The sequence below is a fragment of the Pterocles gutturalis genome, unplaced genomic scaffold (genome assembly GCF_000699245.1).
Source record: "Pterocles gutturalis isolate BGI_N339 unplaced genomic scaffold, ASM69924v1 scaffold7572, whole genome shotgun sequence".
In the NCBI taxonomy this organism is placed as follows: Eukaryota; Metazoa; Chordata; class Aves; order Pterocliformes; family Pteroclidae; genus Pterocles; species Pterocles gutturalis.
This window is the reverse complement of record NW_010107861.1, coordinates 16,806-79,499: the sequence shown is the minus strand read 5'-3', so window position 1 is coordinate 79,499 and position 62,694 is coordinate 16,806. Positions and strand designations below refer to the sequence as shown.

The following is a 62,694-nucleotide window of genomic DNA, read 5'->3' as shown; positions in this document are numbered from 1 at the left end:
CTTTTTTAATTCCTCAAAAGGAATAATATAGACTTGAATGTAAACAATTGCTACTGTCCTGTCCAGTCATCACTAGAATAATGTTTTATATGTTGCTCTACCCTTCCCTCAGGCTTTCTCATTATTTTTTCAATTATAATGAACTGATTACTGAAGGACAGAGTGCAGGTTTTCTTTTTTTATTATTATTTTTATTTTATAAACCTGTCAAAATGCTTTGTACCTTTTCACAGTCACTGTCTATTCAAGACCCTCTGCTGAATTCCCTTTATCTATTATTTTTTACACAAATAAAGCTCCTGCAGCTTTTAGGAGATTATTTTTTTTTTTTACGGTCTGAGTGTTGATGGAAAAACTTCAGAATTATGTAATCTCACAGCAGACCCACCTGATATATGACCCAAAAGTAAAGCTGTCTGTCGCTCTTTAATTTCAGATACCCTAATACTTTGTTCTTGAAATCAGTAATTTCTTCTTTATGCCCTAAAGGAAAGATTATTCATTATGAAAGCTGTCTGAGTGATACATGCTACAGCTGATATTGCTAATGTATTTTTTTAAAACGTTTTTGCAAGAATTGATTTGTGAACTCTGGGGACCTAAGTCTAAAACCAAATAAGACCTCAAACTTGGTGGATTAATCTGTTTTGAGAATAAAGTTCTGTCTGTTCTTCCCTGGCATGTAAATTTCATACTTTACCAGGTCAGCTTGAAAAAAACAAGGTGCTGTAGCCAAGAGGATACTTCTCCAAAGCATTAGCTTTTAGCACTGAATGAAGGTTAAGAGCAACTCTGTTTAGTTGGATCATTTCTCTGGTATTTTTAGATTCTATTGAGGTAGCTTCCTCATAGTCCTGTCTTGTTTCCCTGGAGTACTACCGTTGTCCTAAAACACCCATTGTCCTTTTTTTTTTTTCCCCAAAGCCAGAATAACTGTTTTGCTGATATTAATAACGATGAAAGTAGAGCAGCTATTTGTATGTTGGTGGGTGCTTTAGGTGTAGTGGTAGATGATAGATGATCATACACTTACATGTATCTAGCTTGCAATAGTATTTGGGGAACGGTGTCTATCCTTCTTTACGTGTAACTAGAAAGAATTTTTACTTCCCACATCTTATAACCATACAAGGAAAAAAAAAAAAACCAAGAAACAAACCCAGTCAAAATTTGTCTCTTTGCAGGGTCATTGAAACCAGTAACATTTTTGGGAAACACTGAGAGGTTGAACTTGGTGTAAGAATCAAATATTGCATTTCTTCCTCTTATTCCTTAGAATCTTTCTTGAGTTCAAAGAATCTTGAATTTAGTGCTGGAGAAGCAAGTTTTCTCCTTCTGAAATGAGAGACCACTTGTCCAGGGCTGTGCATTAGGTGTGTACTACAAGCATACCAAAACAGGGATGTATGTTCTTGAATGATGCTGCTCATAGTGCTCAAGAGGATGTGCTTCTCAGTGGTTCCTGTACTCTTGCTCTGCTTTCCCTTTTGGATCCTTGTGTTTGTAAATAGCAAGCACGTGGCAAGTTCCAGATGTTGAAGCAAGTGTCTGGTGGCACAGATTGGATGTTTTACCTTTTAAGTCCCTGGATATGCTCATAGGAATCCTGTCAAAAAGGTAGCTCATAATTTTGTTTATACTTCTGCATTCCCATTACCTATCACAGGTGAGATGGATTCCTTTTTCCTCAATTTATCATCAAAACATACAGTGAACTTTAACTTGCTGCGGTAAAGACAATGTGCAGGCATTGCTGCATGTGGAAGAACTGGAACTGCTTCACAGCCAGGACTAAGTGCACAGTATAACCTCTTCAAGTTGCTAATGATAAAGTTTCCAGTCTCCAGAGGAGGTCTGTGAAGGCAGACCCAGGCACTGGGGCTTGAAGGCATTCATGCCTTTTCTTGTTTGCCTGCCTCAGAGTTTCTTAAGACAGTTTGCTTGGTTACTATAACATTAACCATTGAACTTGTAATTAAACAGTAGTAACAAATCATGATGACTTAGTATTTGTTTCTTTTCAGTTACCCATGGATGTATAGTCTCCACAATCAAACTGTTTCTTCCAGATGGAATGGAAGCTCGATTGCGATCAGAGTAAGAACGAGTATTCGTGTGTAGCAAAATTAAACTACTGTATAATGAGGATTTGATGGATATTACATTTCCAATCAGCATAGCGACAATTTATTTTCCTGTGATCATCCAAAGAAAATAGCTGAGAGCATGGTTCTTTTGCAGGCATTGTGAAAAAGAAATCTCATTTGATTGTTGCTTTTAGAAATTAAGACAACTGTGAAAGAATAAAAAAGTTCTATAGAGGAATAAGAAAGTTCTTATCGAGTTGGGCTTTTCTGACTGGCTGTGGTTTAGTGTACAGGAATGGGTATTATAAACAGAAGAGTATAGGATAAAAGAAAGAAATGAGCATTCTCTTTTCCTCTTTTTTATTTGGGTTTATTGTTGTTGCTCCTTTAAATGCACATAGACTTTACTAAAGTGAGGTTAATGGTGTGTCTCAGTGTGTACACATAGCACTGCTTATGTTCTTCAGACAAGTAATAAGGTAATGTGTCCTCGTGCAGTTATTTGGTGTCAGAATGAAAGAAAGCTTTGCCTGGCATGAGGAAAAAAAATAAGATACATTGGATGGAATAATGTTTGGGAACTCGGATGAATATTGAGAGGGTTTTCTGTGTATATGTGCACATTTTGGAGTAAATTTCAGAGAGGTAGAAACAAAAAATGTAAGCATTTTGTTTGCAGTAATTGAGTGCCGATTGCAAATAACGTAATTTTAATGATCCCTCGTCCTCAGCAATTGTATGGTTTTGATTGTTTGTTTAAATGTTCTTTTATCATTACTATCCATAAATATTTGCGTGAAGCCTTAGGTGTCTTTGCTTCTGGGATGATAAGTCAAAATAAATTATTATGGGAAATTTTCCATGTAATTGCATGTCCTAGTAAGAAATAGAAATATATGGTGTTAAATCTTAATTGTGATGAAAGTGTGAAAGTATAGCATTTGCTCTAGTGGAAGTATACAAAATTCAGTATTTTATTTTACTCAGTTTGTTGAATTTGTAAACAAGAGCGGTATATCTGCTGGTTTTTTATATCTACTGTTCTGCACATGTGAATTGGTTTAAATCTTAATAAATCATTTTTTTTAAAAAAAATCAAATATGTAACTACTGAAATAAAAGTTGGTAAAGAGACTTTAGAATAGACTGGATTTCTAATTTGAAAATAGTTCTGTAACTTTGAAAATGTCACTCAGCATAGTATTACCTGGTTTTGCATGTTTTAGTATTAACTCTTCATTTTTATCTGAAGAATAAACTTAAAAATGCAAAAAGCATCTTCATTAAATGCACAGTACTAGGGATCTTCTGGATTTTTGAACTGTTATTCTGCACTTGGTGTTCACTTTTTAAATTTTTTTTTTTAGTGTTATCCATGCTCCATTACCAAGTCCTGTTGACAAGGTAATTCAGTAATTGGTTGTTTTCTGCCTTATTCACACACATGCTGTTTTCTAACTTGTTATAAAGATGAAGAAGCGGTGAAGTCCAGTTACATTTCGATATGTTTTCCGCTTCCTGTTTTTACCTAGTTTGATATTTTGAGTGACATTTAAGATAGAGAAGGTAATGCAGATCGCAGTGTATATTTTAAGGTAGCTGGACTTCTTACAGTATGGCATCTGAAACATGGCTTTGAAAAAAACATTGATGTTAAGATGTTTAAATTTCCAGGGTATTGGTTGACTGACAGGTCTTAGGTGTTGCTTGATTTGAGACTTGATCTGTTCTGTGGCACGCAAGAGTAGCTCATGGTTTGGGGTTTGGATGAAGTCTATTGTCCTTGTATCTTGTGTTTTGTGGAGGAGAAGCTGCACTGCTCAGGCTGGAAAGTGCTGTGGCATGTTCCAAAGGGAGACTGAGACAAGACCTCCCTGCTCCTCTTGTATAGCCAGAGTCACTCACTGCAGAGTCATGGAGTCAGTAGTGTCTAGTGTGATTTTTAAACTCAGTTTTGATAACGTGGGGGACTAGTGGAAAAGCTGTTAATAGATACGATCTTGAGACGAGCGATCAGGAATTGATCGTTTGTCTAGCCTTTAAAAAGGATTAACTGAAATAGGTTCAAATCAGAATTTTAAACATGAAGAACAAAGTTTTGAGAAATTAAGGAAACTTATTTGTCAAGTCAGCAGCCCGAGGTGTTCATAGACTGCATTTGAGTTGAGGTTTCAAAACAGTGGATGTAGCTTGAATCCAGGGCAAGGGCAGAAATTCTGAGGAGGGACTGCAGGTGTAACTGTGAAAAACAGCTTCAAAATTATGTCAACATAGTAAGAGCCTACAAGAATTAGTAAATAACTGCACTTACCACTCCTCCCACACCAAGTCCAGAACTTTTTCTGGAACTGGAGAACGTATAAAGTAAGACTTACCAAAAGCCAGGCTTTGTGAAGCCTGGCAGAGATGGTGGCACCATGTAGTAAAACTTTCCTTAATTGCATGTGAACAGAAGTCAAATAAGATGATGGTGCTAATATGCAACAAGAATTGATTATGATAACTCATCATGATTAGAGATATTATAGGTATTCCTCAAATCTGAAACACATACTTATAAAGGGGAATGGTGAAGATGGTGGCTAGTAAGTCAACCGAATATGTGTGATCAAATGGGGGGTACACACACACACACAATGCCATTGAATTGGAATGTGAGAGACTTTATTTTCAATTCTGGAAACCCTTGATTTCTATTTGTCCTTGGGTTACATGGCTTCACCTTTGTGTACCTTGTCTCTTTTTTGTCAATTTAATCTTAACTGAAACAAAAGCCTTAAACTCTTTGGTGTGTTGGTGGTTCAAGAACTTGTAAGGATGTTAACACAGTGAGGCCTCAGTCCTGAGTTGGGAAGTTCTGTGATAAAAAAAAGAATAGTAACAGAATGATAAATGATTGAAAATATCAACTGTTAGATAATCTTAAGTTTACCTTCATGACTAGATTTAAGCGATGAATTTTGCATTACTTGAATTTAATGAAAAATCCAAACCATTTTGATTAACACCTTTATTTTTCAGGTTGCTGCTAACACTCCCAGTATGTATTCTCAGGAATTGTTTCAGCTTTCACAGTATCTACAGGTAACTTTTCTCTTGACAGCATTAGTTTGGCTAAATATTTAATCTTTGTTCAAAACACAGATCATATGGTCTGTACATCTTTGTTTGGCTTGCATTTTGTAAACTGGAACATGATAAGCATTTAACTACCTTTTTTCTGCAGTGAAATAATGTATAACATTATTGCCCAGAGAGGTGGTAGATGTCCCATCCCTGGAAACATTCGAGGTGGGGTTGGGTGGGGCTCTGAGCAACCTGGTCTAGTTGAAGATGTCCCTGCTCATTGTGGGGGGGGGTTGGACTAGATGACCTTTAAAGGTCCCTTCCGACCCAAACCCTTCTGTGATCCTATGTTGTGATTGGAGACAGTATAGTTCTATGTAAAGTTTTGGGGTTTTGCATGAGCAGTGTGAACTATGACTTTTATAAAAGAAACATGAAAGCTCTTGGTTTTATAGAAGGCTCCCTTATATATTTAACGTTATATACCTGCATTTCCTGGCCTTTCTCCTATCCTTCCTCACTGTCCCTGTTTTTCTTTTGCTCCCATTATCTTTGGCATCATGCAGTACTGTGGATGTACTATGTACACGTACTAAGTTTTGGTAGAACAAAAGAATGGCAAAAACAGGAGGTCATTTCATGTGTCAAGAACTAGTTTGTTTCTGTGAATATAGTTTCTTAGTGTGAATATTTCTGTCCCTGTATTATTAGAAAGTATAAAGGAGGGGACAGTGCTGGCAGCTCTTCTTCCTCATCAGCATCACCAACCTTTCTATGCCTGCTCCAGTGTCAGTGTTAATAGGTGTGCTTTTTCCTAAGATGTCATGTCACAAAAGGGTTGGACTGCACAATGGCAACACATTGAAGTGTGGGCTAATATATATATATAAATAAACTCTTTAGACAGGATCATAAAATCAGTTTTGTGAAAAAGTTCTTACTGGTAAATTTTATGTAGCTTTAATTTATGTATAGTTGTGCTGACTGACTTTGCAGTTTTTCTTTGGTAGTGGCATTTTTTATATGTTCACATCAATGATGAGGCTTTTGAGAGAGATACCAACATCTTATGTGTTTGCTGGCATAGCAGGAAGCAGCTCAGGCAGATGCTCTTTCTTGGGAGGCCAGATACGTACTTGCTCACCAATCTGTTCACTCTCTGTATCCTGGGATTGTTAATGAACGTGCTTTTCTATCTTACTGTCGTAAAACAAAAAACAAAAATAGCAGTTCTTGCTTGGCATTTTTCTTTTGTGCCCTGATTTGAGGATGAGTAGTTCATTGCATTTGAGCTGCCAAGCTGCCTTTTGGTTTTTATAGTTTTGTTACTCAAATAAATTATTGACACAAGTCAGTGTTTTTAGGTCTTGGAAAGAATAACTGGTTACTATGTGTACTCAGCATGTGTGACATATGCATGGAAAATTAAAGTTTTAAGGAACCTGGGGTTCTAGGATAATGTTTTTGTTATTAAAATATCCAAATAAGTGTATGGATAAAAATGAGATTGGCTTATTATAGTTTTGAATATGTGACAATGTTTACTTAGTCACACTTCCTTTTTTTTTTTTTTTTGTATTTTGGTATCTCTTATGTTGCTTCTGTTTTTCTGAGTTGTTCTAGCTGAACTGACTGGCACTTTGCTCTCTTCATAGGAAGCCTTACATCGGGAACAAATGTTGGAACAGAAGCTGGCAACCCTTCAGCGACTACTTGCTGTCACGCAAGAGGCTTCCGATACTAGTTGGCAGGTATCTGTAGGCATCCTTTTCCTTTATGGACTGCAATACACAGTAGCATATCCATTTCAGCTATTAAGTTACAAACAATGGGGGGAAAAAGCGGCAGAAAGTATAAAAAGCTTATGGCAGTTCTCTTAACCTGTGCAGAAGATAATGTTTAATAAATTTAGAGATTATGTACCAGTTTGAAATAACTATTAGTAGTAAATACTTCAACAAAATTCAAGTCTTTAAAGCAGAACTCTCCTGGAACTACATAAAGCATATGTTAATACTAAGGTGATGCTTTTTTTCTGCTAGGCTTTGATAGATGAAGACAGGCTGCTATCAAGATTAGAGGTTATGGGAAATCAGTTACAGGCGTGTTCAAAGGTAAGTAGTTCACTTAAAAGTTGAATGCTAGGAATGCTGAAAGAGCTCTTTTGAAGTGTTTTGAAATTAGCTAGTTATAGGAAAGCAGTTGGAACATAAACTTTCCAAAATGAGCCTGTGCAATTTTGATGATCTGGATAGCATGATAACTGTAGATCTGTTCTGTATTTCATGGAATCATTTTAAATCTAGATAAACAGCTATTTTTCAGCATTTGTTTAGTGCAAACTTACTTCTTTTGTGTATGCATATAGGCATGTATGTACTGAAATGTGGAAAAGGAATTTCTGTCATCGGTGAGAAGCACCCATTCTATCCTGTTTCCTATGGATGTTTCTTGCCAAACATAGATTTCAAAAAATGGCATTATCAATGAGCTGTCTGATACTCAGAGTAACAAGTATTCCCTGCCTTGACTGTTGTTTAGGCCGTCTGTGCCTGCCTTAAATTTTTATTTTGATTTCATTTTTAATGCATCTCAACTACCTAGATTGTAAGAACTTTTTGCAGGTCCTGTTTGAGGTCTTTCAGATGGGACCTTGTAGGTTTCTGGTTTGTCAAATCGTAGGTCTCCCAGGCTTGACCTTGTCTTAGGAGTGTCCAAAAACACCCCATAGTTTTCTTATAATCAAAGCTGATCATTGAATGTGTGCTGCCATACATACACTTCAGAAAAAATAACTTGTTTATGTCCAGTCATGTCCAGAAACTTTTATCACTGGTTTGTCCATAACATTTTTTCCATCTACCAGAAATGGCTAAACATTTTGAAATAGAACAGGTCTTATCACAATCTAATATATTTAATCATCAAAATACTAATTTATATTCTGTCTTTGTCTCTGAATTATCTTACACATACAGAATCAAACAGAAGACAGTATACGAAAAGAGCTTATAGCATTACAGGAAGACAAACACAACTATGAGACAACAGCCAAAGAGTCCCTGAGGCGGGTCCTTCAGGAGAAAATTGAAGTGGTCAGAAAACTGTCAGAAGTGGAGGTATTGAAGTTTCATGCCTGGTCTTCTGGAAATGCTGTAATAGTTAGCACTCCTGCTACTTAGATACCTGTTTTTTTGCCTGTAATATGCCAATATTTCTTGTATTGTGGCACTTGCAGTATATTAACTAGTACTGTTTATTTCTCCTATTGGACAATACTTAGGTTGTTAAATAGCTAATTAGAAGCTATTCTTTAAACTCCTCCTTTTTCGGCCAGATTTCAAAATTCATGAAGCTGTCTTGCGGAAGTTAGTACGTGTGGGAAGTAAATGAGGGGAAAGTGACGTACATACATTAGAAAAAATGCTGTTAGACCTTGTTTAAACTGTAAAATTTATGGAACCGTAAGCTTAACTACTCATACAAATTACACTTAAGAATGAGTTTTTAAGATTACAAAGTGTTGGACATTTCAAATAAGATTTCTGCCCCTCTAATATCTCTCATTACTATCTTTTGCTTTATTTTCTCTTTCCGTTATCATCATTTGTTGTGTTCCCTTAGGTCAAGAAATATTCTAAGACTTAAAATTAAGTGCTCAAAGTGTCTACCCTCTTTATGCTTTTTAGAGCATGTTATGCATATAGAGCAGTTAAATAAACCTTTTCATTCTTGACAGGTTTGTTAAGGCTGGAGTTTTATGTTTCCTTCTACCTTTATTCTTTACAATCCTATACAATGAGAAGAATCTTCTGGCTTATTTGTTATACTTTTTCCTATTTACTTTGACTCTTGGAGCAGAAGTGTTAATTTAACTTCAGTAAAAGATTTGCTTGAGTGCTTCCTGCCACATTCTTTTCTCTGCACACAGAAAAAACATTGGCTCCTGGTTTAAAGTTGTCCTTTAATAATTATTATATAATGTAGGTTTGAATGCACTTTTGTTTAAAGGTGTTTTGGTCTGTTTTGGTGGTGAAGAACTAAGTCAGAGCTTGTTACAAAAAACACAACTCTATGAATGAAGACACAAATCTTGAGTGATGAGGAGGAAACTCTAAACACCATTTAGTTGTGCTGCTATCACCAGCTAGCACAAACGTCTTGAGCATTCCTTACCCTGAAGACCTAGCTGCCCCTTGGGTAAGGTGGTCTTAGTTTAGATGCCTTTCCACATTACGGAGTTCAGAAAAAGATCTAGAACACTTCCTTGGAGCCATTTGGCTTCTGTAATGTGTTAAATCGTTTGCTGGGTAAAGCGTATGATGGAATCTGTTGATTACATTGAATCACAAAATATTATAAAACTTTCACAGTTTACCATAAAGCAGAGAAGGGGAGATGGATCACGTTTCAGTTCTTTATTCCTGTCAATCACAATTAGTTGTATAACCTACTGTGGGTTTTTTGGTTTGGATTTTTTTACGTGTGAAGCTAATATCTTTTCACATAATCTGTTTTTTAAGTAGAACATTACAAAGGTTTGTATAGACAGCATTTTTGCGAAGCCTTGATCTGTTTGTTTAGCCTTAATGATTAGGAACAAAGCAATTAAATATGATTAGTTACACTGTTTGGAAAAAAAGTAGATCAGCTTCAGTATTTGATAGATTGTTAGTATTTTTATTTTTTTATTTATTCCATAATAATTCTGTCTTACAGCGGAGTTTAAGTAATACAGAAGATGAATGTACTCACCTGAAAGAAATGAATGAGCGGACTCAGGAAGAATTAAGAGAACTAGCTAATAAGTACAATGGAGCTGTAAACGAAATTAAAGATCTTTCTGACAAACTAAAGGTAATGACAGCTTCATCTGACTTTTTACATAATGCATGGAACAAATAAATACAATTTAATTTCTAACGTAGCAATCAAATAAAGGTTAAGAAACTTTTTAAACAACAGGTAAAGGAAAGAAAGAGGCACATCATCTTTTACATATTCTTTTGGCTTACATTTAATGTAAAACCTAGGTACCTCAGACAAAAGTAGTTAAGATATTTTGAGATTCTTTCTCTCTGTTATGCTGCTTGAAGTGAAATGTATAGAAAAATAACAGTAGAAAAATTTTATGTTTCAATTTTCTCTATCTGATTAGTAAAGAAAGTTACTTATGTACATTTAGTTATACAAAAATCAAGGAAATCTATTCCTCTACGTGTTAATTTTGATGTGGTTGGGGTTTTTTAAAATCTTTTTTGAGCAGGTAGCAGAAGGAAGACAAGAAGAAATACAACAAAAAGGACTGGCTGAGAAAAAAGAATTGCAGCATAAAATAGATGAAATGGAAGAGAGAGAGCAAGAGCTTCAAGCGAAAATAGAAGCTTTGCAGGCTGATAATGACTTCACCAATGAGCGGCTAACTGCTTTACAAGGTTAGTGACTAGTGGGGAAGAAACTTTGATTATTTGTTTTTCTTTTAATCTGTGAAATATCTTTTTCTTGGACTTCTGTTTACAGTACGGTTAGAACATCTTCAAGAGAAAACTCTTAAAGAACACAACAGCTTAGGTAGGTGTGATCAGTTTCTTGTTTCAAGCTAGTTTCCAGATTTTCTGTTCAATTACTTTTATTATAATAATCTTGTAGTCTAGGTGTCTGGCAAAAGAATAATGTTTTACAGGCATCCCGTTAGCACATTCTTCTTGATGTCACTTGTTAATATTGAAGACGTGGCCACAACAGAATGCCAGCAGAGGGCACTGCTGTTGTGAGTGTTTAGACTTCTGGGTCATTGCTCAATTTAGAGCTCTCTTTGCACCCCCTCAGCTCCAAGATTTTGAAGGTTTTTGTATACATATGCACATTTACATATATATATAAGGATTTTAAAAAGATTTATATATAGATATGTAATAGGAAGTGATTCCTTGGATGATCACAGCCTCTTATATGTTTGAATAAACAGTAATGTGAGCTTTAGTGCAGGAAAACACAAAATTTTGCCTGTTTTGTTTGATTAGATACTTAGAAGGAGGAAGGAGTATGAAAATCCAGATGCATTTCACAATGCTGTGTTTAATTAGAAACAAAACCCAAAACATATTGCTTGGTTCCAGAAATAATACCCTTTCTTAATCCTAGGCATACAAGTTGATGACTTCATACCTAAAATTAATGGGAGCACAGAGAAAGGTAGTGTATCTTAAGGCTACCTTTTGTCTTATGGTTGATGTTTGAAGCTGAACAAATTCAAAATGTTCTCTAAAGTTTTACTTTGAATAATATTCTCTTTAAAAAATGAAATTGATTTGTCCACTCCTCTGACCGGCATTTTTTTTTGCTTAGGCTTTCAGTCTAGTTGTTTTTAGAAAGTTAAAATGTAATGAGCCAACTTGGAAGTCGTCTTTTGGGTTTGGTGGGGGTTTTTTTTGCTTGTTTTTGGTGGGCTCTCACTGAAATTAGTAGAAATCTACTGAATGATGTCAGGCTTGTGACACAAGAAAGTAGAAAACTCATTGAGTTTTTGCCTCTTAATTTTTTTTTTTTTTTTTTTTGCCTTGCAACACAGACATATACCGTTTTTCTAGTAAATTGGGTATGGCAAGTAAAATCAGCAAAACATTTCTTTTCTGACTATAATGTATGAAAAAATGTGAGTCTATGATATAGTGAAAACTAGCTTTTTAAAACTCAGGAGTGTCGTTATGTAAAACAGGAATGAATACAGATTGACTTTACTAATGGGTTTTTTTTAAAGACCGATTAGTTAAAGCTAAGTATTTTAACTACTATGTCTTAACATACACTTGAAGTTTTGTGAATAAAATTGTCTGATAAGAATATGCCCAGTATGACATATAGCAAAGATTATTCCAGTCATGATTCTAAATTCACTAAATTGTTCCATTGGCCTTATTTGTCCTCTTACGTTTATTTAAATTTTTTCCTTGATGTAGCTTTCTTCGCATTTGCTGTGTCTTGATGGATAGGAAAAGCTCTGAGGAGTGGTGGTAGTGTTGGTTGGAAGGATAGGGCACTTACATAGAGAACTCATGGTTTCAACGAATATTCACAGTGTTTAAGGATTACTGTGTACATTTTTGAAACAAACTTTTAAAACTCTGTGCTCTAATTCTTAGCTTTCACCTTTTTTTTTTATTATAAATGAAGAGCTGCTTAACTAGGGAGACTAATAGCAAAATAAGAGGAATAACCTCATGTCAGTTTCTTAGAGCAGGAAGAGAGATCTGTTAAACACTGACAAACTGTACAAAAACCTCCCCTTAATCTAAGTACTAGTTACCCGTTGGTGTCTTGGCATTTTAGGCACTTAGCAATGTGATGCACACTGAGATTAGCAAGCAGGAGACTTAATGTCTGTTCCCAGTTCTCTGGACTGCTGTACTTTATTTTTAGATAGATTGATTCATCTTGCTGATGCATAATTTTAGGTTGGTAATACTCTTGACACTTAATAGAATGATTAAGAAATAAATTTGCTTTTAATTTTTTGCAAAATTTTCCACCCTAGAAAATAGTTCATGTCTTAAAAAGCAAACCTGAGGTACTATATAGGGATTGTATTCTTCATTCTCATAATGAAAACCGCGAAAAGACTTTGAAAGTTAGATTGTTGGACATTACTAGAAAAATGTGCAATACTGTGAATAAAGGTAGCCTAGAGCTAAACTGAAACACTCAGCAAAAGCTTTCAAGCTTCGAATGAAATACGTGTTGTCTTCTTGAGAAATAATTTATAACATCACAGAACATATTTTTTTAACAAACACAGGGCTTTGTTGATTTTAAAATTGTTCATAGGAATGTCTTGTTAGTTTTTATATACTGGTACCTCTTATTAGTCTGTTTAGAAATTGTCTGAAATATTTCAAAATTGAATTTGTTATGTGATTATCAGTGATGCAAAGGTGTATATATATGTTATACTTTTTGTCAAAGTTGAAGAAGCAATTCTTTTTTGACTTATTTTGGATTGCCTAAGAGTCAAAATGTCATCTGGATGGATGCATGAAAATTCCTCCATCCTGTGTGTAACAGTAGAACTTGTGCTTGAAGCTGGGAGTTTTGGGAAGCTGTCTGCTAATTTCTTTTTGACTATGAATATAGTTAACATATAACTACTCATTCACATTGTCTTCTGCATGTTTATACAGTCTATCTCCTTATTCTGTTATGCATCTACTGTGCTATTTTATTATTCTATATTTTAGAGTAGTTTTCCATTATTCTGTCTGTTGTACCACATTCTTCTGCGTCTCTGCTATACCTGGTCCATCCACATTTCTCTGGTGTTTTACAGCTTGCTGGCCTGTATTCTCTTCATGACACTCTGTGCCTTTCTGTATCTTCCTGTCCTTTATCTAGACCTCATACAATGGCAGATGGGCAGTAATTTTCTCTGCCAGATTTTGTTCTCTCGAAAGCAGCAGGAGGCAGTTACTTTTTTTTGTGCTGAGTAGTCTTGCATTATTTTAGAAGAGCTAAGAATTTAGGGTTTATATGTAGATTCGGCAACTCTGGCACTGAAAGAAGTTGTAGATATTTTGCATAAGGAAAAGACTTCACAGTTGAAGGCAGAAGTCAGACATTCAAGGGTTTTTTGTGTGCGAAATAGCCTGTAAGGGAATAAAACAATGTTTCCTCTGTTTGTATACAAAGGTATACATACACACACTCCACCTCCTACCCCCTGCACATCAGTGGAAAATGGTAAAACCATGTAAAATCAGTATCCTTTTTAAGATTTCTTTAGTGTCTCTTGTCTCAAAACTTCAGGTCAAGTCTATATGTTTCTAGGCATTCTACCTAACCATTGCAAGAATGGGGAGTTTCCATTGCCTTTCTCTGTGGCTGTCCATAACATGGACAGAGCTATACTCTGGGTAGAGGAACTCAGCTCTCTCTAGAGGCTTTTTTATAATAAAGTGTATTAAGATAATGATGTTTAGGTATTCATTTTCTCTCATTGCACATGTGGAAATTCTGGTGCAGAAGAGAGTGAGTTGCCTACACATCAAGCCCCTGATAGAGGTGGTGTTTCAGTAAGTGGTATGTTTCTCAGTGAGTTGCACCACACCTGGCTTTCCTATATAGGCTTTGCGAACCATATATTATATAACAAAAAATATGAGAAATTAGTATACAGTCACTTAAAGGAGCATGTAAAAAGGCTGAAAAAAAAAGTGTAAATGTGGAAAAGAAATGTTACAGCCATGGTGCTGTCTTTTAAAAGCTCTGTTCTTGTAGGTTAGAAGAAAAGTTTTCTCTTTAGAGTAACTTTGAAATACAGTAAAGTTTAGTATTGCAAATTGTATCTGAGCAGCTAAGCTTCTGATTCTGGAAGCTAATGATTGACAGTTTTGTCAGAATGTAAGACATTTTGCTGGTTTGTGTACTAAAAAGCAGTCTTTTCAGATTGCTAGATGCTTGCGGTCTAAAGGTTCTTTAGAAAGGAAGCGTTAGCACATTTTACTTGAAGAGATGCAAGATTCTGATGGAGTTTGGAGCTGAACAAGGTCACATAGAAGGACTTGGGTAAACCTGGGAATTGAGTTCAGTTTTAGGATCTCTACTGTAGAACTATCCTTTCAAAAATTGTTTCTGTGCAGTGAAATGGTACAGGGAGATATTCAGCAACATTTTTAAAAAGAAATGTTTTTAATTTCAAGAAAATATTAGATATGAAGAATAAACATGAAGACTAAAAAAAACTTACTAAATGTACTTTTAAAGCTAATTTTAAAAAGCTGAAGAATATAGGTTAAGTACATGTTTCTTATTTCTTCAATGCTTGGATTTGGGACTTGCAGTTATCCATGTCTGATTATGAATTAACAAACAAGAAGGACTAGAGACATCAGTACTATGGAGCTGCATGTTTCAGTAGTGTATCATCTTATGTATTCTAAATTTATTGTGATTTAAATATCACTTATGTGCATTAATCTTTTTTCCAAAAATACAAAGTTGTCAATGGAAATTTAGTGGAAGTAGTTTGTCACCACCTAACCTGAAAAAGCAATACAGCAAATGAATGCCAAATGCAGAATGTTTGGTCTTTAAGTAATTGGTTCTTACTAAATTTTGTTAAATAAAGGTGGTTGGGTTTTTTTTTTAGACAGCTTCTGTTGAGGTAAGGGTCTCTTTATTATCCATAAGACCTACTGTTACATTTTTAGAATTGAAAAGTACCCTTTAAAATGCAATTAAAGTATTACTTTGTTCAGATCAGTTCAAAAGAGTAATCTGTTTTCTAATGTCACTCAGACATCATTTCAATTACATGTCTTGTCTGCTTGCACATTAACTCACGTTTCAAAAGTTCACTGTAAATATGCAATTACAAATATTGTTAATATACCTTTCACATTTTTTGTTGCATCAATTTGAAAATGATAAGAAGATGTAAACTTAAGTGTTTCTTTCTTTACTAGAGCACTTTCTTTCAAAGAGTGAAGGGGACTGCACATTTATTCATCAGTTCATAGAATGTCAGAGTGAGTACAAGAGTGTTCATCACATTTGCTTTAAAAACAACAGAAAATCACAAAAAGGTGGATAAAAATCAGAATTTGTCACTACTATTTAATATTTCTGTAGTAGTAGAAAATTTCTAAGCATACAATTGTGACATTGTGATATAAACAGATGCCTGTAGTGGGAAGAGGATATCTTTGCTCTTGCAAAGCGATGATCACATTGTCTGTTCTTAGTAGTTCATCCATTATTGCCCTCCAACCAATGAAAGGGTGGTAACATTGCCACATGATGTTTAAAATGGAGTGTAATTTTTCACCTGTTACGAATTAATTACGGTCAGTTTAAGCAAACATCGCAAGCAGCACTAGGATAGATGCAAGGTAATGATGCCTTTTCTTCATTTTGCATGTCTATAATTTATCTGATAACTAAAGGTCTTGCACGTTCTTCAAATTAGTTATTACATAGAATAAAAAGGAAAACAATACTATAATTTTTCTGTGGGAATCTAAGATTCTTTTAAGAAAAATAGAACATAAATATGCAGTATCAATCTTTAGAAAGATGTGTTATTTTTGAATGAGAAACATGTTTCTCAAAGCAAATGGCTTTTGAAAATGAGTAATGAAACAGCGCAGTCTACATATCTGTAATTAAAGAAAAACTTAATAATACTTTTTGTCCACTGGGAGAAAAATATCATGAGACTGAAGAGAGAACAGTGCTATTAAACTTCAAAGAAAACTCCTTTGTAGCATGAAGAATTATTTTTTGACTTGAGTTCACAGAAATCATGTACCTAAAGCTGAGCAGAGGACAGTATTTATAAGCAGAGATAAGACGGTATCTTTTTTGACATTATGCCCATTGGACTCTTCTTTTCCCTTTTAAATTTCAGTAAGGAAATGTAACAGACTTGTGTGATGTTACTCCTGACATGGATTGCAGGGCTAGAAACTGGGTGATGGGATACTGCTAATGTTTGTCTAAGAAAAATTATAGTATGTATTTGAAAAATGTTTACTTTTAAAAGTGAATGACTGGTAGCTGTCTTCTATCAGGCTGAAGTTCAAAAATAATTTTAAATTTTGTGAAGTTCTATGAATCCTCTTTATTCAGTACATAAAAGTGAACTGAAGTTAAATCTTTGAGTAAAAATATTTTTTTGTCCAGAGGGAAAATGAAAGCACACTGATGTTCAAATGCAAATTGGTTGCCTGTTGTCATCCTTCGGATGTTAGCTTAACCTGTTTTAGCAAAACTTCTGTTAGTATCACCTCTGCAAACTAAACGTGACCAGTCTTATCACTATTGAGAAGCAAAAGCAACCATCAGGAGCTAGTAAATGATTCTAACATGCAATTGAAGTAGTAATGACAGAGTAAAATAAAGCTCAATGTACTTATGCAACCCCTTTCTCGAAAGAGTGAAAGCTAGATTAAAGACACTGTAAGGCTCGATTACCTCATTTTTAAAAGAACAAATACAAGTTCAAAGAGTTCAGTACTCTGCATTTTTTGCGACAGTATAAGGTTTTACTATCTAATCAAGAACAAAAGTGATTCCAAGTAGTCAGCAACTCTTGCATTTATTTCTGGACTGCAAGTTTGCCTTTTCCAAATTCAAATATGTTTAGTCAGGCCTCATGAAATCATTAGGTTAAAAAGCGGCAAACTGCGGGATCTCTTGTTTTCATTTTGTACGTAAGAGCTACCTTTCAGTCCTGCTCTTTGCTCTCTGCAGCAGGGAGGGTTGGGAACTAGGGGAAAAAAATTATAGTTTCAGACATCACCAGGAACTGGAGTTTTAAGACATGCAGCAAATATTTAAGTGTAGAATAGTATCATAAAGTTTGCCAATACTGAGAAAGAATATGTATTTCATCATATGATACTATGGGGTTTTTGCCCAGAGGTTTAGATATTGGGAAAGGAGCAGGTTTACTATTTAAAAAAATAATAATATGATACAAATCCTAGGAACAGGAGTCATTTGTTGAAGTTGTGTTATGTAGGGTTTGCTGTTTTGTAATAGAAGCAGAGGAATTAAAACTATAGGATCTGCAAGCTGTAAGAGAAATCTAAAAAGAAAGCGGAATTCAGACAACCGTGCAGTTTGTCTAGAACAGAATGTTCTAACTTGTGTTGGTGCAGCAGGAAAAGTGCATGTCTGCATAGTTCTGGGGAAGAAGCACTTAAATTGGGAAAGCACAAGCAGAGAAATGAGATAAAATAGCTTGAGTCGAAGTGGAGTATGTAAGATAGCCCAAGAAGGAAAATTAGATGATTAAATAATGTAGTGTTCTATGCAAACAGTTGCTACAGACGTCTAAGACACTTGAAAGTGCTTCTCAGTTAAGAGCAATCAAGACTTCTCAAGGCACTAAAGCCACAATTTTTTTGTTGCGGGAGAAACAGGACACTAAAATCTTATTCAAGCTGCATTGCAACTGCTTAACTTGGGTAAAATCTGGCTTCTGTAGGTTTTTAAATATCTTTTTTATTTATTTTTATTTTTTAAGTAGAATATGGCTCATGATATCATCCAGTAACCTGTCCTGTTCTACAGCATTTGTAGAATGTTACAGAGTCTTGCTCTGAATGGTCTGGGAAGTCTGTTACTTTCTGGTCACTCCATCCAGTTCACTTGTTGCTCATTTCATAACTTTTTTTTAGTAACCGCTGGTGAACACCTGTAACATTGACAGCAAGAGGCATAGTGCTTCTTTTTAATTAGTACATGATACGAGTTATTACCAAAAAAAGTGATATATAGACAAAAGAGAGATTTGGTACCCTGCTAGTTTTCTGTCTGTTGCTCCGGTTTAACTCTTTATTTGTGTCCTTATTTTTCTTTCTTCGTTTTGTGATCTTTGCATTTATGATTTTAAATACAAGTCAATTTTTTGCTTTTTTTACTAAGTTTTGGGGTTGTTTTTAAATTTATCTGTCCAAAATGGAGTAGTTTTTGGATGGGTTGAATGGCAGTTTTCAAGTTTTCAATGAATTTATGACCCGCAGGTGGCAAGTAAAGTTAAAAGTGCTTACAATCTTTTTTTTTTCAGATGGTTTGCAATTTGTGTATTGAGGGCCAGGTTTCCTTTCCTTCGTTTTCAAAACTGGCCTCCTTCAAAGACTAGTGTGATAGAAAATCATAAATGTGTCGAGGGCATGTTACTTAAGTGTTCATTGTAGTGTTAACAGATCTTAACTATCTTACTACACATAGTGATAGGCAACCTAAATCTAAAAGGGAGCTCCTAAATTGAAAAGAGAGGAAATGACTAAAAACCTAAAGGAAAGCTGCCTTTGAACTGCATTTGTCAGCAAAGAGAAACAAACTATCTTGAAGATTAGCTGAATGCTTAACTAACTTAGCAGATTGTTTCATCAAAAATTATTTTTTTTATTATATGTATCAGTAACTCTTTGCTTTCTGTTAAGTAATGACTGGATAGCATGAAAGATAGAAATTATTTATGTCAGAAATTAAAACTAGGATCCTCACCCTAATTTATGTTTTGTGAGCTGCAAATGCACATCTTGATTTAGGGAAAATGTGGCCTGATTACAAAAAAAAAAAAAATCAAGTTTACAAAGTTTCCTGAAATAATAATATGAAAAGATGCAGAGGTTTGAAAAAGGGAAGTTTTAAAGATACAGGTCTGTCTGCATTTACTTTCTGATTGTTGTCTGGATGCTGCCATTTTTACTGCCTAGGGTGGTAACAGGGTGCAGAATAAGATTCTCAGTGACATCAACATCCAGTTTTTTGTCTATTATCTAAATATACACAGGCATGCTGAAATAAACTTTTTTTCTTGCTTTTGAAATATTCTAATGCTAGCATTGTTAAAGCCCTGAGAATGCTTACTTGTTTTGTAAATTAGGAGAGATGTCAGCCAGCAAGTGAAAAATACTGGCTGTACCAGCTTTGTGTCACACTGGGCAAGGGGACTTGTGTGCTACTGCTGAAGTTCTTCCCTGAAGAAATAGAGTCAAGAAGAAAACTTGTGTAGAAATGTTGAAATTCATAATGGACATTAGAAAACAGTAAGCCACCATGGAAAAGAAAAAAAAAAATAAAATCTGTAGGGGTTTTTTTAGTTATAGAAACTGAGAATTCTTAAAAGCACAAAGAGCTGCTGCAAAGGTTTGGAAAAACATCTGGGTCAAGGAGACTAGTTTCTTTGTTTTGTACTATAACTATTCTGGTTTTAACAGTTACTGAATTTTGAAAACTCCAAGATCCATCAATTCACAATGCTAAGTTTTCTCCTGTAAGCTGATTATAGAAGCCTATTTTAAACTAACAGTCTAGCATAGATGAGGTGTTACCCGTTCAGATGAAGCAGTTGATAGCTGCTTTAAGTGTGTGGTTTTTGCATTCAGATAATTTTTTCAGATATGGACAGAATTCCTAAGCTGCTTTCTTGCTGCTTTCTTCCCCACCCCTCTTCCAGCCTCAGCTCCTGGAATAATCGCTTGTGAAGACTTCTGTTTAGATTTTTTTTTTTTTTTTTTTTTTTTTCAGTGGGAGGAGGGCTCATAGTATCACTCAGTAACTCCTTGCTTGTGGCTGTGGTAACTTGATTCCCTCCACGGTGCCTTCCTCAGTCTCGGCACAGTGATTCTCTCCAGCTCTGACCCACTCGAGACCATTCTGAACTTGGATGATGAGCGGTCTCCTGCAGTTGCTTGAGACCTGAAGCCAGTCCTGAAAACCTAGTGTGCCGTGTGTACTTCTGAAGCAGTACTTGTAAAACATTAGAGGAACGCAGGACCATATTAGTAGATAAAAGTAGATGGAGGGAATATCTCTTTTAGGCTAGTTTGTCTGGCTGTGACGGGGGAAAGGGACAGGACAAGTTTTTGGCCATGCAAACCCTTCTTCAGACCTTGATTTTTTTTGTCTGAAAGCTTGTCTACCATCTAGGGTTGAAAAAGATATCTCCGTGCAAATATTGTCTTGCCTCTGTCCTTAGTTTGTCGTGGTTACAGCAACATGCCATCAGAGGAGGACAGAGACTACTTAATCTTCAGAGCTACTTGAAGATGGGAATGCTGACTAAAGCTCATTATTTATTTTTTTTTTAAGTTAAAAGTTTAGAAAAGATTTACTGACATGCAGCTTCCTCAGTCTGACCTCTCCTGTGTGCACTATGTGTCCTGTCTTCTCCGTGTCTCAGTTACCAGCACGTGGGGTAACCACCAGAATGAGTTCCCTGCCTGACGGTCAGGGATCCGGCAGGGAGAGCACAGAGCGGCTGCAAAGGCAGCTTCAAGCCTGGTGTTTCAGGGGGCGTTAACAGCTTTCAGCGTTGTCTAAATTGCAAGATCTACTGCATAGAAATTGATGATGTGATCTGTAACATATGTGACCCTCAGTTTTGCATGTTGGCGTGGTTGTTAAGGAATTGGAAATAGTGAAATCTTGTCCAAAAATAAATTAATTACTGGTTCAGTAGTTCTTTTAGTTCTTTGATTAATCCACACCTCTTCTTCCCTTGGGCTTACTGTTTGCCTTCATGTCCTTAGCTGAAGTTCGGATGAAGTTGGCAGTGTAGTCTCAAATTCTGAGTTTTGGGTTTTAATGCACCTGGCATACATGAGTAGACTTTCTTGTCAGTGCTCATTTTTTTGTGAATGTGATGCATGCAGAGCTTTTTGGAATTTGGTGCAGCTCTCTGAAAGTTTTGAGCTAAGAAAGGCTATTTCTGTGTACCTTTCATAGACCCTGTTAAAGCAGTTGTGGTATGGAGGTGGTGTCTCAACTGCTGTTTTACTGTGCTGTATTGCTGGATTTCTGCTGTGTCTGGTGGATATCTTATTTTAGGCAACCAGTGCTTAGAATTGCTTTTTTTGATAACTATACCTTGAGAGAAATGTATTAATTATTTTTTGTTCCCAGTTAGATTTTTAAAAGTTCATAAAAATTAATTAATTTCTTAACTTCTCATTAGTGAACTGAAGCATTAATAATGTAAGCTACTAAATTGCAGAAGAAATAATTATGTACTTTATCACAGAGTTCCAGTAGGCTTGTGTGCTCTGTTTCATTATTCCATGCCAGAATAAAGTTTTTGTTCAAGCCTGAGTAGGAAGTAATATTATCAGCTTTTAATTTGGTCATGGAATGTAGGCTACGTAGATGTGTGCAGGGAAAAGCTTGCTTAATTTGAGCTTGGAAAGTAACACTTATTTTGTTTGGCAGACAAGATCATAGATGAAGGACATCTAACCAAAGTGGAAGAAACAAAGCTTTTGAAAGGTTAGATTTCTGGATTTTTTTAACTGCTTTTGAAGCATGTTTTTTATGTCACTTCAGTGCATGTTCTGTCTTAAACTACCATTTTGAGTTTTGTTGAATACTCACTTAAGGAAAAAAATTAATAAAGGGAAGGTGTATTGTTTATTGAACTCTGCTTCAAAATCTATTGTGGAGTAGAAAGATTTAAAGGAAACAATTTTTGAAGATTGAGTGCATGAAATGCTGGCCTCAGTTTTGACTGAGTTCTTAACCTGAATGTGCATTTTTTTTTTAAAGTGAAAAGATAATATTTTTTGTGAATTCATTCTTTAGTACTATTGTAGAGTAGAAAGATTTAAAGGAAACAATTTTTGAAGATTGAGTGCATGAAATGCTGGCTTCAGTTTTGACTGAGTTCTTACCTGAATGTGCATTTTTTTTTTTAAGTGAAAAGATAATATTTTTTTGTGAATTCAGTCTTTAGTACCTGCATACATTTCTAACAGGCTTTTGTTTTTGTTATAATACCAAATAATGTTTGGTATCATTTCAAGTTTTAAATAAGTGTATTTTAATTTGACTTTTTTCTAACTTACACCCACATAACTTTAAAATAACTGTTAACTTCCTAAATCTATCTTTTCCAAGCAAAATATAAATGTACATGTCTTTTTTTCTCTCGTTTGTAACATGAGTAAAATACGAGGAGCTAATTAGAAAATATGTATCTTGCCAAGGAACAGTTGTCCTTATCTTGCAGTCCCAAAATTAGGAATGCTACAAAGTGTGTAGATCAATATTTCCTATGTGTCTAATAATGTAAGATTATTTGGACTTGTAGGCTGACTCCACTTTTGTAGCTTTTTATTAATGTCTAGACATACTAACTCATTTCCTTAACCCTCTATCCTGCAAAGTGTTACCGTATTGAATAAGTGTTAGCTTGTTAGAAGTTCTGGTGTTGTAGAGACTTTCCAATTTATCTTAATGTATGAAATTGCACCTTTAATTTGTTTCTGTACGTGAGTAAGCTATAGACAACATGCCATATTTGGCAAAAGAATGCATACAATAACTGTAATGTAACACTGGCATGCCAGTTACCGTGCAAAGCGGTGAGCTATTTTTAGTGTTTGTTAATACATTCTAACTCATCAAGTAAGTATGATGTCAACACATTTTAATATACTTCATCATTTTGGCTATATTTATTCAGCTCAGTTTTATTATGAGAAATAGGGACAACTGCTGTGAAGTAATATAGTACAGGAAAGAGTTTTGTGCTTACGACTGCCTCCAGAGTAGGAAGCAGGTTTCTAAACCATTTCTCTTTTTTAACTTCTGCTGTTCCAGATGTAGAAATTGATGCATCTTTCCTCTAGTGCCTAATACTGTTCCTTGTTTCGTGGGAGGAGGATAAGAGGGAGGAAAAAGCTGGTGTACCCGATGGTGGGTGGGAGGGGAGTATGGGAGGGAGGTGGGGAGAGAGAGAGAATTAATTTAGCAGTTAGAACTTGCACTGTTCCTCCTGGTATGCACAGAGCAAGAAAGCTGTGTTTCCATGTATGACCAGATATGGTAAAGTTAGTTGGATACAGATATTTCTCAGCTTAGCACTTCTGGATTGGCCACTAAGATAAACGACATGGGTGAGGCTTTTAGGATATACTTTTCTTAATACTATAAAAAGAATGTATTACTTGGTTTAGTATTTATTACAATTTTAATGGCAATCTTGTGAGCTTGATTCTATACGGTACATGTAAAATGTTTTGAATTGTAGCATCTTTAGATTTTAGTTTAAAACCTTATTCCTAAAAATAGAGATTTAGCAAAGAACCACCCCCAAACCTCAAGTTTCTAACTACTCCAGTCATTATGAGCTTTGAAGTCTGCTGAAGTCGTATGAGATATGGTTGGAATAGCTGCCGGTCTGAACTCCTGATGCGCCTTCAGTGCACGGGTGCTTTTCCCTTCTCCCTCTCCAGTGATTTCAGTTACATTAAAATAGGAAGAGTCTGGCTTTTGATCTACTGCTTTGTTTCTACTTGTCTTCTGTTTCGTGTACAAGTGGATGTTGCTCTGGCACAGAGTGATGGAAAACTTCTCATTTTAGATGAACAAAACTTTTTTTTTCTCTTAATTTGTCTGTTTTGTCATCTTGCTAATTTCCCGCTGTAAGTGTGCAGGTTGTCTTCAGTTTCCACTTGCATTTTGTGGATGTTTAGTTCTGTTTGTTCTCTTGTTACTTGAAAAAACAATGCACACAAGCTTTCTCATTACTCCTTTGTTTTTTATGTATTTTTGTATACTAACCCTATTGGTATAACACACTTGATTTATTTATTGCTATGCATCATTCTTCCCATGTTCTGGTACTTTTTTGTTGCATGTACTGTTTCTGTATGTGAAGAAATTATTTGTGTTTACCATGCTTTTCTGCATGTATGGTAGAAATCTGTGTACTGGGAGTGTTGTGACAATGCCATTTTGTATGTATCTCTCTACCTGGAACTTGAGACTCAGAGGAAACCTCTATTAATCTGTGAGTGGGCAGTCATGCTGTCAAACCAAGGCTCTGCATGGTCAGCCAAGAAAAAATTCCTTATGTGTAGCCTCACCTATGTATTGGTGACATGGTTCCTCGCTGACAAACTTACTGGGTTTGCCCACACCAGAGGTGGTGTGCCTGTCTTTAATGGACCCATCAGAAATAAACTGGAGTGGTTATTTAAAAAATAAATAAATAAAATTAGAGCCTCACAAAGTGTTTAGACTCTGAATCAGGGCTACTGCTGTATTGGAAGAGGATGCACTAGTGTAATTAAGTCCTCTCATCTTTTGAAAATGTCTGCTCCCCATTAAAAATCTAGAACTGGTAAAAAAAAACCAAACAAACCGACAACTTGGCTTCACTAAGCTTCATGTAATAATGTGGTGGGTTGTGTATGAACAGATATTTAATGAAAGTATTTTTTGTGGAAAGGACATAGGCTGCCTTCTCTTAATACAATTGGAACTGAGAAATCTTTCTAGAAATTAGTGTATTAATGTATATTCCTGTGATTCTTTACTGGTTCATACTGTACTTTTTTTTAACAGTACAGTATAAACAAGACTTGTTGCTATTGTTTTGTTTGTCCGAAATACTGAAGCACAGCTTTTTTTCTTAACAGCAGTTTCTTTCTGACTGATTACAGTATCAGCATTGTTCTAGTTTTCTTTTCTTATTTGTTCCCTGATTGAATCAGCTTTTGCACAGAGTTCCAACTGGCGAGACTACAGCTTTCACAAAAGTTCAAGCTGTGCATGAGAGTTGCATCCCCTGTTAGATGCTAGGCTAGGTTAATGGCTTTAGTGATGCTGAATCCATTTCAGACCAGACTTCAGAAATAAGCAACCACCAGGTTTTTAATTGTTTCTTCGACCATGTTGTTTTCTGTTGACATTTAGCAGTAGTTAAATAAAGAAGAAATTATGAGTAAGAGACTGAATAAAGCATTTACTGATTGTAGTTGATTTTCTGTGTCTCTTGCAGAGAATCAAGCAAGAGTCAAAGAATCTGATTTGTCTGACACTCTTAGTCCAAGCAAGGAAAAAAGCAGCGACGACACTACAGGTATGTTCTTCACTGAGGTTTCTGTAACATCTAATTAGTGCGAATTAAATAGCTTAATCACAAGCATTTTGTAAAAGAGCGGAGAAGGTGTGTACTATGCAGAGTCCAATACAAGCTCAGAGCAGTATTGTCTATTTTGCGACTTCATAATTAACTGTTGTAAAGTGAGAAGAATGTAAAAGCTTATCCTCACTTAGAATGCGTGTATGAAAACTGTCTGCAGGCTACCTGTTCTCTGAAAGGTGTGGTGGGTTTTTTTCAGATGCCCAAATGGATGATCAAGATCTAAATGAACCTATTGCTAAAGTAGCTCTTCTAAAAGGTAAACAAATTTATTTTTATAACTTTAGATGCATAATCTAGGTATGTATCTTTTTGTCTATATATTTTTTATCAGATGTGTATTGGAGTACTGAAATGTGAATGTTTTAAACATGCTAGTACGGAGGAGTTGCATTTAAAGATCAATAATGTTTCCTTTGGGTGATGTGACATAAAAGCATACTTTTTGTATGAGTGTTAGTATAGCAATAATTTGTGCATAAAGCTAGTTTCTGCACTCACAGACACTGTTCTAGGAATTTACATGTTGTAACCTCAATTAGTAGAGTTGAGAAGTATCTTGAGTGTACACTTAAGTTAGGGCTAATAGCTGTGGGGAGTCTTCCATCACTGACATGTTTTAAGCATTGCCAAATTTTCCTTGTCTAGTTTCCATCACTGTCAGAAATGCTTGTGTTTGTTTGCACCTGATGTGTTAAAAAGAAAATCTAAAATCTTTTTTTTGTTTAACACTCGAGATTTGAATTCCCTGTTGTAACTGTACTTTGAATGATTGCTGAGCCTTAGCTTTGGGCTTCATAGCTCTAAAATTAATTTTTTTTTTCTGCTCTTTGCACTGAGGACATGTACTTAAAACTTGATTAGCAAGCCAATAGGTACATGTTCATGAGCTGAAAAATTTTGTTGGATATTAGTTGTTATATTTAGCATACTGAAAATTAATTTTATGCTTTATGTACAATTAAACATTTAATAAGATCTGTAAACTTATGTTGGGAAGACAAGCAAAAAGAATGTCACCGTTCTTCATGACTCAGAAAGACAGGAACCCATAATGAAATCTAGGAAACCTGTTCAAAGAGCTTTTTTCTGTAATTGTTTACACTTTTCTAATTTTATGACAGAAGGACTTCCAAAAATTGCATGTATTATATATGTTTCCAAACAGTAAAACTGAAACTGAGTTTGATATTTTCCATTTTTCAGCAAAGCAGTTTAAAAAGGAGTGTGTGAGATACTGAGCATGTTCTGTTTGGGTTTTGCTCTAATGACTGCAATTAAGAACAAGTATATTCAGTGACTTCCTATGTTATAGAAGGTAGTCTGTTAATGGTGTTTGTAGTGATTACAATAGTCTTAGTTTTGGTAATAAATTTGGGGTTGGCAGGAAGTTTTATTTAAAAAATAGTCTTGGTTGAGAAGCAACATGTTCATTAAGTATCAGAACTTTCAGTCCAGAAGAGGATACGCGTAAAGGGGTTTGTTTCCTGTGAGCATTGACGCATGCACAGAATTCACAGCCAGAACAACCCTTTGTATGTTAATGGTACAGTAGAGAAACCGAATTCAGCTGTTCTTACAGTTTTAAGATGGCCAGATGAAGACTACTGGCTAGACTAATTGGCTGGATTTCTTCGTTATCTTCTGCAGACACACTAACAGTGGTCCAGGGACCCCTGAGTCTGAAACCCACCAATTCCTGCATTTTCCTTATACGCAAGTGAAGTCTTCCTAAGTTCTGTCAAAAAGGTTCATGTAACAGCCCAAGACCAAGATCAGGCTGCTGTGACCATGCTGCTTCCTGGATTAGAACAGTTTCTTGTCACAGTACGGGTCAGATGTAGTTACACTTTCTCTGTCCAGGGTATATTAAATTTACAGGGAAGGTTAATTGAACTCTTAAAGAACTAAAATCAAGTTTTCTGTAGTAACATGGAAGCAGTCTTTTGCTAATGTGAATGTTCTCATTGCTTCATCTGTCTTTACCGAGTTGAAGATTTAAACCGTAACCATTAATGAACTTTTAAGTGAATAAGTAGAAAAATACCTATTTGTATAGACCGCTTTGCTGTTGAATTGCATATTGTAATTAACCAAAATAATTGGAATAACTCTCATGAGGCTATTTATTTTCATTCCTGTTTTGCTCTCATGAAGTCATGAAAAAATATCTGTACAGTGAATCATTTGCCCTTGTAATTTTTATGAAGAGCCGGTAAACCCGCAGTTTTGTTTTAGGTTTTTTGGAGAGCTACTTCATCTGCCTGACTTTGCCCTAAAAAGGATCGATCTTACCACAGAAAAGCTTTCAAGTGGGTTTGTTATGCAGTTGTATAATTAAGGAAGAGTGAGAACATTTCTGATCTGGCAGCTGTTTGGAATGCGGAAACGACTGCTGAAAAAGGCAGCGTTACTTTTTGTTTAACTGTTGGAATTTAGAAAACAAATTAATGGAACAAGAAAATGATGAGACGTTTAATTGCCATAGTTTCCTCCAAGTGTATTTTCCATTAGTAAACTTAGAGTGCATTCAGGATTTGTTTCAAGTTTCTGCAAGTTGGAATCTGGCAAAGAGGGGAGGGCGAAAAGCTGTCACAAATTAGTAGAACTGCTTTTTTTTTTTTTTCCCATGAGGTAAACGACTTTATTAGCCATTATTAACAGTTCCCTGGATACTTCTGTTTAGACAGGCTGTTTGTGACTATTGCAAAGTTAAAAACACGTAAATGTTAAACAGATGGAAAGAAGCAATAAATGTCATTGTAAGGTTAGCAATCTTGTTCTTATCAACTTCCCTATATTTTCATAGTAACTACTGATCTGTGGAATCTTAATAAAAAGTGTTTTCAGTTTAGAGTTTGCCGAATAGTGGTAGTTTTACATAAGAAATTTTGAAAATCAGCAATGGTCTGTTGATTCAGAAAGTTTGTGAACCACTGTTTTATGTTTCAGTAGCCAAATACTTTATTTTAAATGTAAGATACTGTTTACTTTATGTGGATTTTATGAAGCTGAAGAAAACTTGGGGGTTTAATTGTTTATCTGACTTTACCTGAGTACTCTGAAAATAGTCATCTGAATAATTTGAGGAAATCCTGCAAAATTCTGCAAGTGAGCTACTGTGAGACTTGGAGAAATACCAGCCTGCTGCTAAAGTTGCTGCCACAGGCCAGGCACATACAGATAAGAGATCGATTAAGACCACAGCCTATGCGTGGTTCTACATCATCTATTATCAAAACAGAAGTGTAAAGGCAAGCATATAGGCACAGCTCTGTTAATATGTTTGTAAATATTAACTTAATTTGAGCTTTGTTTTTCTTTTGGTTTTGTTGAAATTTTATTTTATAGATTCTAAAACTGCAAAATATTCCTTTACACTCTATCATATTCTTTAATGATTTGGAAAAGGTCGTTTTCCCACAAAAGTAATGACCCTTTAGGTTAGACTCCTTTTCCTGGGCCAGATTGAAGGAGAATAAATTTTCATGTGCTTTGGGAATGATTTGTACTGTTCATGCTAATTTTTTTCACAATTTTAAATCTACCAGTAGAGGTGATGTTACAGGAAACCTGGGACGGGGGGGAGGCAATCAATCTGATCACAGATGGAAATTTTCCATGAGCTAGAATAAATGAATGAGGGTTTTCAAACTGCTGTGTTTGAGTTTTGTTTTTTTTTTTGGCACCTTGTTGTAATTAATTGTAGAATTCCTTAAACTTCTCTGAGAACAGCTAGTCCAATGCTGAATACTTCTGGCAACTGCTCAAATACCTTTTTTAATTGCAGCATTTTACATTGGTTCTCAAACCAGGTTTTTGTGATGTGATTTTGCTTCTTGAGGGAACTAATTCTAAGCCTGATGATATTTAGTAGTTTTGTTACTTATAAATAGAGCAATCCTACTCACAAAGGAATTTTTTTCGAAACTAGAGCTAGCACAAAAATGATGTTTGCTTTGAACTAAAGACATTAAAGAAATTTTCAGTTTTGGTAAGACTCGAAAAGCTGTTATTTTCTTATGCTTGTATTTCTTAGCTTTTGATTTAGAAGCACATGAGGCATATGGAAATTCCCCTCCTGCTTTGCGTAGGAAAGAGATTTTACCTTGAGGTAGATTGTGTCTTTGCTAAACTGATTGTTGTCCCATAAATTTCGTTCCTCATCTCCTTTGGAGCAGTGGTATCTTTTATGATGTGTGCTTTCATTGATTGGAGAATACTGTCCACCAGAAAGTTCATTTAAGGTGTCTGTTGTTGGATTTGGGACACTGCTGCTTTATAAGGCGAGATTTGAGCATGATTTGTCAACTTCCCCATCCTTTTTTTTTTCTGAACAGTCTCATTAAGGAGGGTTGAAAGTGTAATTGCCCAAAGTCTTTATCCATGAGAAGCTAAGAACAAAACACGTTCAGTAAACTGAAACTTGGGTTTGAAACTCTAATGAACTATAAAAGAATTTGGATTAAATATATAGTCCTCTTTGTTCTCTCTGCTCTCATGATTTTGTTCTGAAAAAGGTCTAAAAGCACATGTGCCCTCAGCTCTACTCATTTTGTAACTGTGAGAGTAGGAAAAACATAGCCTCTTTTCTTAGGTGGATACAGTATGAATACTTTTTAGCGTGATTTGATAATTATTTTAATGAAGAAAACAGCAAAAAATTTTAGTTGTTACTTTATTGGTGACACAGTCAAATATGAATGTCAGAAGTATAATGACAAACTAAACTATAGCTTGTATTTATTTTTGTCTTATTAGTGAAAGGTCCAGTCAACCAAAGTAATTTATCTTTTGGGGGTTTTATTCTAAGCAGAGTGCCTTTATCTTAAATCCATATGGTCTGTAAGTGGTAGATGTCTATTGACCAGTTAGCTGTGTAACACATCTGCATTTTTGTTCTCCCTTGTCTGTGATGTACAGATGGACTTTTTTAGCTGATTTCCCTCTTTACCTTTCTCACCTAACAGGCTTTATAAAGGTTTTGGCCCTCTGCCTATGTAGTTTATTAGCGCTGTTTGTGCCTATTGGAAGATCTGTTCTCACACAGGCACTACTTAAGGAAAATACAGTGAATGCGAGTGTCCTGGATCCCGTTCCTGGCATTGCAGATGCCTGCAGGCTGCAGTGATGTCTTCCTCTTTGTCGCTGCATCTAGTTTCTAGTGTGTGCCCATTAAAGGACACTGCTAGTAGTTACAAATATTTACTTTTCATCTTTTAAATTCTCCCCAAACTTCAGCTTTAAAAGTACTTAATTTGTCTGACTGCAAGTCATCTCTTGTAAGCCCAAGAGGTGTTCAATATGCATTTTAGTTAATACAAAACTTGTGGGGAATAGCAAATGGTTAAGAGTTAAAAAACATGCATAGATATCTGTTCATGTTAAAGATGTACCTAATATTTTAAGACATAGTGGAAAAAAAAGTGCAGATAAAATTTAGCTTAGTATGCACTAGGCTGCTGAATGAAATAAGAAGGGTGGACTTTTCTTAATTTTCTTAATTTTGTTTTAGAAAATTTCCCAAAATTTTTCCTTTCCTTGTATTTATGGTCCACAGAAGGAGAGGGAGAAGCCAAGCCTCACATGGCAGTGAGCAGATTGGCAGTAGCAAACCACTTAATAGCAATTCTTAGCATAATCTCTTGCAGCTGACTGGCATTACACAGCCCCAGTAGGAGGCTGGGTCAGCGCGGGTGCCGGGATGCTGCCTGCTGGGGCTGGTATGTGCTGGTGGGAGCGGGCTGTGGGATGGTGGGCTCGGGAGGCAGGGGACGCAGGGCCATTACTGATACATGTGTGCTAGGAGAGAGGGGTAGAGTAGTTTCCTTTTAAAAATAGACAAGTTGTAAACACACTCAAGGATTGTCTTATGCTTGTTGTTCCTTCATTTTTGTCAATCCAGGAATCCTTGCCAATCTATACAGTATCTTTAAAAACTCTCTAATTCTTTTTGGTTATTGTTTGTTTTCTACTGCATGTTATGTCTAACGAATGTTTTAAAGCTTGCATACGTTTTCCTCCTTTTAAAAGAAGCGTATTAATATTTTTGCTAATAGCTACCTAATCCAATTTTGAGTTTACTTTAACTTTGGATGATTTGAATAAAAAGTTGCCAGTCATCATATGACAGTGCAAATTAAATTGTTGTACAAATTTATGATTTAAAGAAAATGTTCTTTTATCAGATGAACTACAGGGTGCACAGTCAGAGACTGAGGCTAAGCAAGAAATTCAGCAACTGCACAAGGAGCTGATTGAAGCCCAAGAGCTAGCTAGGACAAGTAAACAAAAATGCTTTGAACTTCAAGGTGAGACCCACATCAACTTGGTTTTATAGGGTATCCATTAAAATCGTATTTATTAGGTAGTCTTAAAAGGGGATCCAGTTTTGCTAACTGTTAGGTAAATTCATTTCATAGCATTCATATCTCCTGCACAGAATGTCAGAAACTTTTGCTTTTTTTCTAAACTCTATATACAGTCTGTAGCTCTGACTTTTTGGTTCAAGATAAACCAACAGCTTTTCATAGTAATGACTACATACTTGAACTCCATGTATTTCATAAAGTATTTATGCAGGTATCGATTAATCTGTATTTCAGCCAGATAATACACATAATTTATGCATTAAGTGGTAGTTTTTTGCTTAGATCATCCTATCAGATATGTAACTGTATCATTATCCTCAGCAAAACTGTGGGTTGTTTTTGACAGGAAACAGTACAGTCTAGTTTAATTGCATATTGTTCAGTGTTCTTTTTGGGGATGTATTTACAGCTTTTTTTCCTCTTCCCACACCAGTTAGCGTTTAGGACCCAGGGGAGTTTTTGGATAAGGCAACAGATTATATTAATTTCAAATTAATTGTAATACTACCACCATAATGGAATGATGTCTTAATATTAACTTTTTATTAAACTACTTACACAGTTACTAGCTTTGGTAACTTACTGAAATAATGTGTTTTGTTTTTTTTTTAATCTTTTCAGTTAAGGGGGAGTTGTGTCTAAAATTAATTATACAGCTGAAATACTTCTTACTAACAAAAACTTTTGGGCACATTTTCACTTTCATGTATAGCGCTATTGGAAGAGGAGAGAAAAGCATATCGAGTGCAAGCTGAAGAGTCTAACAAGCAAATAAATGTTCTGCAAGGTAAGAAATTTTTTTTTCCCACCCTACTCTTTTAGGGAGAATATATAGCTTTGGCTGTTTTGGTGGCATCATAAGCAATAATAAAGGAAAATGTTAATTGAATGTATATTTTAGATCTGATTTCTTTCACCATATCTTTAAATTTTATTGTGAAATGTCTCCTGTCAGTTCCTATGTTTCTAATCATAACTTAGAAAATGCAAAAGACATAATCTGTAACAGATGCCTCTTTTCCTTCCTCTCTCTCCAGTCTTGCTCAAATTTGAATAACCCAGGGGTTCTTACTGTGACTATTTTATCTTCAGAGCACTCAGAAGGCTTTGTCTTTTTTGTGCTACCTAGTGTCTTCACTTCATTGGTAGAATCCTCCTAAATAAACCGTTAATCACTTTAGATCTGCATCCAGCCTCAGAGTGTGCAGTAAAATTTCTGCAACAGAGACACTGTCTATGCTTTTTGAAAAAACACTGACCAATCGTGCTCTTTTCAGCCCAAAATAATTGCAGCAGAATTTGACTTCTGTGTCACGTATTCTGTATCACACTCACTTGTCAGCCTGTGCACGCAAGTGAGCTCGTTGGTCAAGAAGCTGTCTAGCCTTAGAATCAATAAGGGTTATATTGTGACTCTTCTTTAGAGCAAGCATTAGTCTGAACATCTACTCAGCCGTCGATCATTGTGAAACTTGCAGGAGCTTCCTATCTTGGGATCTTTGTCAGCATGTCATTTGGTTTGGACCTAAAAATGGTTGGAAGGCAGATGAGCAGACAGGCAGATGGACTGACAGTCCTCACTTAGAAAATCAGAATAGCTTTAGTTACTAGTTACTTCATGGGTGGTAGATTGTTGTGGAATGTGGTACTTGTCATATACCAGTTACATTGAGAAGTTTATATAATAGGACTGTTTTATATGAATGTTAGCAAGCAATATTTACGTTTTCTGCCATTGTTTCTGTAAGAAAGAGGAGCTTAGGTAATCCTCATCTTCAGAACAAGAGGAACAATTTAATTTTGAGTCTTTTCCTATTAATAATGACAATTCTCCAAGTAAAAAATGCTGTAGCGAAAGTTAGAAATAAAGAAAGAGGAGCTTAGGTAATCCTCATCTACAGAACAAGAGGAGCAATTTAATTTTGAGTCTTTTCCTGCTAATAATGAAAATTCTCCAAGTAAAAAATGCTGTAGCAAAAGTTAGAAATTAGATTTGATTTTTATTTCTATGCAGAAAAAGAATTTTTTTTTTCCCTCTCAAAAAAGGAGAATCTGATTTTTATTTCTATGCAGAAAAAGAATTATTTTTTTCCTCTCAAAAAAGTAGAAGCTTGACAGAGCCAGCCTTTAACTGCAAGATGCCTCTTGTCAGTTCAGTGCTTTTTTTGTCTCATGAACCCTTCTGAAGTGAGGTCTTGCTTATGTTTCCTCCTCTTCTCTTTCCATGGTAGTTCAAAATGTTCTGATGTTTGTTGTGTGCTTTGTGCTTCCCAAACTTTTAGGGTGTGACACATCTCACAATTTGAGAAAAGTTGTCAGGATGTCAGGATTCTCTCTTGGCAGCTTCTCTGAACTGTAGTGGAGAAAAAAAGTCCTGGCAGCTTCATGCAGTAACATTTCTTAAACAGTTTTCATGGATCAAAGTTTTAGGCCAACCAGTGCTATATGGCTTTATGTGCTTGTCATAGAGAAGAGAAGGTGCCACAGAAATAACTGAGATCCTGTCTCTGTGTGTAGAGTTCTTTAGATGAACAGATAAGTAAAGCAAGGAAATTCAAGTAACTTATCGCTACTTATTAAAAAAAAAAAAGTGAAGCGTTGAGCTTAGATGAGGTAATGGATTACATAAGTAAGAGATGTAATGGAAGTTTTCTTTCTAATTGCCCTGAATTCTGAAGCACTGGAATACTTCAGTGTTCCAGTATTCTTGGCAGTCATTTTTCTGTGTAAGTTATTTCTACAACTCCACCAAACTTTAGAAACTCTTGTGTGTTTGGATTTTCAGTCATACTACGCTGTTTTCACACCTGAACGTTCCAAGGGAGAGTTTCAAAAGAGAGATATTTGGAATACTGCCATTACTGAGAAGAAGGAATTTAGCTTGGCTTGATAAAGAACATACTATCAGGAAGATATAGTTTGAAAAAAATCACTCCTTTGCTTATTAATGTGCACCTGCTGTGTTAGCAAGTTTTGTAATTCTCTGTGTTTTAGAAGCATGGCTTCCTGGCATGCTGGTTTGGGAGGTTCGAAGCTCCTAATGTAAGGATGGATGGAAAGGCAATTGTTAATGGGCAGTGTGTGGTATTACTGTCGGGTTGTTCTCATCTACTACTTTGTTTGCTGGTCTGTTAGTGTAAGGCTGTAGAAACTCTTGCCAAACATGTGAGGTAGTAGTAAGCCTCATGTTGCTCACATGTATTTAAAAATCCACCATGCTGCCAATGTCTTTGTTATGGAACAGACAGACTGTTTCATCTGATACAGAGTTGCTGTGAAATCTAACTTATTGTTTTCTGTGATAGCTCTTACCTGTTATAACCAATCATACCTATACTGGTTTTTTCCCATGCTCTCTTTTTGCTCCAGAGTGTGTAATTGGGTAAATCCATAAGTTCTTTAGTTTATCTGATGAGCTAAATGTCTTGATGGCGCCTGTTCAGAGAAGTGGAAAAAAAAGTTGTATTTTTCTTTTCACTGTACGTCAGCTAACAGCAAAGTTTCTAGATAGTACCTGTATATGAATTGTACCTATATTACTGTATATGCAGTTACTGAAAAACATCAAATATAGTTGTCATGAAAGGGCAAGTATCTCTTGAGCAGTTTTTATGCTATATCAGTTTATGGCATGACTTGCTCACATTCTCTCTGTCATCTTCTGTAACGGATTGAGAGAACAAAAATAAATACAAGAGGTCTATGACGGTTACTCAGCCTTCATTGTCTTCCATGTGCTTTTCACTATCCTTTTTGGCCCTTTGCTTCTGAAACACATACCTTTAAATGTGTCATTTTGACCCTCTACAGTATCTTATATTAGGTTTTCAAGTGATGTTAAGTGATGTTACTTCACACTTTTCTTCTCAGAGCAAGTCTTCATTAGTTTAGCAATTTTTTCCCATGTTAAAAATCAATGAAATACATGTGAACTCTGATAGGTATTCTTTAAAAAGCAAAAAAAAAAAAAAAAACCAAAACTGAGCAAATTAACCACTTTACTTCCATCAGTTGGGGTTTTAACTATAATTTCGTTCTTTCTTTCATTCTTCCGTTTCCTCTGCGCTGTACTTTTTTTTTTCAGCTGCTTGCACTGGATTCGATTTGCATGCATGTTTATGAGAAATAGTTGTGCTCAGCGAAGAGACATGCTTAATAATGAAAGAGTTTTGAATGGGAATAATTTATAACGTTTGCTTCATGCAGAAATGTAAAGTAACCTAGCATGTATGTGACTGCTGGCCATCTACAGTAAACTGTAAATGCTAAAGGCTGACCTATAGTTCAGTATATTGGGTGCAGCTGCCCCTTTCAATTCAAAATTAATCTTGCGCCTTGAAAAATGCTATTTACAAAGAAGTAGAGTTTTTTTCCTTTACTACATGTTGAGACTGGAGTAGGCTCTGTGCCTCAAGCATTTGTAGACATCACAGATTAATCACTGAAGAGACAAACATTTCCAGTGTAGCTTTGTAACTGTTTGGCTTGTCACAGAAGCTTTCTTGCTTTTCCTTTTGTTTTTCGAGCCCTGCACTGTCCATGCTCTATAATACTTGTTTTGCTTACAATGAAGTTGGATCTAAAGCTTGGTTTCAGATTTTGGAGAGTATCACGCACGCAACACAACCCTGTCAAAGAAAGCTTTGTCCAGCTGTAATTCCTGCTTCTCTTGACTCTCTAATACGTGAACCCACATAAATGCTGTACCCTTAAAGAGTCGTGTGACAAGATTAATATCTTCAATTGCATTGGGATTCTTTAGTTCTATTAAATATCAACAAGCTGAGAAAGGGAGTTAAGTTTTTTAGATTTTCTGTAAATACAGTTTTTAAAAATATTAACATTAATGTATGCTTTCCAGCTCAGTTGCAAAGATTACAAGAAGATATTGAGAATCTTCGTGAGGAAAAGGAGAATGAAATTTCAAGCACTCGAAATGAACTAGTCAGTGCTCAAAATGAGATTCTGTCACTTCAACAAGTAGCAGAAAAGGCAGCATCAGAACGAGATACAGATATTTCTGCATTGCAAGACGAGCTTCAAACAGTGCGAGCAGAACTTGAACGGTGGCGGAAAGATGCCTCAGATTATGAAAAAGAAATTGTCAGTCTGCAAGCCAGTTTTCAGCTCAGATGTCAGCAGTGTGAGGATCAGCACAAGGAGGAGGCTACTCGCTTGAAAGGTACTTGTTCAAAAGGATGTCACAGACTAGTGGTAGCAGCAGCATCCTGCTCAATCTGATGAATGTCAATTACTCAAACCACAATTTGTCTGTCTCACTGTAGTCATTTACTGTGTCCGTATATATGTGTATCAAGGTTTGTAGTGTTACAGAAGTTGTCTTGTGTACTTCTTTAAATAGCAATTGTCAATTATGCCTAAATTAGCTTAGGTACTCTTTGATATCAAGAGTGAACCAAGTATAATTCCATTTGGAAAAGATGGAAAGCTTGTACTGTTTGAGGGATCGACCTCAGATTTCCAAAAGGACTTGTGTAACTTTTGTATTATTTCAGCCCGTAAATGAGTAGCTTCTGACCTTTAAATTTTTCTAGCAAAGTTTCACTCGAGACAAATAACTGTATTTTATGGCTTAATAAAACTGTTGATACCATCTAATTTTCAATATAAAAATGTTAAAACAAATTTAAAGCTTTATTCTGGATGCATGATATAGAGATATGTTGTGCTGAGCCAGCATAGGGCTTCTTTTCAGCTCATTCATTTGTGTTTCACTTTCCCTGTAATGCAAACACGCATCGTGAGGACTGATTGAGAGCTGCTAATCCAGGCCTATAGCTACACGTCTTGGAGAATCCGCTAGTAGAGTTCAAAAGCTCGTGCTGAAACTTTGTACGTGCCACAGAGAAACTGGCGTATCTAAAATATGCTTTAATTTCTGAATCAATTAATCTTTGTGAAGTTGTCAGAGAAGGCTTTTTCCAGTCCAGACTCCAGTCTCTGTCATTGTATTACCAAGATGTTTGTAACATGATTTTTATCTATTTTACCAGGGACTGATTTGTTTCAAAGGTTTCATTTTCACCCTGTAGTTATTGCTTTAAACATTCTGTTCCTTGTAGCAGAGACATGGTATGTAGTGATTTTGTTTGCTATTTTCAAGTCTGGGAAATTATTTTATTCAAATACACTTTTCTGTCACTGTTTCTGAAATATTAGAGTAAATGCATAAACAGACTGGTTTTTACTCCTTTGTGCCTTAGAAAAAGTTCACATTTAAAAAAAAAAAAAAGCACTAGCTTGTTTAATGGCTCACAAACCTCATAACAGTAGAAGATATGGCAATGTTTTATAGATGCTTGTGAGAGAATCTGTGTGACATGATTACGGTCAAATATATTTGAGATTTATGACTTGTACCAGCTTTTCCTCCATTTATTAGCTGGTGATACTTGAAGCAGTCATGAAATAACTTCACTCTATTCAATTAAATTTTATTCATTGCAGGTGAACTTGAAAAGTTGAAGGCAGAGCAGAATGCTCTGGAAGCTGAATGTGTTACACTAAGGAAGGAAAATACTTTGCTTACGTCTGAACTTCAGCGACAAGAGCAGGAGCTTTCTAGGTAAGGGCACAGTGGATTTGTCTAGGAAGGCATCACAGTAGCTGAAGAGTGGTTTTTTTGTAGTTCTTTCTTTTCTCAAATGTGGTACAAAATGTCTGTTGTTTCGATAAATATATTGAAATTTTATTTATATCATAGTATTAGACAGAACACACTTTCATGCCAAATTGTTATACCAAGCTATTTTTTTTTTCTATTTTGCAAATGCTTCTGTATTATTTATCAGTCGTGTTATATCGTCATAAGGTAGCCTGACCTATTTTGCTGCTTTCAATAAGGACTTAGAACGTGCATTGTGGAAGTATTTGGACTTAAGAGTTATCCTTCTACTTAAAAGTAATAAACTATGTAGATTTCCTAACCTAAAATTTTCTCTGCGTTCAGGGTTAGGAAATGGTGTCTCATGGAAGCCCGTCACGTTATAAATAGTAATGGTGGGAAGAAACAGTATTTTATATCATGTGTTACTTTACAGGAGAATACAAATTGTGTTATCGCAAGCACCATAATATCTTTTGGGAAGGATTTTAGAGTGCAGGAATATTTGTATTTTACTGTATTTCTTTTGCTATTTGAACATATGGCATTGCTAATGGCTATACTAAATCTTCTGCTTGGAAGTAATGTCCCCTCTTAGCCTTTCATCTGCCATTATTACCTTGTTTTTCAGCTTCAAACATGGGAATTTAATTCACAAATTAAATATGGGATAACAACTTTGTTTTATTATAGAACTGAATTTTACTATCAGCATTTTCTTCTGGCTTCCTTGCTTTTTAAGATCTAATTGAAAAAATGGAGATTTCCCACAGCAAAACATTTCTAGAAGTGACATGTTATTTTACAAGAATCAAACCTTTCTTTTTTGTTCCAGACTTGTTACAGATTGTTTCAAAATACTTTGGTGTATATAATAAATACTTAATAATAAAAAGTAAAACAAGAAACTAAAAATTATGAATGACAAATTATTTGATTTGGATTAAATGTAATTAGTGGATTATAATTAATTATACACACTGAGCTGTGCCCATATATTTAAAAGACAGACTATGGCCAGCCTTTTGTGTCAGTACTTTGTATAGGGGGACAGTGGTGATCTGCAGTTCTATGATTGCTCTAAGCTGGTATTTCCATATTAGATAAAAATAAGTGTGAAGCTTGGGAGGATGAAAAGTGTTTTTAAAAAAATCTCATTTCTTTAAATTTAAACAGATGAGGAATCAATTGGATTTTGTTTTTCAGCTCTCAGAAGCAGAGTTTAGCGCTAACCAGCAATATAAGTGTTCTTGAAATGTCTCGAAAAGAACTTGAAAATCAGATGGGATCTTTGAGAGAAAAACATCAACGGGATGCAGCTAGTTTAAAAAGCCAACTCAGTGAAGCTGAGAGTCAAGCGAAGGATGTTCAGAAAGAGGTAACGTGAAACGTTTTCTGTTTCAAGGGAATGTAATGCCCAATAACTTTGTCCTTTAAGCTAAAAGGAAAAATGTAAGATTTCTAGAAATGAATATTTTCCATACTTTTATTGCAAGTATTTTTATAGTAGCTAATAATATATAAACTGGGGTTAAATCTAAAAAGGAAAATTTTGGATAAAATTACTTGTGTGTGTTTTGGGAACTTCCCAAAGTTTACTTTCATGCATTACCTTAGTGAGTTTCATTTTAAGCTGTTCAGACTGGTAAACCCTTATTCAGAGTGTTCCTGAACATCACGGTATAGAGTTTCATTAGCTGTTACGAGTCAAAATTAATTCTTTTTAGGCCGTATGATCTTCCTAGTTAGCTTTAAACTCTTTTTATTTGACAATGGGACTTCACTTTCTTTACAAAGGTCTCCTTTCATCTTACTGCATCACTAGGCTGCTGGAGATGATTAGCAAGTGCATAAGGAAAAGCTAGCATTTTGAGCGTATATTTCATCTGCCTAGCCTCTGAAGATTATGTCTGGAAGAAGGCCATAGCTTCCAACTACACATGCTTTCTTGTATGAGCATTTTGAGTGAAGTTTTCCCCAGTCACTGCTTTTAGTTCCTTTTGCAGTCCTTTGCTTTGACATTAGTTCGTTCATGTCACATTCCTTAGCATTTTCAGAATTTGAAAAACTTAGTCTTGTTAGTCTGTGGTTTTGTAGTCAGTCGTATTTGTAAAGATGCCTAATCTTCTAAATTTTGTGGTAAATGCCATTGCTGAAAGTCATTGGTTCTGTCCTTACTAATCCCTGTCATGAGGAGTACCAGGTGGGTTGTGATCTATAGAAAAAGTTGAACATGAGTTTGAAAAAGGAGAAGCTACCCATACTGTAGAAACATTCATCCAGTACTGTTTGTACTTTACACACACTGAGGATTATGGCATGATAGTAATAAGGCATAATATTTTTGAATGCCTTTCTTACTCTAATGTTTGAGTTTGCTGTGTGGGAAGAAGGTTTGATTTAGTTCATACAGAATGTTGATTTTTGCACCTATTTGGTGTAGGTATTTAAGCTACAAATAGATGTAAGACCACTATTTAAACGTAAGAGACTCCTTGATCTCCTCTGTTCCTTGTTTTGTCTTTGTATTTTTTACAGACCGTTCCAATATGATAATGAGGAATCGTTTGGTAGGAGAGATTAATTAAGGCCTTGCGTTTACTCCCTATTTCTTTGTTTTTAGTAATCCTAGCCCTTCGCAGTCAGGGACAAAAATATCTTCATTTAGAAAAAAAGAAAATCTAAGATTTCTTTTTTTTTTTTCCTACCCTGCTTTTACAAAAGGAGAGCGTGCTGATCCAAGGCAAGTTACTCTAGGCAGATGACAGGAAAGGAAGCTGTGTGCTAAGCAAGTGTAAGAATGTGTTGGGTGTCCAGGAGTCCGCAGACTGTTTTCTCTTTGTTTTTAGTATGAAAGAACACAGACTGTGCTCTCAGAGCTGAAGGCGAAGTATGAGATGACTGAACAGGAAAATCAGTCACTCACAGAAGAACTCAAACAATGTAAAGAAAACCTGAAGCTGCTACAAGAAAAAGGAAACAACGTAAGTCTGTACAAAATATGTGGGGAAGTCTAGTTATGACACTGGCAATTCTGTTGATTTGAGGGAATATGTAAGTGTCAAATAGAAAAGGACAGGCTTAAAAAAAAAGGTGGGGAGGTATGTTTGCCATATTGTATGCAAAATTCCATTCTGGTACTACCTGTGCAAATTTGCAGGTCATTACACTATTACAATATCCATGCAAGTTAAATTTACAGCTGTGTGAGAGTTTTAAATATAGCCTTAGATATCTGCTCTCTTGAAAACATCTGGCTTAAAAACTAGTGAGCCAGAACTAAGCAAAACTTTTTAATTTCAGAGAATGATACATGGGTAAAAGCTGAGAAACCTGGATCCAAATGAATTAAGCAACCTTTTTCAAGTTGCTTTTATTTTATTCCTGTTTATTACAATGGTTGTCCCCTCCTTACTCTTGCTCATGCTTCTTAACAGTGGTTATCCCTGATCGGCTCATGCTTTGAACAGTGCATCTGAACTGTCCTTTCTATTCACTAATTAAAATATTATTTTCTGTTGCAATTTATTTGAGAGGTTGTATCATAGTTTACAGCTATAGACAACTTTTTTTATACTGAGACTTCTGAAATCCTCCAAATGTTGAAGGTATGGCAGACATGCAAGGTGGTCATAGCCTTATTTTAGATACCTTACTAGATGGCTGGTTTATTGTCCTCCTATACTGCCTATATGATGAGTGAAGGGCGAACAGCTCCTGTAGCAGTTAGTACGAAACAAGAGGATAATAAATGCTCTATAATAGTCTTTTAGAAAACTGTTTCTCTGACTATGAAGAAAGTCTTATTGGTACCCTCTCTAAAATCAGCAGGCTGCTAGATGCCCAAAGTTTGTATGAATACTCTTGCCATAGCCAATTACTGAATGTAAACCTCGAAGATAGTCAAACTGTCAAAGATTAAGATTAATTCAAAGTCCTTCTTACTTTTTTCAGCTATATTTTCAGGAATATGAAGCTATAATTCTCATTGAATATGATGTTATAATTCTCATGTAGCCTGCTTAGAATTCTTCTGCAATGCTCAGATAATATTGAGGCAGAAGTCAAAAACAAACAACCAAAAAACTCCTATTCTAGTAGAAGAGATCACACTGAATAAATAATTGTTCATCTGAGCTTTTCTGCTCTGTTAAAAACATTAACCTCAGGATTAAAATGATCAGTGGAAAAAGACGGTAGTAGAGGGAAGAAGTACTGTGAAGGGAATTTGAGCACCTGATGAAAGTGAAAAAGCTTGCAAACTAGAGGAAATTTTAGGAAGAATTTGATGTATTTAAACGAAATCAGGAACCACAGCAATTGCCAAAAATCTGCTTCCAGAGGAAGAGTTAGTTATGACAGTTGAAACCTGGAGGTCAGGGTATGATGAAAAGCATCCAACCATATAAGGACTTGCAGGACAAGCTTGCTGTTCAAGCAAGCATTACTCACAATCAGTAATGTAAAACATATCTATCTAGTGGATTCTTTGAAGCATCATGGATACGGGGCTGAGTTCCAAGGTCAAATTTTTTGAGTACCATTGTCCCTTTATGCTGGAATCATTAGCTGCTACTTCATTTCTGAGGACAGTGTCCCACAAGAAGTGACTTCCACTGTCAGATTTAATCCTTTTTGCAGCCCATCTGTATCTGAGTTTGCGTATCTTCATATTCTAATATAAGGTGCACATTTTTGATTAAGCACCTAGTTAAATGTTTCTCAACAACAAGGAGATTTGTTATAGATTGATAAGTTCATGAGGGGGAAGATTTCATCGTTTTGAGGCAATTTCATTTAATGTGGTGGATATTTGTCATCAGTTTCATTTGCTAAGATGCCACAGCCATAAATGCATATAACTTAAAAATCCATAGAATTGTTCCGTGGACTAACAACTATTAGAAAAGACAAGGCTTCTGTACTCCATTTGAGATATGATTTAAATATTAAGTTTTTATACTCAAGTTTTACTTTAAAAAAAAATTGTGTTCTGAAATGCTTGGCAGCGTGGTGTACTACTTCTGCTTGCATGCTTGTAGTCACTGATTATCTCCTGATGTGCTTTACATGACAGATTTGTTTGTGTGAGTGGTTTGAGAACGTTAGCTGCTCTGGTTGACTTAAACTTCTGTCACTTTATTGAACACTGCTGTGATTATTTCTACCAAAATGCTTTCTGTGGGAAGGTGGCACTCTGACTTGTGGCACCAATGACACACAAATAATCCTGCATGAAAATGACTTTACACATAATTTGTCTGTTAAATATTTGCCTTGATTAAAACAAGAATTGAATGGCAAAGACTAGAATGCCTTCTAAGATTCCTGTTTTGAATAAGTGACTTCTACAAATTCATAACAGGATGAGATTTTATTTATGAATTACAATGTTTTAGAACAATCTTCAAACATGAATTTATTATTTGTTTGAACAAAATCAAGGCGTCTTCAGTACAAAAAAGTTCTTAAGAAAATATTTAGCATGGTTTGAACTTAACCTCTGTGTGTCTGTGTGTGTGCACGAATATATAGGCTAGGACACAGAGAAGGCAGATGTCTCCAAGGACAGCTTAAAAAGAAATTAGGTCCTTTTTTTGCTTTTAATTTATCGTATTAAGGATAGAGGCTGTCCATCTAGAATGTGAAGTAGTTTACAGTTAATTGAATGTAGATGAAAAAATGTGTAGGTGGTTCTATCAAAGCCATAAGCTAAATGAACCCTGCACTCTTGCTAGCTGGGAGTTTGGCCCAGCTGCAACGTTTGATCGATTTTCCGAATTGCATTGGGTCACAAGACTGACCTGCCAGAGATGCTGATCTCTGTTGGATCTCTAATCGAAATGTACTTCCCTGCTTTATAGTAACTTGGTGTTGTTGATTGTACAGTCGTTCATGATCTCACAGAAATGTCTGAACCACTGGGTTTGCCTATGAACATAGTTGTAATTGATTCACTAGTGGAGGAAAAGATTGTTTTTCCTGGAGGCTGATGATGGAAAATGGGAAAGGCTAACTTGCAAGGAATGAAGAAGTAGCCGAAAAATTAAATATCTGGTGTGAGTCTTTCTACCTTAAGAAATCCAGATGGGATTTCCTATCACTTAGAAAAACTGAAAATGGCTATAAATAAGATACAGGCAAATCAGCTTTAAGATTTGTATTGTTTTTAAATGCTAAATTCCAAGTTGTGACAAGAGGTTTCTTAGAACATTTTCTGCTTACTTCCCTTTATTTTTAGACATCCCTGTTCATTTGAGTACAATGGTGTACTAACTTTGTATACCAGATTAGATAATGCTGTGTTGTGTTAGATGTCTTTAATACATTTCAATTAAAACAAAACTCACTGACATTTCCCCCCTCTCTAAATCATCTTTACATGATTGATTTATAGCACAAAGTGATTTTTAATATCCCTTCCCTTCTTTAGCCTTCCATATTACAACCCGTCCCAGCCGTATTCATCGGCCTAATCCTGGCTTTCCTGTATTGGTGTTACGGCCCATTGTGGTAGCGAAAGGTACAAGCACTACTGTTCAGTCGATGTATGTTTGTCCCTCTCACCTGTTTGTGCCATTTCTGTATAAAATAGTGCATGGTGAAATGCTCACAGGTACTTCTTTACCTGAAGCAAACCCTTCATTTACTATGCTATTCTGTTCATACTGATGAGCTGAGCAATCAACTAATCACTTAACATCTGTGTAATTTCTTTAACAACGAATTTTGTTCTGACTGGTTCTGAATGTGCCTCTTCTAACGGTGTCAGTTTGTCTTCAGCAAATGGGCTACCTTTTGCACAATGCTGCGATGCTAGGCCTGTAAAAAAACTTAATTGTTTAATTAACTATGAAAAATGAAGAGTTTGCCTCTAAATAATAATAAAAACCAACAAGCTTTGGTTCCTATTTATCGACTAAGAAATTCCTCTCTGGCTCTAAACACTTTAATTTTTCTCACTATTGCTATGAAGAAGATGGAAAAAAGACAAGATGAGAAATAGGTGGTTGGTTTATATTCTGAACTCTCAGCTTGCATTTCCTCTAACGTCTCTCAGTGTGTCGTCTTAAAATGCTGTTGTCCTGAAATGTTGTGACAATCCATTTGAAATGATGTTGTTAGGATCTGCTACAAATTAACTTCAATAGATCTGGATTCAGGCATTCAGAAGCTAAGTTAAAGATGTCAGTACTGCATAAAAACCTGTGTCTAGCGATAACTTGGCACAAGCAATGCTTTAAACTTCTTAAGCCCTCACATGTTTAATAGCAGATTTCTTTGAGGTGCGTGCAGTAGTGAAGCTGGAAATACGGAACTGCCAAAAGTTCTCCTGATGATCCTCAGGCATGAAGAGTTGCGGATTTCCCTTTGCTAGAGAAACACGGTTTGCTGCAGTGCTCTAAGTCAGGACTAGCCTGCAGCAGGGCTCAGGGGTAACATTTTAGTGATGCCTATCAACAGGTATTCAGGACTTTCAGGAACCACGGGGTAAACTGGTTAGTATGAATTAGAACAAATATGATATTGATTCTTTTTTTCTCTCCACACAGAGACAATGGCCTTGGATGCCTGTGATGGCAGCTTTGGTTGCTGTAACAGCCGTGGTGCTGTACCCAGGCCTAACCAGAGCTTCTCCATGAGAACTGTTGTTGAATCCATACACCGTCCTCCCTTTAGAAGCTGGCAACATTCATATACTGAGGGAAAACAGATTAATTCTCTTCCTTTTTACCTCTTAATACAGCACAGCTCTGCGTGAGAACAGCAGTAGGGTCATTTGCTTTAAACTGTATAAAATGTATCTGTCTATAAAGAGGGAATAAAATTGTGATTCATCATACTGTGAGCAATATTTTTGCTTACAATTTCATGCAAGTTTTAAATTAGCATGTTGGGATTCTGAATACTATAATGGTGGCCTAAAGTAGGCTTCTTGGTACCAAATTATTTATAACGGATAGGGTTGTGGACACTTACTTTAGAATCTGATTGCTAGTTTTAAAAGAAAAAACATTTCTGATTTGGACATCCAAGCCAAGTAACCTTGCAGATACTTGGAAAACAAATGGGTAACATCTCAGTGCCTTTCAGTATGGAATTTATTTTTTTTTTTAAACTAGTATGCCGTTGTACTTGCTGTTAGTCACTGAGCTGTTGGGAACAAGACATAAGAAAACTTCTCTTAGCAGGCCTTTTGAAGGAAGCATATTTTTCTTTGATAAGGATTGCTTTACTAATGATATCTTGGAATAAACACAATTCATATCCAGCCTTAAAGAGACAGAGATATTGATGGTGAAGACCAGCCTAGAGTATTTAGTGTGCGCGTGTGCGAGTGTAAGCATGTGTGTGTTCTTGAGTGAACTAAGGTATTTCTGGGAGCAAGTACTTGGTCATTTGATGGACATAGTGCAGTGATTCAACTTACATTAACTTTAGTTTGAATGTAATTTATTAAATTTCATATATTTAAAGAGATGCATTCTTTAAAAGTATGAATACTTTCTCACATATCACATGTATCAATTTATTTTTTCAGTCATTTGATACTTTCTGACTTGAGCTGGAGAAGCTCTTTAGATAAGCTTTTGTTGACGTAACTTTATTAAGAGAACTGCTACAGTACATCTGTGATTACCTGAAAAAAATCAAAGATACATAAAATACTACAAAATTGGAATCATATACCTGATGAAGTATTGTCAGATGAAGATGATTTTAGTTTGGTAGTAAAATTTTATGCATCCTCATCACATGGCTGTAAGCATGATGCAGTGGTCCCCATTACAAAGTTTATTTTCTTTGTCTAAGTACTATAACTATTGCTATTTGCTGACTTTTGGTGGGAATCACTGTAGTTGGTGCTGAATTAAATGTAGACTGTAGTTGTCTTGTTCAGCTCAACAGTTCTGTCAAAAAAGTTTATTAAAGACTTAAATAATATGCTAAAGAATGGTAAAGTGGCTCTTGTAAAGGAGGCTTCAAAATAGGGAGGTAATCTCAGCAATTCAATTGGCTTTAAAGAATGTTATAGCAATCAACAGATAGTTTAAATATTTAAATAGAAATTTAGCATATAATTTACTTTGTGAGGTTTTAAGGGTCATTGTCGTTTAATTAAAAGGTTCTACCTTAACTTACATGGGATTTGGTATTGGGAGGATTATTAGTTGGAAAAAATAGTCTGCAAGTGACTTGTAGAAAATAAATATTGTCATTTAGTTCATTCATTTCATCCTTTTCAGTTGCAGGAAGCCACCCAACCACAGAACACTCGTATGCCAGTGGTACTTAGTACCTCTTGTATATAGGTTATTGCAAATATTGTTCTGAAATGCTTAACTTCAGAATTACATTTTTTAAAGTAAATAATTGTTTTAAATCTATTTTGTAAAGATATAAAAATACAATAGAATTTCTGGAGTACAGATTAAACTATTTGCACTAACACACGTGATGTGCATGATTTAATAAAATAACTTTACTCTCCCTATGCATGTTTGAGTTGAATGTCATTTAAAAACAAAAGATTCATGCTAAGTTTCTTTTATGCTAGATACTGCCACAGTTACTAGGCACAATGTCTGCAGCATGTCCAGTAATAGCAAAAGACTTTTTTTACCTTGTATGTCACATTTGCACTGGTTTAAGTTTTTGTCTAGCTGATCTCTCTCCTGGTTGCGGTTTTCAGAAAGAAAGGGAGAGGGGGCAGAGCGATGAAAGGCTTGGGAGCATTACTGCCATGGAGGGGGAAAAAAAAAGTGTTCACAGCTAAAGGGTGGGTTGTGCCTGTGGCAGGGGTTGTGTGTGAGGTCGGAGGAGCAGTGGCTGCAGACAGCGGGGCAATAGTGGAAAGCGCTTCTAGGGGACGGGAGCCTGGTGCTGCCTCCTCTCTTCTTTAGCATCTTGAACTCCCTCTTTGGCCCTCTTGCAGCTGCTGTTTCTTTTCCAGTAGATTCTGTTCCCTCCTCCCTGCTGGTAGCATGTAGACATGGTGTGAGGAGGTGGAGTAGAGCCTGGTGGAGCAGTGGTCCCTCCTGGCTGGCAGCAGGGAAGGTGCTGAGTTCCTTTGGACCAACCTCGGGGCAGGCACTGCTAGTACATCACCCATACTGAGCAACGCTGCCTGTGACATAAGTTTGTTCTTGTATCAAAGACAAATGTTGTGGTTTTAGAAATCTTCAGAGCATCAGAGAGCTGAAATTTGAGACCCAACATGATTGTATTAAAGGAGAAAGATTTCTAATTTAATTATGTGCATGTGTGCGCATTTGAACATATATACACAGATGCATAGTACACGTTGCATGGGGGTTTATGCTTACAAGTGTGCCTGTGGTTCCCTAATACAGTGCCTTTCCCAGGAGCTCTTGACATTTGCATGTTCAAAATGATCAAGAATGAGCGAAAATGTGCAGTTCACTCTTTGAGCGTGAGAATCCCTGGAGAAGGGCTGGATAATTGGGAAGTTATTGTTTTTCAGTGCTGTGGTACTAAAGCAGCAAATGGAGTTATTTTGCAAGCTCTATATGCACCAGCCTCTCTGGTTTTTGTTGCATTTGCTTATAGGAAATGTCTGTCTTCTTTTACATTCATATTTAGGTTCTTTCTTTTTAGTTGTGAGGCTTGCTTAGCTAAGCCTTGGAGTTACTGTAACAAGAGCAGCTTTTCACGAACATGTGAGGTGCTCTAAGTCTGCTTGTAAAATAAGTGCTCTGAGCTTGCACTGAAGTTCAAGGTTTTAAAAAGGTTCCTCATACTAGAAAAATTAGCCTGAAAGTTGTTCTGTCAGTTGCTAGTTCAATTTGAAAGATTTATTACAATAAAATATCTGAACACTTCTTGAGTTTTTTTCCTGGTGTCCTGACTGAGGCACCTTTTTTTAAATTCTAAAATTCTACCTACTTGGGGACTACAGCAGCAGGCCTTTTATTTTAAAATATAAATATACAATATATAGAAACAATGTAATTTTCCTGATTCTTGTAGCTGAATTAAGTGTGTTCTTCCAGAGTTTTAGCCTGATCCTTCTTGCAGAATCTCTGGATTTTCTTGGTGCTAAATGGAGAATTGTGAGCCTGCAAAATATATTGCCAAGTTTTCTCATAAAACGGTCTTAGTGAAGCTTTGCTATAGCCATGAGTCATTTGATACTAAGATAATAATCTGTTCATGTATTTTTGGGGTCTATTCCTAAGTTATTTTTCTTATCAAGTCTTCTGCACTATGCCACATGTTCAAGTTTTCTGCGTGCTTCACATAAGATTTTGAATGTCTGCTGCCTTAATCCGTAGAGTTCTACCACTTGCAAGAATCATTTCTTTAGTTTGAATCTTCTCCATGACAAATCACTGCCGAGATTCATTCCACCAGCAGCATCTGAGTGCTTTAAAACACCAGGTCACCACCGTGGCTTTTGGGAAGCCACCTCAGTTTGCAGTAGCTCTGCAGCTGGGGCTGGCTGCTTTCCACCAGAAGCCTTTTTTTCCTTTTGGCTTTTCATCCACCATTAGTATTTCATTAGCAACGGTCCCAAGATTTTGAGTCTCCATTAATATAGCAGTTGATCATATGAAAGAATTAGAAGCCATATTCTCTCTCTGTCTCTCAAGCCATATACCTCTGGATCTGAAGGGTGATTGCTTCCAGCAAACAGCAGCATTGAATTCCTCAGATCCAGCTAATTTACTCATCCCCATCCTTCTTTGTGTCTGCTTCTGGACACCAAATTCCTTCCTTTCTCCTCTGGTGGGGCTGCAGTATGGGTCTCCCTGTTCTTTCTGCTTTCCTGGGTTTTTAGTTTGTGCTAAGCTGCTCAAATTAGTGGTCAAATGTTTACCTACAGAGCCATGGTCTGCTTGGAGAGAGGGTTGCACCTGCTGCTGTTTTAAAACCAGTGGGTGCTACCAGTGTTGAACTAAAGGCTCCCAGAAGTAGAAGGCAAATTAGCAACTGAAACAAAAGTTTCATTGGTAAGGGCCATCAGAGGCTCACACTTCCATTTGCTGGTGAAGGTAGAAGGAACTCTGATCGCTTTTCTGGATGTCACAGGCATAAAACTTCACCAGCTGATTTCAACATCAGAAGCACAATGTCAAGAAGTTAAGCATGTATAAAGAAGTCTTGCTTTAAGAACTTCAGAAAAAGAATCAGTCACCTGTGTAGGTAAGTTACTTGAGCAAGTACCATCCTCTCAAAACCTAACCCTGTGTTGGAATGGCTCCCTGCCACTGGATTTCACTATATCTCTCTTGGAGGATGTTCTGCTACTGCAAATCTTGTCCTGATCCAGGGATTTGACATACCATGATCAAAATACCTTCCAGTCTGACTTGATATGAATGGATTGAATTTCTTAATTATTTTCTTCATCCCTCTAGGTTTTGTTATCAGCTTTTTAAACTATTTCTGATTTTCTGAATGCTCTTTTCTGAAGCGTAGATGCCAGAACAGAACATATCCTTACAGTAATGACCTTACTAACATGATATAAATAGATAATAAGCTTTATGTCCTGCTCTGCTATTCTTATTTGGCTGTCTACCAGAACCCTTTTGGGAATTCACTGATTTCTAGCATTTGGATTTTAATCTTCTGAATCAAATCTGTGCATTCCTTGCATCACCCCAGTGCTGTATATCTGACTTTGCAGTATTGTTCGGTAAAGCCCACTGCAGGCAAGCAGTCCAAGGCAGCAACCTGGTCCCATTACTGTTCAGCACTTCATCAATGGGGTTTTTTTCCCCTTCAGGTTTTAACAGGGATGACTACTGAAGCTTTTCTAGATTATTGATCATACACTGTTGAACGGTAGTGAGCCAAAACAAGATGCCTGCAGGACAGCGGGAATAATTCCTTAACTTAGTTTTCGCAATCTGTCAGTTTGTTTTTAATCTGGATTACCAGTTACAATAATAGTAGTGTAGTGATGACTTTTCTGTAAATCATTTGACATTCCATTAAGTCTTAGTTTAATAGCACCAATACTTATTCACATTGTTTAAAACTTATAAAAGTGAAATTTTATTTTAAAATGCTTTGACAGGCATGAATTATTCTATATTCTTGAATTCTTTACTGATTGCTTCCCATAGATTACTCTGTGATTTTGCTTAGATCTTAAGGTGAAGCAAACCCAGTCCTTTTCCCAAGATCATACATTTTACTCGCTTCCCTCAGCCCTGTCACATTGTTGCCTGTTACTGCCACTTCCCTTTATAAGACATCTCTAATTCTAAATTATTCATGTGACTGTTTAAATTTTTCACTAATGCACCGAGGGGGTGTGTGCATGTGTATACGTTGCTGTTCTGAGATTGTGCCTGCATGCAGTAAGATACATCATGATTACTTGCCCTTAGCAACTGTGAGAATGGAGATGTAACTGAGAGTCTCAGGTAAATAATCCTCAGCCATGGGAATAGAGATGTCAGTATGGAGATGTAATTCTTGTACTGTCAGGTGATACATTGAAAACGTGGATGTGCTTCCAAGCATATCATCTCTTCATCGTATCTGATGAAGACGAACAAATCCAAAGCTTAGGTTCAACTAAAAATAAGGTTTTCTTACCTGATCATATTAATCAGTAACTTGAGATAAAAGGGTTAAGTGATCAATTCATTCTGTTCTATTGGAGTAGTTTATCCAAAAGCTAGCCTGTATTTGTTTCAGTACCCTCTGTTAGGAAACTGATTTTTTTTTTTTTTTTTTTTTAGAGATGCCACACACATGCTGTGAGTGGTAAAGTACTGCCTTCAGTATGGAATGGATTTGCTATTTTAATCTTCTCATGCTAGTTCATTTATGAAGTTTATATTCTATTTATATTTCTTGTAAGGAGTTCTTGCTCTGGAAAATACTTTTATTGGGTATGTCATCAGTTTTGATGTGACAAAACTACTTGTCTTGAATAATATAGTGGCTCGTATTTAAAAATGTTCCAAATATGCAATATGTCTTCTGGGATGAATAAATGGTAAAAATAAGAGAATAAATTTACAACACAACAGAAAGCTGATTTGTATTGTACATAGTCTTTCATTCAGCCTAACTCCAAATTTTAGCAGTCCACAATATCTGAATAACCCTCTGCACTCTGTTTTATTGCACTAGAAGACAAGTTAACTAGTTAATGAAATCAGTTCAAACTTATTTTACAACTGGAATCTCTTTACCTGTTTGTACAAGTGGGGTTTACAGCCATATGACCTTTCCTCCTCCGTGTGATGTGGTAAAAACATGCTCCAACAGGTCTGGGTGCCAACCCCGGGAGAGAAGGGCTGGGACACAGGGTATGAGTGTAACCTCGGTTTGTGCAAGGGTTACGTGTTTGATAGTGATCAGACACCCTCAGGGTACCATTTACTGATCATCCTTTAAGAAAACCAACAATCCTACAGTCTTTAACCTGCCCTGTAAATCGGATGCGATTCTGGAGCTCTGCTTCAGTGCTGACTCAGGAGAAGGACATTTACTGAGTCACGTAGTTTCCAGCAAGTTTGAGGCAGGGAAGTCTCCTCCCTGTTTGCTGTGAGGTTTGGATCCACCCCAGGGTGATGTTCAAGCAGGCATGGTTCCACTCCAGGCTGTGTTAAGTCCTGGTGTCAGAGCCTAGTTAGCTTGCCTCTCTTCTGTTTCTCTGTTTAAAAAGTTAAAATCAGAGTTAAGGTTAAAACATTCTACTAGATGCCTTAGATGTTTGGATATTTTTGAGGGGGAAAAGAAAAAAGCCTAAAAAAATTGTGAAGTATGTCTGTTTAGCTGCTCTTCGTGGGATGCTGTTGGTAGCAGTGATCACGCCTGACGTCTGCCAGTAACTTCATCTCGAATTCCTGTCTCCCAAATACCAGCACAGGGTGCTTTTTCTTAGACCAATGAGGCAAACACTGAATTAGTTTCTCTGAGTAATGCTGTAGGTGAAAAGTGGTGAGCAAAAAGGTTTGCTCATTCTTTAAGATTGAGTGTCAATATTACAGGCTCATGAGGTGCAATATTAAAGGTGTTTGTTTTTTCTGTTGTTGGAGCAGTCACAGTTGATTGGCAGTTTTTCTGTTGCAGAACTTGACTGTACTGGGCATTGTAATAGGCATTTATTGCTCAGTTTTTTCCACTTCATAATTATTGTAATGGCATGTAAGTGAAAATGTAGCCTGCAGCAACTTCACAGTGATTTTTTTAATTGCACTGCAGACTTGGGTTGGCCACGTGTTGGTGTTTCTGTTGCAGCGATTGTAGGTCCTTCCTGTACAGACTTCTGAAGTGTAATTCTTCATTAGTTTCCAATACTTCCAGATGTAAAGGGCTCTCATCCATCTGTTTGAACAGTAAATTTGAAGTTGCTGCCATGGTGCACCTGCAGGGTAGTATCTTGTTTATACATTCCTTAATTATGCCCCAGCCAATAACAGATTGTTAACAATCTCCCTTATTACTTTACGTGAAAGACTGCTTATGCAGTGAGCGAGGGTGTTCATAAGCACATCCATGCCCCTGTTCAGGAGCAGACTTAGTAGACAAATAGCAAAAAAAATCTCTGCTGATTTACATGGTGTTTCTTATTTCAAATCTAGAGAGCAAAATTATTTGCCCCAAACTAATGCTTCCCCCAGTAATTAAGAATCAAATCCTGGAATAATTCCAGCAGAATGAGTGCTTCTGGGATATTTCTTTGGTGAGAATGGAATTGCTTTGTCAGATGTGTAAGATGTTGCGTCTGCTGGGCATCTTTGCTACTGACTGCCCTTAGATGGGCAAGGAAACTCATCAGTGAAGCTTTTGATGTCATGTGTATCAAGACAGAAGATGAGACTGCTGTACTGGCAGAGGTCTTTCTCAACTGAGGCACCTCAGTTCTACTCATATGCACACGGACTCATGTAACAGTGGTGTTCATTTGGTTCATTTAATGTAAATGGTTTCCAGTTCCCATGAAATACATTTCACTGGAGATTATTAAAACGTGGTAAGTTTTTTTTATTCTAAAATAAAGAACAATAATTGTGTATTTAGTAATATTCTGCAGCCATATGGGTTAACTTTTTAATTTCTTGCACTGTGAGTAGGGCTTTGGCTAGATCCTGCTGGCTGACACATTCATCAGAAAACTGCTATATTATTCTTTAGATTTTGAGCACATATTAGAGATTTTCAGTCCTTTTGGTTGTGAAGGTGCTGTGAAAATATCAAGTTACAACTTCCTTCCTAAAGGCAGGAAAGGAAGGGAAGTTATAACTTGCTTCCTGCAGCCTTTGAAGAGCAAGCCTGGAAAGCAGTTTGTTTGCTGGGATGAGTACGACTGTAGGTGTCCCGTGATCCAGGTGCGAGCAGCCGTCTCCGACAGGAGAAAGCGGATGATGACTCAGGGTGGAGTCACATCCTGAGAACACTGGTTAGGGACACCACCACTGTACCCTTCCTTGTTCTGACTAGTGAAGCTGAAAAGAGGTAAAAAGAGGACCCTTGGAATGTGAAAAAGGGAAAGCTTCAGAGATCTGTGGCTATCCAAACCTTGTACACAGGCAGCTTACCTGTTCAGAAGCCGCTCAGGCTTGGTGCTGCGTTTATGGAGGTCTTGGGGTCGAGTGGACCGCTTTCCCCAGGCTGTTACTGCCCCATCACTGAGTGGCAGCTGTCTGCAGACTCCAGCAGATGGGTATAATGGCTTTACTTTCATGTAACTCTGGGGTTTTCTCTGCAGCCGCGCAGCCTGAGATGATTTGCTGTGATGTGGGTTCAGGTGCATTTGGAGAAGTGGGATCTAGGGTTGGTTTCATTAAATGTGATTGCACCTGCTCCACTGTGTGCAAGTATCCAGAGTGGGAGAACTGAACCCCAGCAGTTACCAGTACCCGTGTGATCGTGCTTTGAACGCGTGCCCGTCAGTGAAGAGCACTGTTTTGCTTTTGCATCTCAGTATACTACGGTTTGCCTTGTGGGGCTGGCTTTCAGGTGGAGTCAAACATTTATGTTAAGTGTATTTATGCAACTTGTATTTTACCAGTACCCATTCAAGGAGCTAGGTAAGCTGTGTGTTTGCATGGCTTCTTGAATCAAATGAAACAAGTTGGTGTAGCAGAGCATTGCGTAAAACTCAACTCATCAGTACAGACTGTCTTAGCAGGATGAAGCTTTGTGCTTCTCAATACAGGTTCAATGAGATGATAGGTTCTGGTAAAACTATTTCAAGCTTTTACAGTTCAGCATGTTGGAAGGGTGACATTGGAGCTGAGATATGTGGTGTTTGCTGTATGCACAGACCTCTCCTGAGGCATCTCTTACTTAGCAAGAGGGAGTTTAAAAAGCTTCCCAAAATATATTGGCTGCCTCCCAATAACTTTTAAACTGTCATTGAAACTGGAAAGGAATTTTTTTTTAAATTTTGTTTCTGTGCTGCATTGCTTATTGCATGCAAAACTGACTCTTTTAAGCAAGGAGCTTCTACTAACAGCTTGAGATGTCAAAACACAAATTTCAAATACATTTCATCACACGTTTCATGATGGAAAATACTCCCCGTACAGCCTTCTGCAGGGAGTCCTTGCTGGTAGTTGCTGCTTCTGTTTTTTCTCAGATATGTCAGGCTATTTTTGCTGAAATAAGTTACTTGTCATCTTCAGTATGTGAAAGCCCTGCATCCGTAGTTGTGCTGTCTCCAGATGTGTCACGCCAGCAGCGTGGTGCTGTGTGCGCGGTTGTTTGGGTTTCACGGACAATGAGCCTGCAGGAGGAAGTTCCAGGTGTCCTAAGAGGAAGGAAATGAGGGGAAAAGAGTGTGTTTTGGGGAAAGTTCCCACACAGGGCCAAGGAGAGGCATGGGGCTGGGGGGGCATCAGGAAGGGAAGGGCAAAGTGAGCAGGCCTGAGGAGGATGGGGGTGTTCCTGGGTTTATCTCAGAGGAGAAAAATACTCTTTGGGCCTTGAGAGAGGATCCCTACCTTCTCGGTTCCTGTCTGCCGCTTCCCCCCTCAGCCAGCGTGGTGGGGGACAGCCCCCAGCCCCAGCTGGCTGCCCTTGTGAAGGAGGCGCGGCGTTGGGTGCAGCGAGGTGGAAGGTGCTGTGGAGAGCGGGGCCTCACAGACAATATCCGCCTTCCTGCCCTGTGCCTGAGCCCCATGGGAAGCCTGCTCCATTCTTTTCCTTTTCCTGGCATTGACCCGCGGGCCCCCTGTGACCCCTGGCTTCCTCTCGCCTGTGCAAGGCCGGCACCTTCCACCGCTGAGCGGAGATGGGCCCGTGGTTTCCTTCTCCCCAAGCACAGAAGGCTTCTCCTGCTTTTTCTAACAACGCGGAGATGGTGTGGAGCTGTGCTTGCAGCATTATGCAGGTGGATAATAAAGAAAGTAGCTGCTAGTTATGTCCGGGGGTTTTAATTAGAGATACTGTTCTAGTCACTGAGGTCTCCAGGAAGCAAAGATTTTTGTCTCAGCAATCGCTGCTGCAGGAGACATGGTGGGGTGAGATTGGGTGGAGAAGGTCTTGCAGAGTGCAGATGGGTACGCTGCGGTGATGGCACAGTGCCATCGCAGGCGTCGGCACAGCCCTGGTAACAGCAGCTCAGCCTGCCAGAGTGCCAGGACGTGTTGTAGGGCACACGGGAGGGTGGTCCTGGGCCTGACTACGGCAGGAGAAGGTAAGATCTGTGGATCCCTTCTGCTGTAGGAAGAATGATGTTGGTGTTGGCCTGTCCTCTGCATGGTCTTAGTATTGCTTTGGCTGAATCGTGTGTTACAAGTGAGATGCCGTTGGCGCATCTGTTGCCTCATTCATTGCCTCATCTGTGGAGCTTTGCTTGAGCCATCCCTGTGGCTAAGATAGACAAAGATTCTTTTGAAACTTCAAAGAATCTTTGTTCTAGTTTTGTTTTGTCTAATTCTCTTGTCTAGAATAATGTATGTAATATATAGGGAAAAAATTATCTTCACTTAAATGTTTTGTTCTCTATACACATGCAAGTGGAAAATGCTCCTTAGATACTCCCTCCGATCCCACAGGGTCAGACAACGCAGCTCACAGTACTGTTTTAATCTGCGTTTAATGTTAAATGAAATGAGAGAGTTTGTTAATTTTACCAGAAGCAGATGTCAGTATAGCAGACTCCAACCAAAAAAAAAAAAAAAACCCACAAACCAACAAAGCCCCCCAAAACAAAAGAAAAAAACTTCAGGCGACCCTCAGTGTGGGGCCTAAAGGCAGCAGTCCTTGTGACTGTACAGCCCCCGCTGTGCTGCTCATTGGCCCTGCTCTTCCCCCTCGTTAGCCCTTGGGCTGGTGCACACTGCTCAGAAGGAGCCCCGTTACAAGGGGCTATCATACATGGTTGTTATGACGATGTATCTCTGTGGGAAGAAAAATTCAGTTCACACCCTGTAAGTCCAAACTATAAGGTAAAAATAATCCCTTTCTATTCTCTCCTAAACAGAACTGCTCCTGGAAAGCAGAAACAAACCCTAGTAATTGCTCTATGTCCCTGGAGTCCTTAACAGAGCATCTGCAGACATGACAGGAACAAGACCTGCTCCGGGATCCCTGCAGTTCCCAGCAATGGCAGAGATCAGTTCATGCGTTACTGTTTAAGTGCTGTGTGCGTGTGCTCAGTGCTGTGGCATTACAAAGAAGATGACTTTATTTTCCTGCTGCAAGGAGGTTGAAATCTTAACATCCTGAACATGTGGAAGGAGAGTTTTCTCTGACTGTCCAAAATCTCGTAAAATGTAAGCTGGGGGGGAGAGGGGAGGCCACGTGCATGCTCATTGTTGAAGAAAAAGCTCTTTGTGCTTAGTATAATGGCAATATTTTTCAGTTGCAGCTCTCCTGTGCGGAAGTTTAATCTCCCTAATATGGACAGAATGAGAGCAATGAGAACTACATCACTTTTAACTTAGCCAGTTTTCTAAAAACAAAAGAAATGTGTGTCAAGTATGTGTTTTGGGTCACTTTTGCACCTTTTTCATCTTTCTGTGTTTCTATTTATAACCTGGCCAGTTCTTACGCTCTCTGACCTGGTAAGAAAGTTAATGTGGTTCCTAAACTTTAAGAGGGGAGAGACTGGTTTCCTAGGTTTGATCTGAGCACCATTACCTTTATTAATATAAACAGTGACATCATCTTTTATTGCAGAACAGGAACCTTAAACAGTTACAGGAGAGCAAATTTTAGGAACAGTATCCTTATGAGAGACATGTGATTCGTCTTCAAGGGTGCATATTTAAGAAAGACACTGTATCCTGAGCCAAATCAGCTCTGTGAATATGACTTTACTCCATTTAAAACTGTAATTTATTAGCAAAAATTATTCACTTTTTTTGTCTTTTAAACTTTGTGAAAACTGGTGCTTGCAGCCTGCTGGGGAGTGCTAGATGAAGCACAGGCAGATCTTTTGTCCTATTCCAGCTTCCTCCAGAAATCTGCTTTTGCACTCCTCCAAAAGCCTTTTGTAAATGATGCCTGAACCATAAAGTAATGGTAACCGCTGTCTCATTTTGGGGATTCAGTGTGTTAGTCATTCAGAGTGGTAGTGTTCAGGGCACTGATGAGCTGCCAGTAAAGCGCTTGGTTTCCTACCAGAGAAGGTTGCTGATGTCTGTTAGAAAATATCACCACTTTCAGGTTCAGTCTTTTCTACATAACACAGTGTAGAGGAAACGTACATTCTTTCTGGCCAGAGCTGAAAAAGCAAAACGATACACCACAGTATGGCTGTAGTTGCTGCCAAGGGTGAACATCTGCTCTACAGCTTGTCGTTCAGCTTTTAAAGACGTCCTGTGAGCAGCCAAGAGCACTGGCCTGGCTGGGGTCTTGCATCTGTTTTGTAGCTGAATGGGAGATAACTCGCTCCAAAGGGGAAAGCCGCAGACTGGCAGGCTCCACTTCTGCACGACCTGCACATTGGCAGCAGCGCGATGATCTGTCCGCTGCCTGCTGGAGAGAGAAAGCCCTGTTTTCTCCTCACCTGGATTTTCTGTGCCATATGTACTGAAAAGAATTCGTCCTGTAGTGAATTGCCATGAGGAAAGCAGACGTGCGCTCCCCATTTCCTAGCACCTGCCTGTGTGCAGGACTGTGGTCTCAGGGTGCCTCTTCTTGCTGTTGGTGAGCAACTGTGCTAGTCAGGAAAGGACAGAAAAAGTTGTTTGGTTTTCTTTGTGTATTTGTTTAAAAAAAATGGAAAAGTGTTTAGCAAGCATTAGTGGTTGTTTGCAGTGAGTTTATTTTCAAACCTGACCTCATGGCGTACGAAGGGCCAGTGTCACAGCACTCCTGGGGAGGACAGAGCCAGGAGAGCCTGGAGCGAGGCTCTGTTGTCCTCAAGACCCTTCCTCCTTTCCTGAAGCTTGGCAGGAAGCTCTTCTGCCACCCCTCTGCCCCAGCCTCGGGGCCCTTCCCTCCTGGAGGCAGGACTTTGGTGGGTGCTGTTAATGAGGAGCCCTGGCTGGCAGAGGAGCTGTGCAGCAGAGTGGTGCTGGCATACGGGTGGGGTACTGTGGTCCTGACACCCCCCAGCTGGGTCCTGAGCCTGGTACCTGCTGTCCCCTCTGAATCGGGTCCTCGGTAAATGAAGACAAATATTGCATTACTCCAGGCGCAGGACAGCATTTCCCAGACCCTTCTTGTGCGGTGGCTGTTGCTACTTCTCCCTGGCTTTAAGCCAGGGCTGGCTCAGCAGACTTTTGGGTCACATTCCCGATTCCTCTCATCTGGCTGTTGCCTTTTCCCGTGGCTGTTGGCAGCGCTGCCAGGCTGTCAGCCGGAGCTGGGGGAGCGCTCACAGACTGAGCCGTCAGCCCGGTGCCCAGCCCTATGACGGGCTCTGGTGCTGCCGAGGTGGTTTGAGGGAAGCCCCCAACTTGCTTTTTATGGCTCCTGCTGTGTTTCACTTGCTCTAAAGCCCGAGTCTCACACTAAAACCTGAGGAAGACCATATCTGAAGATGTACTGTCTTTTCAGGATAACTCCCTGATGGCGCTTCATGCCTTATTTTGAGTTTATCAGTGTCGTTACCCTCATCCCAAACCAGCAGCTTTTATAAAAGCAGATGAGCTGTGGCATGGGGTAGAAGTGAGATGTTTTGGGACATCTCACAAATGTACAGCAGTTCCTCACTGGGTCCAGGACTGTCTGTCTCACAGCAGAGCCACAAACAAGTCCTTCCCCGAGGGCTCGGTGTGCCCTTCCCTTGACGTGGGGCTGCCCGGGGCTACAGGCTGGGGTCCTGGCTGGCACGTAGGGCAAGAAGCAGTTTTCACTCCTACTTCTCGGAAGGTGAGGATATTTTGACCTGTTTTGGGGAGGCTGGCCCTCGTTTGGTGAAGATTTTGGATGTCACCTTCATGTGACAATTCTCAGGAGTACCCTTGAGATGCCATTTATCTAGAAGATTTACTGTGCCTGGTAACTTTAGGGATGCGTGTTTCTTCCCTGGTCTTGCTAAGATCCTGGTTAGCCATCTGGAAATCTCATCCTGCGATTACTCCAGAATCTGGAAGACCTTTTGTAACTACTAATCCCAGAAACAGATTTTCCCTTCATCCTGTCTGTCAACACAGCCTTTAACTTATTTTTTAAGAGCTTCAGCACATGTTTGAAGCATCGCTGCCTTAGGATGTGGTCTATGTTTTCTAGACTATTTCAGTGGTCCTTGTATCTACATACAGCACTTTCAGAAGAAGGGCTGTTTAGTGGGTATTTAGTGGGATCTTCTGTGTCCTTCAAAACTCAGCACATCTCCATTTGCACATCTAGAACAGGAATCAGCATGACTTAGTGTGCCATGAGCATGAAATCCTAGCAAATTAGACTTCACAATGCAATCTACTTTGTTTCAACAGAATTGAGTAATGTTTTCATTAGTGAGATGCAATAGAGATTGTATTAAAAAGTACTGATCTAACTGAAGCCAAGGGGAGTAAAGCAAAAAGAATATTCTAAGCTAACGGGTGCCATACTAGACTCTTAATTTTTTGCCTTTTTTTTTTTCCTGTGTCTTGTCCACAAGTTGTTGTTTACCCACCAAAAATAACTTGGGTATGAAGTTTGTTGTATGTCTCTTAACTGCCTTATGCAGCAGGATATGGCAGGTGGGAATTGATCCTGTGTGCAGCAAAAGCTGTCTGATGGAGTGCCATCTGCATGGGAGTAGTTTAGGAGGGTCTGTGTTGTGTTCTTGCCTTGAATTGTGGCCTGGTGTTTCTGAACATAAGGCCCCAGGCAGAAGTTCAGAGAACCTCACTGGACAAGGTCTGCAGGACACCTTCCCCATGGCTGGAGTGTGCCTACATGGTGGAGAGGGCAGAAGATGTCTTTGCACGTACGCAGCCCACAGCAATGGGCTCACTTCAGGTCTGCAGTGCTTCCAGGTTTGTTGGCGTGTGCTGCTTTGTTGGTGTGGGCCCTGGACTGCACGTGCTCCTTGAGCCCATCCTTGTGCATTTACACAGCACCGTGGAAAGCCACCCGCTACAAGTCAGGAGCAAAACAGGGAGGGCTGCCTCCTTTTCTCTCTTGTTAAGGAAGAATTCCCAAGAAATGGAGAAACATTTCTTGAGAAGAACAGAAAAGCTTGACCTAATTGCTGCTCTAAATATACGCCTATGGCCTCTGAAAGGCCCAGCAGGATATAAAGCCACCAGTTCAGTTGCCAGAGCTTCAAAGCGTTTCCTTTTATGCAGTAATCTTAAAACTAGTCCAAGAAAACACTCGCGCAACTACTTAGATATTCCAGTTATGCCACCAATATGGAAACTTAAATGATGATATTTTCCACAGGCAAAGCTTCCATCGTTAGTTAAACGTGATGGTCTTCTGCTTGCTTGTAGGGAAGATACAACCTCTTTTCCACGGGCTGAGAAATGGTTGAGCCAAGAGTGATGACTGATGGACTAAGAAAATGGGACTGTAGCACAGTCACCAAAGTCCTATTTAGGCTTTAAATGTTTTTTAATCGTAGTCATAACCTTCTCTGGAAGAGAAGCTTTGTATGGACTAGCCAGTACTTACTTAATAAACACTTTCCTGTTTAAGGATTTGAGGTTACAGTTACTGTCTTTATCAGTTGTTCATCGTGTACAAACTTTAAGTAGAGATAAAAGCTCGTGTACCTCTATTGATTAA

At 37.5% G+C, this 62,694-nt stretch overlaps 1 protein-coding gene across 2 annotated transcripts; it reads left to right on the top strand.

Moving 5' to 3' along the window:
* Positions 1-2,029: 2,029 nt before the first annotated feature.
* Positions 2,030-46,427, top strand: SLMAP (sarcolemma associated protein). 2 transcript variants are annotated; one of them, XM_010072385.1, is made up of 19 exons: positions 2,030-2,097; positions 3,455-3,491; positions 5,109-5,171; positions 6,809-6,904; positions 7,196-7,267; positions 8,132-8,272; positions 9,873-10,010; positions 10,420-10,588; positions 15,611-15,673; positions 21,870-21,926; positions 25,444-25,524; positions 25,787-25,846; positions 31,776-31,898; positions 32,671-32,745; positions 36,820-37,140; positions 38,427-38,544; positions 39,790-39,961; positions 41,433-41,567; positions 46,137-46,427. In XM_010072385.1, exons 1-19 carry the CDS (start codon positions 2,075-2,077, stop codon positions 46,224-46,226), a joined length of 2,034 nt encoding a protein of 677 aa, XP_010070687.1. In that variant the 5' UTR covers positions 2,030-2,074; the 3' UTR covers positions 46,227-46,427. The 2 variants fall into 2 exon arrangements, with proteins under 2 accessions (XP_010070687.1, XP_010070688.1); XM_010072386.1 differs by lacking the exons at positions 2,030-2,097; positions 3,455-3,491; positions 5,109-5,171; positions 15,611-15,673; positions 21,870-21,926 and adding an exon at positions 45,017-45,106 and having other exon boundaries at positions 6,828-6,904; positions 46,137-46,412.
* Positions 46,428-62,694: the final 16,267 nt, after the last annotated feature.

Bases quoted from the DNA above. Each gene is read 5' to 3' on its own strand.
- SLMAP (XM_010072385.1), top strand. From the start codon at position 2,075: ATGGAAGCTCGATTGCGATCAGA. The intron at 2,098-3,454 runs GTAAGAACGAGT...TTTTTTTTTTAG, and splicing joins GAAGCTCGATTGCGATCAGA to TGTTATCCATGCTCCATTAC. The intron at 7,268-8,131 runs GTAAGTAGTTCA...TTACACATACAG, and splicing joins AGTTACAGGCGTGTTCAAAG to AATCAAACAGAAGACAGTAT.